This window comes from Somniosus microcephalus, chromosome 10 (genome assembly GCF_052327205.1).
Source record: "Somniosus microcephalus isolate GS21.2 chromosome 10, FLI_Smic_1.0, whole genome shotgun sequence".
Taxonomy (NCBI): domain Eukaryota; kingdom Metazoa; phylum Chordata; class Chondrichthyes; order Squaliformes; family Somniosidae; genus Somniosus; species Somniosus microcephalus.
This window is the reverse complement of record NC_140996.1, coordinates 238,547,724-238,618,786: the sequence shown is the minus strand read 5'-3', so window position 1 is coordinate 238,618,786 and position 71,063 is coordinate 238,547,724. Positions and strand designations below refer to the sequence as shown.

At 54.0% G+C, this 71,063-nt stretch overlaps 1 protein-coding gene across 2 annotated transcripts; it reads left to right on the top strand.

Moving 5' to 3' along the window:
- The first annotated feature begins 13,001 nt into the window (after positions 1-13,001).
- LOC147112209 (uncharacterized) lies at positions 13,002-67,140 on the top strand. Of its 2 annotated transcripts, XM_085999871.1 has the most exons (12): positions 13,698-13,801; positions 25,437-27,020; positions 27,296-27,357; positions 38,497-38,599; positions 41,033-41,118; positions 41,578-41,678; positions 43,422-43,492; positions 51,586-51,693; positions 59,620-59,690; positions 62,377-62,494; positions 63,590-63,754; positions 64,778-67,140. In XM_085999871.1, exons 2-12 carry the CDS (start codon positions 26,772-26,774, stop codon positions 66,101-66,103), a joined length of 2,460 nt encoding a protein of 819 aa, XP_085855997.1. In that variant the 5' UTR covers positions 13,698-13,801; positions 25,437-26,771; the 3' UTR covers positions 66,104-67,140. The 2 variants fall into 2 exon arrangements, with proteins under 2 accessions (XP_085855996.1, XP_085855997.1); XM_085999870.1 differs by lacking the exon at positions 25,437-27,020 and having other exon boundaries at positions 13,002-13,801; positions 64,778-67,137.
- Positions 67,141-71,063: the final 3,923 nt, after the last annotated feature.

Here is a 71,063-nt window from a genome sequence, read left to right as displayed (position 1 = left end):
GGCAACATACCAACCTGGAGTCACGTCTGCGGCCACAGAATCGCCTGTCTGCTCCCCTAACTATTGAATCCCCTATCACTAATGCTCTCCCTCTCCTCTCCCCCCGCCCCCCACCGCGCCCCCTCCCCCTGCCTGTGCAGCTGAGCCTTCCATGGTGCCGTGGACTTGACTCTGGCTGCACTCCCCAGAGGAACCATCGCCCTCACCAGTACTCAGAACAGAATACTGGTTGGAGAGCGAGATGCACTCAGGGGATTCCTGCACTACCTGCCTGGTCCTCCTCTTCTGTCTGGCAGTCACCCATTCCCTCTCTGCCTGTACACTGTTAAGCTGCGGGGTAACCACCTCCCTAAACGTGCTATCCACGTAGCTCTCAGCCTCGCGGATGCACAGCAGTGACTGCAGCCGCCGCTCCAGCTCCGTAACCTGGAGCTCGAGCTGCTGTAGCTGGCGACACTTCCCGCACATGTGGTCGTCCAGGACTTCCCACATGGCACAGGATGTGCATTCCACGGCGCTGAGCTGCCCTGCCACACCTCTAATTAACAGACTATTTACTAACCTAGCTGGAATAAACTTAAAAACTTTAAGAAAGCCAAGTAAAAACACTTGCCAGATACTCACCAATCAGCTCCCTCCTCTTGTGCAGACGTCACTTTTGACTTCTGACGTCACTCTTTGAAAATTCTGCCTGTGCTGAGTTGGTACCTCCGCCACCTCGCCGCTCCTCCCAGGGCCGCACCGCCGCCACCGCTCCTCCCAGGGCCGCACTGCCGCCACCGCTCCTCCCAGGGCCGCACTGCCGCCTCGCCGCTCCTCCCAGGGCCGCACTGCCGCCTCGCCGCTCCTCCCAGGGCCGCACTGCCGCCTCGCCGCTCCTCCCAGGGCCGCACTGCCACCGCCGCTCCTCCCAGGGCCGCACTGCCGCCTCACCGCTCCTCCCAGGGCCGCACTGCCACCGCCGCTCCTCCCAGGGCCGCACTGCCGCCTCACCGCTCCTCCCAGGGCCGCACTGCCACCGCCGCTCCTCCCAGGGCCGCACTGCCGCCTCGCCGCTCCTCCCAGGGCCGCACTGCCGCCTCACCGCTCCTCCCAGGGCCGCACTGCCACCGCCGCTCCTCCCAGGGCCGCACTGCCGCCTCGCCGCTCCTCCCAGGGCCGCACTGCCACCGCCGCTCCTCCCAGGGCCGCACTGCCACCTCACCGCTCCTCCCAGGGCCGCACTGCCGCCTCACCGCTCCTCCCAGGGCCGCACTGCCACCGCCGCTCCTCCCAGGGCCGCACTGCCGCCTCGCCGCTCCTCCCAGGGCCGCACTGCCACCTCACCGCTCCTCCCAGGGCCTCACTGCCACCTCGCCGCTCCTCCCAGGGCCGCACTGCCACCGCCGCTCCTCCCAGGGCCGCACTGCCACCTCACCGCTCCTCCCAGGGCCGCACTGCCGCCTCACCGCTCCTCCCAGGGCCGCACTGCCACCGCCGCTCCTCCCAGGGCCGCACTGCCGCCTCGCCGCTCCTCCCAGGGCCGCACTGCCACCGCCGCTCCTCCCAGGGCCGCACTGCCGCCTCGCCGCTCCTCCCAGGGCCGCACTGCCGCCTCGCCGCTCCTCCCAGGGCCGCACTGCCGCCTCACCGCTCCTCCCAGGGCCGCACTGCCACCACCGCTCCTCCCAGGGCCGCACTGCCACCTCACCGCTCCTCCCAGGGCCGCACTGCCGCCTCACCGCTCCTCCCAGGGCCGCACTGCCACCTCACCGCTCCTCCCAGGGCCGCACTGCCACCGCCGCTCCTCCCAGGGCCGCACTGCCGCCTCGCCGCTCCTCCCAGGGCCGCGCTGCCGCCTCGCCGCTCCTCCCAGGGCCGCGCTGCCGCCTCGCCGCTCCTCCCAGGGCCGCACTGCCACCTCGCCGCTCCTCCCAGGGCCGCACTGCCACCGCCGCTCCTCCCAGGGCCGCACTGCCGCCTCGCCGCTCCTCCCAGGGCCGCACTGCCGCCTCGCCGCTCCTCCCAGGGCCGCGCTGCCGCCTCGCCGCTCCTCCCAGGGCCGCGCTGCCACCGCCGCTCCTCCCAGGGCCGCACTGCCGCCTCGCCGCTCCTCCCAGGACCGCACTGCCACCGCCGCTCCTCCCAGGGCCGCGCTGCCACCGCCGCTCCTCCCAGGGCCGCACTGCCGCCTCACCGCTCCTCCCAGGGCCGCACTGCCACCGCCGCTCCTCCCAGGGCCGCACTGGCACCGCCGCTCCTCCCAGGGCCGCACTGCCACCGCCGCTCCTCCCAGGGCCGCACTGCCGCCTCGCCGCTCCTCCCAGGGCCGCACTGCCGCCTCGCCGCTCCTCCCAGGGCCGCACTGCCGCCTCGCCGCTCCTCCCAGGGACGCACTGCCGCCTCGCCGCTCCTCCCAGGGCCGCACCGCCGCCTCGCCGCTCCTCCCAGGGCCGCACTGCCGCCTCGCCGCTCCTCCCAGGGCCGCACTGCCGCCTCGCCGCTCCTCCCAGGGCCGCACTGCCGCCTCGCCGCTCCTCCCAGGGCCGCACTGCCGCCTCGCCGCTCCTCCCAGGGCCGCACTGCCGCCTCGCCGCTCCTCCCAGGGCCGCACCGCCACCTCACCGCTCCTCCCAGGGCCGCACCGCCGCCTCGCCGCTCCTCCCAGGGCCGCACCGCCGCCTCGCCGCTCCTCCCAGGGCCGCACCGCCGCCTCACCGCTCCTCCCAGGGCCGCACCGCCGCCTCACCGCTCCTCCCAGGGCCGCACCGCCGCCTCGCCGCTCCTCCCAGGGCCGCATTGCCGCCTCACCACTCCTCCCAGGGCCGCACTGCCACCGCCGCTCCTCCCAGGGCCGCACTGCCACCGCCGCTCCTCCCAGGGCCGCACTGCCGCCTCACCGCTCCTCCCAGGGCCGCACTGCCGCCTCGCCGCTCCTCCCAGGGCCGCACTGCCACCGCCGCTCCTCCCAGGGCCGCACTGCCGCCTCACCACTCCTCCCAGGGCCGCACTGCCGCCTCGCCGCTCCTCCCAGGGCCGCACTGCCACCGCCGCTCCTCCCAGGGCCGCACTGCCGTCTCGCCACTCCTCCCAGGGCCGCACTGCCGCCTCGCCGCTCCTCCCAGGGCCGCACTGCCACCGCCGCTCCTCCCAGGGCCGCACTGCCGCCTCACCACTCCTCCCAGGGCTGCACTGCCACCGCCGCTCCTCCCAGGGCCGCGCTGCCACCGCCGCTCCTCCCAGGGCCGCACTGCCACCGCCGCTCCTCCCAGGGCCGCACCGCCACCGCCGCTCCTCCCAGGGCCGCACTGCCGCCTCGCCGCTCCTCCCAGGGCCGCACTGCCGCCTCGCCGCTCCTCCCAGGGCCGCACTGCCGCCTCACCGCTCCTCCCAGGGCCGCACCGCCGCTGCTCCTCCCAGGGCCGCACTGCCGCCACCGCTCCTCCCAGGGCCGCACTGCCGCCTCACCGCTCCTCCCAGGGCCGCACCGCTGCTCCCAGGGCCGCACTGCCACCGCCGCTCCTCCCAGGGCTGCACTGCCGCCTCACCGCTCCTCCCAGGGCCGCACTGCCACCGCCGCTCCTCCCAGGGCCGCACTGCCGCCTCACCGCTCCTCCCAGGGCCGCACCGCCGCCTCGCCGCTCCTCCCAGGGCCGCGCTGCCACCGCCGCTCCTCCCAGGGCCGCACTGCCGCCTCACCGCTCCTCCCAGGGCCGCACCGCCGCCTCACCGCTCCTCCCAGGGCCTCACCGCTCCTCCCAGGGCCGCACTGCCACCTCGCCGCTCCTCCCAGGGCCGCACTGCCACCTCGCCGCTCCTCCCAGGGCCGCACTGCCGCCTCGCCGCTCCTCCCAGGGCCACACTGCCGCCACCGCTCCTCCCAGGGCCGCACTGCCACCTCGCCGCTCCTCCCAGGGCCGCACTGCCGCCTCGCCGCTCCTCCCAGGGCCGCACTGCCGCCTCGCCGCTCCTCCCAGGGCCGCACTGCCGCCTCGCCGCTCCTCCCAGGGCCGCACCGCCGCCTCGCCGCTCCTCCCAGGGCCGCACTGCCGCCTCGCCGCTCCTCCCAGGGCCGCACTGCCACCTCACCGCTCCTCCCAGGGCCGCACTGCCGCCTCGCCGCTCCTCCCAGGGCCGCACTGCCGCCTCGCCGCTCCTCCCAGGGCCGCACTGCCGCCTCGCCGCTCCGCCCAGGGCCGCACTGCCGCCTCGCCGCTGCTCCCAGGGCCGCACAGCCGCCTCGCCGCTCCTCCCAGGGCCGCACCGCCGCCTCGCCGCTCCTCCCAGGGCCGCACCGCCGCCTCGCCGCTCCTCCCAGGGCCGCACTGCCGCCTAACCGCTCCTCCCAGGGCCGCACTGCCGCCTAACCGCTCCTCCCAGGGCCGCACTGCCGCCTAACCGCTCCTCCCAGGGCCGCACTGCCGCCTCGCAGCTCCTCCCAGGGCCGCACTGCCGCCTCGCCGCTCCTCCCAGGGCCGCACTGCCACCGTCGCTCCTCCCAGGGCCGCACTGCCGCCTCGCCGCTCCTCCCAGGGCCGCACCGCCACCGCCGCTCCTCCCAGGGCCGCACCGCCACCGCCGCTCCTCCCAGGGCTGCACTGCCGCCTCACCGCTCCTCCCAGGGCCGCGCTGCCACCGCTGCTCCTCCCAGGGCCGCACCGCCACCGCCGCTCCTCCCAGGGCCGCACTGCCGCCTCGCCGCTCCTCCCAGGGCCGCACCGCCACCGCCGCTCCTCCCAGGGCCGCACTGCCGCCTCACCGCTCCTCCCAGGGCCGCGCTGCCACTGCCGCTACTCCCAGGGCCGCACTGCCACCGCCGCTCCTCCCAGGGCCGCACTGCCATCGCCGCTCCTCCCAGGGCCGCACCGCCGCCTCGCCGCTCCTCCCAGGGCCGCACTGCCGCCGCCGCTCCTCCCAGGGCCGCACTGCCACCGCCGCTCCTCCCAGGGCCGCACTGCCACCGCCGCTCCTCCCAGGGCCGCATCGCCACCGCCGCTCCTCCCAGGGCCGCACTGCCACCTCACCGCTACTCCCAGGGCCGCACTGCCACCTCGCCGCTCCTCCCAGGGCCGCACTGCCACCGCCGCTCCTCCCAGGGCCGCACTGCCGCCTCGCCACTCCTCCCAGGGCCGCACTGCCGCCTCGCCGCTCCTCCCAGGGCCGCACTGCCGCCACCCCTCCTCCCAGGGCCGCACTGCCGCCTCGCCGCTCCTCCCAGGGCCGCACTGCCACCTCACTGCTACTCCCAGGGCCGCACTGCCGCCTCGCCGCTCCTCCCAGGGCCGCACTGCCGCCTCGCCGCTCCTCCCAGGGCCGCACTGCCACCTCACCGCTCCTCCCAGGGCCGCACCGCCACCGCCGCTCCTCCCAGGGCCGCACTGCCGCCTCGCCGCTCCTCCCAGGGCCGCACTGCCGCCTCGCCGCTCCTCCCAGGGCCGCACTGCCGCCTCGCCGCTCCTCCCAGGGCCGCACTGCCGCCTCACCGCTCCTCCCAGGGCCGCACCGCCGCCGCTCCTCCCAGGGCCGCACTGCCGCCACCGCTCCTCCCAGGGCCGCACTGCCGCCTCACCGCTCCTCCCAGGGCCGCACCGCTGCTCCCAGGGCCGCACTGCCACCGCCGCTCCTCCCAGGGCCGCACTGCCGCCTCACCGCTCCTCCCAGGGCCGCACTGCCACCGCCGCTCCTCCCAGGGCCGCACTGCCGCCTCACCGCTCCTCCCAGGGCCGCACCGCCGCCTCGCCGCTCCTCCCAGGGCCGCGCTGCCACCGCCGCTCCTCCCAGGGCCGCACTGCCGCCTCACCGCTCCTCCCAGGGCCGCACCGCCGCCTCACCGCTCCTCCCAGGGCCTCACCGCTCCTCCCAGGGCCGCACTGCCACCTCGCCGCTCCTCCCAGGGCCGCACTGCCACCTCGCCGCTCCTCCCAGGGCCGCACTGCCGCCTCGCCGCTCCTCCCAGGGCCACACTGCCGCCACCGCTCCTCCCAGGGCCGCACTGCCACCTCGCCGCTCCTCCCAGGGCCGCACTGCCGCCTCGCCGCTCCTCCCAGGGCCGCACTGCCGCCTCGCCGCTCCTCCCAGGGCCGCACTGCCGCCTCGCCGCTCCTCCCAGGGCCGCACCGCCGCCTCGCCGCTCCTCCCAGGGCCGCACTGCCGCCTCGCCGCTCCTCCCAGGGCCGCACTGCCACCTCACCGCTCCTCCCAGGGCCGCACTGCCGCCTCGCCGCTCCTCCCAGGGCCGCACTGCCGCCTCGCCGCTCCTCCCAGGGCCGCACTGCCGCCTCGCCGCTCCTCCCAGGGCCGCACTGCCGCCTCGCCGCTCCTCCCAGGGCCGCACCGCCGCCTCGCCGCTCCTCCCAGGGCCGCACTGCCGCCTCGCCGCTCCTCCCAGGGCCGCACTGCCGCCTAACCGCTCCTCCCAGGGCCGCACTGCCGCCTAACCGCTCCTCCCAGGGCCGCACTGCCGCCTAACCGCTCCTCCCAGGGCCGCACTGCCGCCTCGCAGCTCCTCCCAGGGCCGCACTGCCGCCTCGCCGCTCCTCCCAGGGCCGCACTGCCACCGTCGCTCCTCCCAGGGCCGCACTGCCGCCTCGCCGCTCCTCCCAGGGCCGCACCGCCACCGCCGCTCCTCCCAGGGCCGCACCGCCACCGCCGCTCCTCCCAGGGCCGCACTGCCGCCTCACCGCTCCTCCCAGGGCCGCGCTGCCACCGCCGCTCCTCCCAGGGCCGCACCGCCACCGCCGCTCCTCCCAGGGCCGCACTGCCGCCTCGCCGCTCCTCCCAGGGCCGCACCGCCACCGCCGCTCCTCCCAGGGCCGCACTGCCGCCTCACCGCTCCTCCCAGGGCCGCGCTGCCACTGCCGCTACTCCCAGGGCCGCACTGCCACCGCCGCTCCTCCCAGGGCCGCACTGCCACCGCCGCTCCTCCCAGGGCCGCCTCGCCGCTCCTCCCAGGGCCGCACTGCCGCCGCCGCTCCTCCCAGGGCCGCACTGCCACCGCCGCTCCTCCCAGGGCCGCACTGCCACCGCCGCTCCTCCCAGGGCCGCACCGCCACCGCCGCTCCTCCCAGGGCCGCACTGCCACCTCACCGCTCCTCCCAGGGCCGCACTGCCACCTCGCCGCTCCTCCCAGGGCCGCACTGCCACCTCACCGCTCCTCCCAGGGCCGCACTGCCACCTCGCCGCTCCTCCCAGGGCCGCACTGCCACCGCCGCTCCTCCCAGGGCCGCACTGCCGCCTCGCCACTCCTCCCAGGGCCGCACTGCCGCCTCGCCGCTCCTCCCAGGGCCGCACTGCCGCCACCCCTCCTCCCAGGGCCGCACTGCCGCCTCGCCGCTCCTCCCAGGGCCGCACTGCCACCTCACTGCTACTCCCAGGGCCGCACTGCCGCCTCGCCGCTCCTCCCAGGGCCGCACTGCCGCCTCGCCGCTCCTCCCAGGGCCGCACTGCCACCTCACCGCTACTCCCAGGGCCGCACTGCCGCCTCGCCGCTCCTCCCAGGGCCGCACTGCCGCCTCGCCGCTCCTCCCAGGGCCGCACTGCCGCCTCGCCGCTCCTCCCAGGGCCGCACTGCCACCTCGCCGCTCCTCCCAGGGCCGCACTGCCGCCTCGCCGCTCCTCCCAGGGCCGCACTGCCGCCTCGCCGCTCCTCCCAGGGCCGCACTGCCGCCACCCCTCCTCCCAGGGCCGCACTGCCGCCTCGCCGCTCCTCCCAGGGCCGCACTGCCACCTCACTGCTACTCCCAGGGCCGCACTGCCGCCTCGCCGCTCCTCCCAGGGCCGCACTGCCGCCTCGCCGCTCCTCCCAGGGCCGCACTGCCACCTCACCGCTACTCCCAGGGCCGCACTGCCGCCTCGCCGCTCCTCCCAGGGCCGCACTGCCGCCTCGCCGCTCCTCCCAGGGCCGCACTGCCGCCTCGCCGCTCCTCCCAGGGCCGCACTGCCGCCTCGCCGCTCCTCCCAGGGCCGCACTGCCGCCTCGCCGCTCCTCCCAGGGCCGCACTGCCACCTCGCCGCTCCTCCCAGGGCCGCACTGCCGCCTCGCCGCTCCTCCCAGGGCCGCACTGCCACCTCGCCGCTCCTCCCAGGGCCGTGCTGCTGCTGCTGATTTCCTCCTTTAAGATGCTCCTTAAAACCTACCTCTTTGACCAAGCTTTTGGTCACCTGCCCTAATTTATCCTTATGTGGATTGGGGTCACATTTGTTGTCCTAAAATACTCCTGTGCAGCCCGTTGGGATGTTTTACTACGTTAAAGGCGCTATATAAATGCAAGTTGTTGCTATATACTCATTGGCATTTAGAAGAATGAGAGGGGATCTTATTGAAACATGTAAGGTACTGAGGGGGCTCGAGAGGTTAGATGTCGGGAGGATGTTTCCCCTCGTGGGGAAATCTAGAACTCGGGGGCATAGTTTCAGAATCAGGGGTCGCCCTTTTAAAACGGAGATGAGGAGGAATTTCTTCTCTCAGAGGGTCGTAAATCTGTGGAATTCTCTGCCCCAGAGAGCTGTGGAGGCTGGGTCATTGAATATATTTAAGGTGGAGATAGACAGATTTTTGAACAATAAGGGAGTGAAGGGGTATGGGGAGCGGGCAGGGAAATGGAGCTGAGCCCAAGATCAGATCAGCCATGATCTCATTAAATGGCGGAGCAGGCTCGAGGGGTCGAATGGCCGACTCCTGCTCCTACATCTTATGTTCTTTGCCACACTCTGGGAGGCCATTTCCATGGCTGTAATGGTACTGATGGTGGTTTCTTGCTGACCGATTGACAGGTTGTACACTGACTGACCATGTACTCTATTTCTTTATCTAAACCTGGCCACCATAAGTAACTGCGTGCAAAGCTCTTGGTCAAGCACATTCCCAGCTGCTGGCCATGAAGATCTCTTAACAATTTAGACCTGAACCTATTTGAGATAACCACTCTTGCTCCCCACAGGATACAACCTTTATCCACTGACAATTCATTCCTACGAACAAAGTATGGATGGATATCTTCCTCTGATACCTGGTTTGACCATCCATTTGCTATGTAATCATACACCTTTGACACAATTGGATCACGTTTGGTTGCCCTACCAATCTCTTCAGCTGTGACTGGCAGCTCATCAATGTATGAGAAATAGAATCTTCCTTATTGGGTGTAACTTGTGATGGGGATGGCAACCTGGACATAGCATCAGCATTACTGTGATCAACTGATCGTCTGTACTCAATGCCATACGTATACACTGACAAAATCAAAGCCCATCTCTGCATTCGGGCTCCAGCTAAGGTTGGAACTAGGGACTTTGGACAGAGGATTGCTGTCAGGGGCCTATGGTCAGTAACTATGGTAAACTTAACGACCAAACAAGTATTTGTGAAACTTCATGACCTCAAAAATCAATGACAAAGCTTCCCTTTCGATCTGTGCATAATTCCGCTCACTGGCACTGAGAGTGCGTGAAGCAAAAGCAATTGGTCTCTCCTCCCCACTACCTAGTACATGAGAGATTACTGCCCCAACTCCGTACGGAGAGGCGTCACACGCTAGCTTGATCGCCTTAAATACATCATAGAACTAACATGATACTCTCTACTAATTGGCTTTTACACTCTTTGAATGCTGTGCCGCATTCTTTTGACCACTTCCAAGGGACCTGTTTTCTCAACGGCTCATTCAGTGGATGTAACAAAGTAGCCAAGTTTGGGAGGAACTTTCCGTAATAATTGAAAAGATCCAAAAATGATCGAAGTTCAGAGACATTCTTGGGAGTGGGTGCATTTCTGATTGCATCCAGCTTTCCCTTGGTTGGATGTAAACCATCTTTGTCTACTCTGTGCCCTAAGTACTCCACTGAGTTTTGAAACAACTCACACTTGTGAGCTGTCACTCGTACTCCGTGCTTCTCTAGCCGTTTGAACACTTCATTCAACACCTCATCATGGATTTGCCTGTTTGGTGCTGAAATGAGTCTGTCATCCAAATAACACACAACCCCTTCAATCCCTTGTAAAATTTGGTTCCTCACCCCCTGGAATATGTCAGAGGCAGAAGACACTCCAAATGGTAGCCTATTGAACTGATATAGGCCTCGGTGAGTATTTATGGTCAAGCATGACTTGGACTCTTTATCTAACTCAAGTTGTAGGTAAGCGTTTGTTAGATCTAACTTTGAAAAGATCTGGCCACCTGCCAGCGTTGTGAACAAATCTTCCACATTTGGCAATGTATTGGGTAGATTACACTCTGGAACCTGGTTTACGGTTACCTTATAATCACCACACAACCTTACCTTACCATCGGACTTAGGTACAACAATGGGTGCAGCCCAATTACTCAGATCTACCTTGGAGATAATGTTCTCAGTTTCTAGTCTTTTGAGTTCTTGCTCAACTTTCTCCTTGAGTGCGTATGGTACGGGACGTGGCTTTCAGTAAACTGGTCTTGCGTCCTTCTGCACTCTGACACTCGCCTTGAAGTCTTGGATCGGACTGCCCGTTTCACTGAACACCTTCGGATACTGCTTGATGACATCATCTTTCGATGCAAATTTCGCTTCCACACGAAAAATCTCATTCCAATCCAGCTTCAGTGTTCCCAACCAATTTCTACCTATCAAGGCAGGCTTGTCCCCTGCCACTACTGTGAGAGGCAAGCTCTGACACTGATCCTTGTATTTCACTGGTACGGTGACACTTCCTACTACAGGGATTTGCTCCCCTGAGTAGCCTCGCAGCTCTACCTTCGATTTCTCTAGTCGATAATCACCCAACTTGTTGCGCTATCGTGATTCCGGTCCAACGCTCACGGATGCACCAGTGTCGATTTCCATGGGTATCCTGGTTCCTGCGGCATCTACTTGGATGACGATACCTCACGAATCGCTGTTAGATACCTTCGTGCTCCTGATGACGTGAATCTCCAGAAACTTCTTGTCCTGCTGCTTCTCTTCAGCTGTATGTAGTGTCCGGCGATTTCTACTTCTAGCATTGCCGGTCGGTTTACTCTTCTGTCAGCACGCCTTCGCAAGATGCCCAGTTTTCCTGCAGTAGAAACACTCTGCCTTCACATATGGACAGCTTTGAGCGATGTGTTGTCCCAGGCACCGATAGCACGACTTCAATACACTGTTACCTTGGCCAGTTGCTGAGGCCTTGGGGCCCAACTGCCTTTTACTTTTAGCCTGCAGCCGATTCACCTCGGGAGTGGAACTCTCGGGAGTATCGGTCGGCCTTATCCATCGACATTGCTGTCTGGCAAGCTAAGTTAAATGTCAAGTTAGGAGTTGTCAACAATTTACTTCTAATACGTTCATTTTTCAACCCACAAACAAAGCGGTCACGCGAAGCTCGGTCCTGAAGGTTTCTGCAATGACTCTGAATGGACAGCTTTTTAAAGTTACAATGTACTCACTGATACCCTCATCATTTAATTGATCGCGTGTTGCAAAACAATAACTTTCAGCAGTTTCCAGGGGCTCAGGACTGTAGTGTTCTAACTTGGTGAGGACTTCCTTCAGTGGCGTGTCCTTTAGCTTGGTGGGAACAAGCACATTTTTCAGGGTTTCATACACCACGGGGCCTGCTTCAGTCAAAAAACCGCCCGGTTATGGTTTACATCATCGCGAACTCCGACGATACTATTCGCGGTGAAAAACATTTCTAGCCGCTCCACATACGCTCCGAAAGTCTCTCAGTCACGATGGAACTCACCCAAACGCCCTATTATTCCCATCTGGACTCTGGCAACACCGACAGTTCGGCCGCATGTGTTCGAAATTTACCTCAGATTTTTAAGTTTTTCTGCAAAGCGAAGAGCCTCTAACAGTCCCTCCATCAGTTGGCAGGATTATCCTCCAACTAAAATTTCAGCTAGGGAATCCGCAATCACATCCTCATCGCCAATTCTGTGGTATCTTGAGACACAGCATATATATACAACAGCACAACATGGCGTCCAAGTAAGAACTGTACTGCACATGGCTTTATTATTATATACATTGCCATGGAGGGAGTGCAGCGAAGATTCAGTAGACTGATACCTGGGTTGGCAGGAATGACATATGAGGAGAGATTGGGTCGATTGGGCTTATACTCGCTGTAGTTTAGAAGAATGAGAGGGGATCTCATTGAAACTTATAAAATTCTGACAGGGCTGTACAGACTAGATGCAGGAAGGATGTTCCCGATGGTCGGGGAGTCCAGAACCAGGGGTCACAGTCTAAGGAGAAGGGGTAAGCCATTTAGGACAGAGATGAGGAGGAATTTCTTCACCCAGAGAGTGGTGAACCTGTGGAATTCTCTACCACAGAAGGCAGTTGAGGCCAATTCATTAAATATATTCAAGAAGGAGTTAGATATATTTCTTAAGGCTAAAGGGATATGGGGAGAAAGCAGGGACAGGGTACTGAATTTGGATGATCAGCCACGATCTCATTGAATGGCGGAGCAGGCTCGAGGGGCCGAATGGCCTACTCCTGCTCCTATCTTCTATGTTTCTACATCAATAGTCCACCAGGTGGCTCTGTTACAGTGTACACGGGCTGTGGGAGGAGATTAAATGGGTGGGTAGAGTCCGTGATAGGGGAGAGTGTACATGGGCTGTGGGAGGAGATTAAATGGGTGGGTAGAGTCCCTGATATGGGGAGAGTGTACATGGGCTGTGGGAGGAGATTAAATGGGTGGGTAGAGTCCGTGATAGGGGAGAGTGTACATGGGCTGTGGGAGGAGATTAAATGGGTGGGTAGAGTCCCTGATAGGGGGGAGAGTACATGGGCTGTGGGAGGAGATTCAGTGGGTGGGGAGAGTCTGTGATAGGGGAGAGTGTACACGGGCTGTGGGAGGAGATTAAATGGGTGGGTAGAGTCCCTGATAGGGGGGAGTGTACATGGGCTGTGGGAGGAGATTCAATGGGTGGGGAGAGTCCCTGATAGGGGAGAGTGTACACGGGCTGTGGGAGGAAGGTGGAGATTGGGTTGAATGGCCTTGTTTCTTTCATTATTTCCTCGGATTCTGGCGTTGGTTGCTCAGTGATCTTTGATGACCTTGGTTATGTGTTTCCTCTTCCAGGAGCTGTGGCAGTCGGTCGGTTGGTTTGGAGATCCTGTTGGTATTAAACACTCCTATATTCCCAGGAAAGATGCCTTTCGCTCTCTCGATGTGATGTGGATTGGTTTTCCCTTATTTGCTGTTGGAATTTGCCCAATCGCATTGAACTAGGACATGGAACGGACCCCTGTAACCATGGGGACAGCAACTGATTTGGGCCCCTCACTTCCAGTTTCTCCGAATTCACCTGGAAATTCTGCAACAACCCCACCCCCCCAGCCCGGTAACCAAGGGCAACCCACCCCTCCTCCGCCCCAGCCCGGTAACCAAGGGCAACCCACCCCTCCTCCGCCCCAGCCTGGTAACCAAGGGCAACCCACCCCAACCCCCCAGCCCGGTAACCAAGGGCAACCCACCCCTCCCCCTCCCCTGCCTGATGGTCTCGGCCCACCGCCACCCCCTCCCCCGCCCGGTGGTCTCGGCCCACCCCCACCCCCTCCCCCTCCCCCGCCCCCGCCCGGTGGTCTCGGCCCACCCCCTCCGCCGGGAGGATTTCAATTGTTCGGATCGAGTCGGCGGTCCCGGCTGCGGAACTTTAACTGGGACGCTCTCCCTCAGCACCGCGTGGTTGGGAAGCAGAACATCTGGACGGATGATAAATGTCCCGAACACTTCGACATTGACACCCAGAGAATGGAGGAGCTGTTCGGCCGCAAAGATGACCAGAAGCGGCTGAGTGTGCGGCGGAGCTTCCGAGCAATGTCCCCTCAGAGAACCGGCGAGGAAGAGGTGAGGGCATGAGAAATAGGAGCAGGAGTCGGCCATACGGCCCCTCGAGCCTGTTCCGCCATTCAATAAGATCATGGCTGATCTTCTACATCATCTCCACTTTCACGCCCAATCTCCATATCCCTTGATTCCCTTAATATCCAAAAATCTATCAATCTTTGTCTTGAATATACTCAACGACTGAGCATCCACAGCCCTCTGGGGCAGAGAATTCCAAAGATTCACCGCCCTCTGAGTGAAGAAATTTCTCCTCATCTTGATCTTAACTGGCCGACCCCTTATCCTGAGACTGTGCCCCCTGGTTCTAGACACTCTAGCCAGGGGAAACAGCCTCTCAGCACCTACCCTGTCAATCCCCCTCAGAATCTTGTATGTTTCAATGAGATCACCTCTCATCTAAACTCCAGAGAGGAAACGAGACTGGTTTGTGAGTTTCATCACATCGTGATTGAGGCGGATCTCAGTGCAGATCATTGGTGGTTCAAAGTGGAGGGAGGGAGAGAGGGAAGGGGAGAGAGAGATGGGTACCAGGAATCTGTATGTTCGTATGTAGGAATGGGCAGTGTTATGATTGAAGATGGTCCCAGTGGTGAGATGGGGGGGGGTGGTGAGGGGGGAGGTTGGTTGGGGGGGGTGGGTGGGGGAGCCCGAGGAATGATTCTGTAATTAGTACTTTCAGATTTAATTCAGAAAACATCACTGACAGATTGAATCTGTTCTAGAACCTTCTACAAAAATCTAATTAAATAAAGTCTCTACTGAAACTGTCATTAAATATGTCGACAGTGAGCGGGGCAGGACCGGGCCTTACTCGGGCTCCCCGTATGTTACAGGAAGCTCCGATACTGTGAGATGGAAGGTGGGCGTCACTGGTAAGACTGCCCTAGCCTTTGTACCATGGGACTGGAGTCACGTGGAGGCCCAGACTGGGTAGAGGTGGGACTGGAGTCACGTGGAGGCCCAGACCGGGTAGAGGTAGGACTGGAGTCACGTGGAGGCCCAGACTGGGTAGAGGTGGGACTGGAGTCACGTGGAGGCCCAGACCGGGTAGAGGTGGGACTGGAGTCACGTGGAGGCCCAGACCGGGTAGAGGTAGGACTGGAGTCATGTGGAGGCCCAGACTGGGTAGAGGTAGGACTGGAGTCACGTGGAGGCCCAGACCGGGTAGAGGTAGGACTGGAGGCCCAGACCGGGTAGAGGTAGGACTGGAGTCATGTGGAGGCCCAGACTGGGTAGAGGTAGGACTGGAGTCATGTGGAGGCCCAGACCGGGTAGAGGTGGGACTGGAGTCACGTGGAGGCCCAGACCGGGTAGAGGTGGGACTGGAGTCATGTGGAGGCCCAGACTGGGTAGAGGTAGGACTGGAGTCATGTGGAGGCCCAGACCGGGTAGAGGTGGGACTGGAGTCATGTGGAGGCCCAGACCGGGTAGAGGTAGGACTGGAGTCACGTGGAGGCCCAGACCGGGTAGAGGTAGGACTGGAGTCACGTGGAGGCCCAGACCGGGTAGAGGTGGGACTGGAGTCAAGTGGAGGCCCAGACCGGGTAGAGGTGGGACTGGAGTCACGTGGAGGCCCAGACTGGGTAGAGGTGGGACTGGAGTCATGTGGAGGCCCAGACCGGGTAGAGGTGGGACTGGAGTCACGTGGAGGCCCAGACCGGGTAGAGGTGGGACTGGAGTCACGTGGAGGCCCAGACTGGGTAGAGGTGGGACTGGAGTCACGTGGAGGCCCAGACCGGGTAGAGGTGGGACTGGAGTCACGTGGAGGCCCAGACTGGGTAGAGGTGGGACTGGAGTCATGTGGAGGCCCAGACTGGGTAGAGGTGGGACTGGAGTCACGTGGAGGCCCAGACCGGGTAGAGGTAGGACTGGAGTCACGTGGAGGCCCAGACTGGGTAGAGGTAGGACTGGAGTCACGTGGAGGCCCAGACCGGGTAGAGGTGGGACTGGAGTCACGTGGAGGCCCAGACCGGGTAGAGGTGGGACTGGAGTCACGTGGAGGCCCAGACTGGGTAGAGGTGGGACTGGAGTCACGTGGAGGCCCAGACTGGGTAGAGGTGGGACTGGAGTCACGTGGAGGCCCAGACTGGGTAGAGGTGAGACTGGAGTCACGTGGAGGCCCAGACTGGGTAGAGGTGGGACTGGAGTCACGTGGAGGCCCAGACCGGGTAGAGGTGGGACTGGAGTCACGTGGAGGCCCAGACCGGGTAGAGGTAGGACTGGAGTCACGTGGAGGCCCAGACTGGGTAGAGGTGAGACTGGAGTCACGTGGAGGCCCAGACCGGGTAGAGGTGGGACTGGAGTCACGTGGAGGCCCAGACCGGGTAGAGGTAGGACTGGAGTCACGTGGAGGCCCAGACTGGGTAGAGGTGGGACTGGAGTCACGTGGAGGCCCAGACTGGGTAGAGGTGGGACTGGAGTCACGTGGAGGCCCAGACCGGGTAGAGGTGGGACTGGAGTCACGTGGAGGCCCAGACTGGGTAGAGGTGGGACTGGAGTCACGTGGAGGCCCAGACCGGGTGGAGGTAGGACTGGAGTCACGTGGAGGCCCAGACCGGGTAGAGGTGAGACTGGAGTCACGTGGAGGCCCAGACTGGGTAGAGGTGGGACTGGAGTTAAGTGGAGGCCCAGACCGGGTAGAGGTAGGACTGGAGTCATGTGGAGGCCCAGACTGGGTGGAGGTGGGACTGGAGTCACGTGGAGGCCCAGACTGGGTAGAGGTGGGACTGGAGTCACGTGGAGGCCCAGACCGGGTAGAGGTAGGACTGGAGTCACGTGGAGGCCCAGACCGGGTAGAGGTAGGACTGGAGTCATGTGGAGGCCCAGACCGGGTAGAGGTGGGACTGGAGTCATGTGGAGGCCCAGACCGGGTAGAGGTGGGACTGGAGTCACGTGGAGGCCCAGACCGGGTAGAGGTGGGACTGGAGTCATGTGGAGGCCCAGACCGGGTAGAGGTGGGACTGGAGTCACGTGGAGGCCCAGACTGGGTAGAGGTGGGACTGGAGTCACGTGGAGGCCCAGACCGGGTAGAGGTGGGACTGGAGTCATGTGGAGGCCCAGACCGGGTAGAGGTGGGACTGGAGTCACGTGGAGGCCCAGACTGGGTAGAGGTGGGACTGGAGTCACGTGGAGGCCCAGACTGGGTAGAGGTGAGACTGGAGTCACGTGGAGGCCCAGACCGGGTAGAGGTAGGACTGGAGTCACGTGGAGGCCCAGACTGGGTAGAGGTAGGACTGGAGTCATGTGGAGGCCCAGACTGGGTAGAGGTAGGACTGGAGTCACGTGGAGGCCCAGACTGGGTAGAGGTGGGACTGGAGTCACGTGGAGGCCCAGACTGGGTAGAGGTGGGACTGGAGTCACGTGGAGGCCCAGACTGGGTAGAGGTGGGACTGGAGTCATGTGGAGGCCCAGACCGGGTAGAGGTGGGACTGGAGTCACGTGGAGGCCCAGACTGGGTAGAGGTGGGACTGGAGTCACGTGGAGGCCCAGACTGGGTAGAGGTAGGACTGGAGTCACGTGGAGGCCCAGACCGGGTAGAGGTAGGACTGGAGTCATGTGGAGGCCCAGACTGGGTAGAGGTGGGACTGGAGTCACGTGGAGGCCCAGACCGGGTAGAGGTGGGACTGGAGTCACGTGGAGGCCCAGACTGGGTAGAGGTAGGACTGGAGTCATGTGGAGGCCCAGACCGGGTAGAGGTAGGACTGGAGTCACGTGGAGGCCCAGACCGGGTAGAGGTGGGACTGGAGTCACGTGGAGGCCCAGACTGGGTAGAGGTGGGACTGGAGTCATGTGGAGGCCCAGACCGGGTAGAGGTGGGACTGGAGTCACGTGGAGGCCCAGACTGGGTAGAGGTGGGACTGGAGTCACGTGGAGGCCCAGACCGGGTAGAGGTGGGACTGGAGTCACGTGGAGGCCCAGACCGGGTAGAGGTGGGACTGGAGTCACGTGGAGGCCCAGACCGGGTAGAGGTGGGACTGGAGTCACGTGGAGGCCCAGACCGGGTAGAGGTAGGACTGGAGTCATGTGGAGGCCCAGACTGGGTAGAGGTGGGACTGGAGTCACGTGGAGGCCCAGACCGGGTAGAGGTGGGACTGGAGTCATGTGGAGGCCCAGACCGGGTAGAGGTGGGACTGGAGTCACGTGGAGGCCCAGACCGGGTAGAGGTGGGACTGGAGTCACGTGGAGGCCCAGACCGGGTAGAGGTGGGACTGGAGTCACGTGGAGGCCCAGACCGGGTAGAGGTGGGACTGGAGTCACGTGGAGGCCCAGACCGGGTAGAGGTGGGACTGGAGTCATGTGGAGGCCCAGACCGGGTAGAGGTGGGACTGGAGTCATGTGGAGGCCCAGACCGGGTAGAGGTGGGACTGGAGTCACGTGGAGGCCCAGACCGGGTAGAGGTGGGACTGGAGTCACGTGGAGGCCCAGACCGGGTAGAGGTAGGACTGGAGTCACGTGGAGGCCCAGACTGGGTAGAGGTGGGACTGGAGTCACGTGGAGGCCCAGACCGGGTAGAGGTGGGACTGGAGTCACGTGGAGGCCCAGACCGGGTAGAGGTGGGACTGGAGTCACGTGGAGGCCCAGACCGGGTAGAGGTGGGACTGGAGTCACGTGGAGGCCCAGACCGGGTAGAGGTGGGACTGGAGTCATGTGGAGGCCCAGACCGGGTAGAGGTGGGACTGGAGTCACGTGGAGGCCCAGACCGGGTAGAGGTGGGACTGGAGTCACGTGGAGGCCCAGACCGGGTAGAGGTAGGACTGGAGTCACGTGGAGGCCCAGACTGGGTAGAGGTGGGACTGGAGTCACGTGGAGGCCCAGACCGGGTAGAGGTGGGACTGGAGTCACGTGGAGGCCCAGACCGGGTAGAGGTGGGACTGGAGTCATGTGGAGGCCCAGACCGGGTAGAGGTAGGACTGGAGTCACGTGGAGGCCCAGACTGGGTAGAGGTGGGACTGGAGTCACGTGGAGGCCCAGACCGGGTAGAGGTGGGACTGGAGTCACGTGGAGGCCCAGACCGGGTAGAGGTAGGACTGGAGTCACGTGGAGGCCCAGACCGGGTAGAGGTGGGACTGGAGTCACGTGGAGGCCCAGACTGGGTAGAGGTGGGACTGGAGTCATGTGGAGGCCCAGACCGGGTAGAGGTGGGACTGGAGTCACATGGAGGCCCAGACCGGGTAGAGGTGGGACTGGAGTCACGTGGAGGCCCAGACTGGGTAGAGGTGGGACTGGAGTCACGTGGAGGCCCAGACTGGGTAGAGGTAGGACTGGAGTCACGTGGAGGCCCAGACCGGGTGTACGTACACAAATTATTGAAGGTGGCGGGACAAGTTGAGAAGGCTGTTAAAAGGTATACGGGATCCTTGGCTTTATTAATAGGCAGAGAGTACAAAAACCAGGAAGCCATGCTAAACGTTTATAAATCCCTGGTTAGGCCTCAGCTGGAGTATTGTGGCCAATTCTGGGCACCGCACTTTAGGAAGGATGTCAAGGCCTTGGAAAGGGTGCAGGAGAGATTTACTGGAATGGTTCCAGGGATGAGGGGCTTCAGTTTCGTGGATAGACTGGAGAAGCTGGAATTAGAGCAGAGAAGGTTAAGTGGAGATTTGATAGAGGTGTTCAAAATTATGTCAGTGGTAGGAAAGGTAATGAAATCTTTACACAAAGATGTAATAAAAAAATCGAGAAACTGAAAATATAATAATGAATAGTCAGCACTGTTAAATCCGTGAATCTTGATGTATGGTGTCCTTCAATAAATCGACAGAGACTGCAGAGGAACAATCAACAGGTGTTTACTGGATGAGGGTCACCCAAAAACTAACAGTACAGATCCCTACTCAGGGTTTATATACAGGTGTGGTCACTGCCGGTACTACAGTATACAGGAGCTGTAAAAAGTTGTTCTCCCCTTAAAGGTACATACACTACAATTCCTCCCCTTTTAGATTAACAGTACCATAACATTCATTTAACAGTTAACACTTTTAACATGGAACATTAACTGAAAATAGTCCATTTATAAATTCAGTCTTTGGGGCGGCTTCCTGATCCTTTCTGGACAGCGCCTTTCCTGAGTGTCTTGCTCTTGGTGCGGAGGCGATTCTGCCCCCTTGTCGTCGGTTGGTTCACCAGCTTCCGATGCTACTGTTTCTGGGGTAGATGCTACCTGTATGTCGGGTTCATCAGGTACGCGAGACATGGGGTTGACTCGTTCCTGTGACGCTAGGATCTGGTCAACATGGCGTCTCACAATGTTCTCCCCAACATCCACTGTGTACATTAGTGGCCCCTGCCGTGTGCATATCGTTCCTGGTTGCCATTTCTCTGTTCGGTAGTCGCGGGCCAAGACTGGTTGCCCTACATTGAAGCTCCTTGTCGGCTTCTCATTGATGTGCTGGAATTGTTTATTCTCAACATTTCTTCGTACATTTGGTCTGAGCAAATCCAGACGAGATCTCAACCTTCGGTTAAAGAACATCATGGCCGGGGTCTGGTTGGTGACTGCATGTGTCGCATTTCTGTAGGCTAACAGGAAATTGTCCACCTTATGCTGCAGTGGAATGTCGTCATCGCACATGGCCCTTACTGCCTTTTTAAAGGTTTGTACGAACCTCTCAGCCAATCCATTTGTGGCTGGATGATACGGGGCGGATGTGTAATGCCTTACCCCATTCCTTCTCATAAATTTCCGAAACTCTTCGGACACAAACTGTGGTCCGTTATCAGAGCAAATCTGCTCTGGCAAGCCGTTCCTGGCAAATATGGTCCGTAGGACTGCAATTGTTTTCTCCGTGGTGGTGGAGGACATTTTGATCACCTCAGGCCATTTCGAGTGCGCATCCACGGCTATTAAGAACATTGAGTCCATGAATGGACCAGCAAAATCAATATGCACCCGTTGCCATGGAGAGGAGGGCCACTCCCATAGGTGTAGAGGGGCATGTGGTGGTGCATTTTGGACCTTCTGGCATCCTGAGCAGCTCTTTGTCAGGTCCTCGATTTGCTGATCGATCCCCGGCCACCACACATAAGCCCTAGCAAGACTTTTCATTTTCACCCCTCCCAGATGGCCTTCGTGAAGCTCATTGAGCACTCGCTCCCTTAACTTGGGTGGAATTACCACTCGGGAGCCACACATCAAGGTCCCCTGGCATACTGACAGCTGTTCTCTTCTGGATGAGAATGCTGGCAAAAGTGAGTCGCCATGTGTTGGCCATCCCTTCACCGTCAAATCATATACCCGAGACAGTGTCGGGTCATTTCGGGTCTCCTCTATATCCGCGTTAGTTACTGGCAAGCGTTCAATTATAGTCGAATAAAATATTTCGACAGGGTCCACTGCTGGTGCTTCCTCCGCAGTAGGCAGTGGCAGGCGTGATAGCCCATCAGTGTTTCCATGCTGTTTCGTGCCCTTATACTCTATTTCATATTGGTTCGCCCCTAGAAAAAGGGACCATCTTTGTAGCCATTGCGCAGTCATCACCGGAACGCCCTTCTTTGGATTAAAGATGGAGACAAGTGGTTGGTGGTCAGTCAGCAAGGTGAACTTCTGCCCGTGCAGATAGTGGTTGAACTTTTTCACTCCCCACACTAGGCTGAGGGCCTCCCTGTCAATCTGGGCGTAGTTACGCTCGGCTGAGGTTAGTGACCGAGACACAAAGGCTACTGGCCTCTCCAAGCCGTCCGGGAATTTGTGTGACAGCACCGCTCCAATACCATAGGGTGATGCATCACAAGCCAACCGAATTGGTAGTGCTGGGTTGAAATGAGCCAACACCTCTTTTGATGTGATCAATTCTTTGCACTTCTGGAAAGCTCGTTTACATTCACCATTCCACTTCCATGGTACCCCCGTTTGCAGTAGGGTGTTCAGTGGGTGTAGTACTGTAGACAAATTCGGCAAGAACTTATGGTAGTAGTTCACCAGCCCGAGGAACGACCTCAGTTGTGACACATTTTCCGGTGCTGGAGCCTTGACTACTGCCTCAATCTTTTCAGGGGACTTATGTAACCCCTCTTCATCAATAACGTGGCCACAATACGAGATCTGCTTCTGGAAAAACTCGCATTTGTGGCGATTAGCTCGGAGCCCATATTCCTTCAATCTAGTGAGCACCTGCTCCAGTTTGGTGAGGTGATCACTGTCATTTTCGCCCGTGACCAGGATGTCGTCCAAATAACACTGGGTCCCTGGAATCCCTTGCAGGACTTGATCCATTGCCCTTTGCCAAATAGCCGGAGCTGATGCTACCCCGAACACCAGCCGGTTGTATTGGTAGAGACCTTTGTGAATGTTGATCGTGAGGTACTGTTTCGAGGCTTCTTCTACCTCCATTTGCAGGTACGCCTGGGCCAGATCAATCTTAGTGAAGCGTTTTCCTCCAGATAGCGAGGCGAAAATATCTTCAATCCGCGGAAGCAGATATTGTACCGTGTGAAGGACTGGGTTCACTGTCACCTTAAAGTCCCCACAGATGCGAACCTTCTTTGGTTCCCCAGGCGTATTACTCAACGACCTCTTCATTACAGGAACGATGGGTGTAGCCTACTCGCTCCAGTCCACTTTGGACAGTACTCCAGAACGTTCCAAATCTTCCAGCTCTGCTTCGACGGCTGGGCGGATCGCATAAGGCACCGGTCTGGCCTTAAAAAAAAACTTTGGGCTTGCATTTTCCTCTATTTTGATCATCGCTGTTATGCCTTTTAGTGTTCAGAGTCCCTCCTGGAACACTTCTTGTGCGTCAGTTAGCATTTTTGACAGTCGTCCAGGTGTGACGTCGTCATCCTTTTTGGCATCTACCGTCAGTGCTTGTATGGCATGCCAATCTAACTGTATCTTCCGGATCCATTCACGTCCTAGTAGTGGTGGTCCTCCATCTGGCAATACATATAGGTCCATTTTTGGTGTTTCCTTGCCGTTGTATATCACGTTCACCCTTATTTTTCCTTTGGGGTAGACCTTTTGCCCCGTGTACGTCTTCAAGACAATCTCTGTATCTCTCAAGGGTATATGTGAGAATAGCCGCTTGTAGTCCCTTCGGTTTATGACTGTTAGGGCTGATCCTGTGTCCAATTCCATTTTCACTTGGACTCCGTCTATCTTGAGCGTGACCCAGATAGTTTGGTGATCCTCCATTTTGATTACCTTATGTAGTTTCAGACAACCCAGCTCCTTGCTTCCGGAGTCTGTATCACTTTTCTGTTCGTCTGAACTACTCTCCATCACCTTATGTACCTTTTTGTACTCCTGTGGAGATTTCTTGCTGCTGGTTTTCTTTCCCGACCTGCAGACTCTTGCTATGTGTCCTACTTTTCCACACTGTCTGCACACTTGGTCCTTGAACCAACAATCCTTATGGTCGTGTGTTGTTCTGCCGCAGCGATAGCACTTCACTGCTCCATATGACATTTCATTTGTGCCATATTCTTGCGGTCTCCGTTGTATCTCTGCAGCGCCCCATGCGGCTGCTTCGTGTGATACTGCCATGCTGAAAGCCTTGTCCAGCGTAAGATCCTTTTCTGATAGAAGCCGTTTCTGGGTTCCTTCACTTTGAAGCCCACACACAAACTTGTCCCTTAAAGTATCTGCTAGTCCCGTTCCAAACTGGCAGTGTTTCGATAGCTTGCGCAGTTCCGTTAAATACTCAGCATTACTTTCGTCTTTATGCTGGTTCCTTTTGTGAAACTTAAATCTTTCTGCTATCAGCAGCGGTGTGGGGTTTAAGTGGTCCTGTAGGATTGCCACTATGCTTTCAAAATCCTTTTCCACTGGCTTCTCTGGGGTTACTAGGTTTCGCAGTAAGCCATACGTTTTTGCACCCATGGAATTCAACAATACCAGTGCTTTCCTGGCATCTGGCACTTCATTCGCCTTGCAGTACACTTCTATGCGTTCTACATATGTCGCCCTATCTTCGACTTCATTGTCGAACGCTGTGACACTGCCACTCTTCGGCATCCCTGGGTGTGGTTAGACTGGCTAAAAATGGCGTCTCCCGCGCTTTCCTTTCTTCCCGCGCTCTCCCTTCTTCTCCACTGTGGCTCAAAATGGCGTCTCCCGCGCTCTCCCTTCTCTGCTGCGGCCCAAATGGCGTCTCCCGCGGACGTTGCTCAGCCCTTGAACACCGGCCGCGCTCTGCGCGTTTTCCTGCGCGCCTCTCTCTTTGACGCTGCTTGGTCCTGAACCCCGGCTGCGCCCTGTGCACTTTACCCTCTCTCGTTGACGCCACTCGGTCTTCAACCCCGGCTGCGCCCTGTGCGCTTTACCCTCTCTCTTACCCCGTCGACGCTGCTCGGCCTTTTTCTGTGCCGTCGGTCGGCTCCAGCCGCCGCCGCCCGGGAAGGGTCTGCGCCGTAACTGCTGCCAGCCCACTATGCTGGATCGTTGCGACTGGAGAACCAAGCCCAGCTCTCCACAGCCTCCTCTGCGATGCTCAAGTCCTCTCTGGATGGTCGACGCCCGCACTTCTGGACTTGGCCTTCCCCTTTCACTGCTCTCCAGGAGCGAATCCCTGGGAGGTGATGCAGAGTTGCAGGTAGGTTTGAATCCACTCGTCGCCAATGTTAAATCCGTGAATCTTGATGTATGGTGTCCTTCAATAAATCGACAGAGACTGCAGAGGAACAATCAACAGTTGTTTACTGGATGAGGGTCACCCAAAAACTAACAGTCCAGATCCCTACTCGGTTTATATACAGGTGTGGTCACTGCTGGTACTACAGTATACAGGAGCTGTAAAAAGTAGTTCTCCCCTTAAAGGTACATACACTACAAGCACGGATTTCAAAAGGGAAGGTCGTGCTCGACCAAACTTTTTGAATTCTTTGAAATCGTAACAGAAAGGGCAGATAAGGGTAATGCGGTAGATGTAATATATTTGGATTTCTAAAAGGCTTTCGATAAGGTACCACATAGTAGACTCATGACTAAGGTCAGAACATGTGGAGTGAGGAGACAGGTAGCAGAATGGATCGCAAGCTGGCTACAAAACGAAACAGAGAGTAGGGGTTAAAGGTAGTTGCTCAGACTGGCAAATGGTGGGAAGCGGAGTTCCACAGGGATCGGTGCTGGGACCACTGTTGTTCACCATTTACATAAACGATTTGGACTCGGGAATCGGAAGTACAATTTCAGAATTTGCGGAGAACACTAAATTGGGAAGTGTAGTTAATACAGAGGAGGACTGCGACAAGATACAGGAAGACATTAATAAACTTGGGCGTGTAAATGGCAAATGAACTTCAATATAAATAAGGGGAACGGTAGCACAGTGGTAATGTCACTGGGCTAGTGATCCAGAGGCCTGGGCTAGTGATCCAGAGGCCTGGGCTAGTGATCCAGAGGCCTGGGCTAGTGATCCAGAGGCCTGGGCTAGTGATCCAGAGGCCTGGGCTAGTGATCCAGAGGCCTGGGCTAGTGATCCAGAGGCCTGGGCTAGTGATCCAGAGGCCTGGGCTAGTAATCCCGAGACCTGGACTAATGATCCAGAGACGGGAGTTCAAGTCCCACCACGGCAGCTGGGGAATTTAAATTCAGTTAATTAAATAAATCTGGAATAAAAAGCTAGTATTGGTAACGGTGACCATGAAACTATCAGATTGTCCAAAAAACCCATCTGGTTCACTAATGTCCTTTTAGGGAAGGAAATCTGCCGTCCGGACCACCCGGCATCGACCTCGGCACCGGCTACGGACACGACAACGGCACACCCAACCCAGTCGGCACCGGCTACGGACACGACAACGGCACACCCAACCCAGTCGGCACCGGCTACGGACACGACAACGGCACACCCAGTCGACCCGGGAAAGTCCTCCTCACCAACATCTGGGGACTTGTGCCGAAGTTTTTTTTAAGCAACAGCCCGACAGTCAAACTCACAGAATCATACCTTTCAGCCAATGTCCCGAACGCCTCCATCACCATCCCGGGGTATGTCCTGTCCCACCAGCAGGACAGACCCACCAGGGGTGGCAGCAGTGGTATACAATTGGGAAGGAGTAGCCCTGGGAGTCCTCAACATTGACTCCAGATCCCCTGAAGTCTCATGGCTTCAGGTCAAGCATGGGCAAGGAAACCGCCTGCTGATTACCACCTACCGCCCTCCCTCAGCTGATGAATCAGTTCTCCTCCATGTTGAACACCACTTGGAAGAAGCACTGAGAGTAGCAAGGGCACAGAATGTACTCTGGGTGGGGGACTTCAATGTCCATCACCAAGAGCGGCTCGGTAGCACCACTACTGACCGAGCTGGCCGAGTCATGAAGGACATAGCTGCCAGTCTGGGCCTGCGACAGGTGGCAAGAGAACCAACATGAGGGAAAAACCGACGACCTCGTTCTCACCAATCTACCTGTTGCAGGCGCATCTGTCCAGGACAGCATTGGTAGCAGTGACCACCGCACAGTCCCTGTGGAGATGAAGACCCGTCTTAACACTGAGGACACCCTCCATCATGTGTGGCACTACCACCGTGCTAAATGGGATAGATTCAGAACAGATCTAGCAGCTCAAAACTGGGCATCTATGAGGCGCTGTGGGCCATCAGCAGCAGCAGAATTGTATTCCACCACAATCTGTAACCTCATGGCCTGGCATATCCCTCATTCTACCATTACCATCAAGCCAGGGGACCAACCCTGTTTCAACAAGGAGTGTAGAAGAACATGCCGGGAGCAGCACCAGGCGTACCTAAAAATGGGGTATCAACCTGGGGAAGCTGCAACACAGGACTACATGCATGCTAAAAAGCGGAAGCAGCATGCTATAGACAGGGCTAAGCGATCCCACAATCAACGGATCGGATCAAAGCTCTGCAGTCTTGCCACATCCAGTCGTGAATGGTGGTGGACCATTAAACAAGGAGGAGGCTCCATGAATATCCCATCCTCAATGATGGTGGAGCCCAGCATGTGAGTGCAAAAGACAAGGCTGAAGCGTTTGCAACCAACTTCAGCCAGAAGTGCCGAGTGGATGATCCATATCGGCCTCCTCCTGAGGGGCCCCACCATCATAGAAGCCAGTCTTCAGTCAATTCGATTCACTCCATGTGATATCAAGAAACAGCTGAGTTCACTGGATACAGCAAAGGCTATGGGCCCTGACAACATCCCGGCTGTCGTGCTGAAGACTTGTGCTCCAGAACTAGCCGCGCCTCTAGCCAAGCTGTTCCAGTACAGCTACAACACTGGCATCTATCCGACAATGTGGAAAACTGCCCAGGTATGTCCTGTCCACAAAAAGCAGAACAAATGGCCACTGGTGTTTTATTGGATTGTGCGGACAGAGGGTTGAGCTTGAATCCTGGCCTGTGCTGTTAGCGGGGGGTGCGGGGGGGATGCTGAGAGAGATAAATGGGTCTGTGTCTCAAGGCTGATGAGGCACCAGGCTCTGACCTGACTATCATCAAATGCCCTGGATGCTGGGAGATGGGGGGGGAGACCGGGAGAAAGGATCAAATCCTGGGAAAGGTTCTAATGGTCTGATTTTGTTCCCAGGTTTCTATTCTGGATGCGAAGAAGAGCATGAACCTCGGAATATTCCTCAAACAGTTCAAAAGGTAACGGTGGTCGGTCGGCCTGTTAGTCCAACCATATCTAGGTTAAATATCTAGGTGTCTAATATTTAGGTTCTTTGGGGGGAAAATCCGGTTGCTTTGGCGCAAAGCAACTAGCGCCCGGGCGCGGCGATGTTTGCGTCGCTAGCGAAATCGACCAGACATTTTGCGGTGGCGCTAAACACTACCACCACGATCTCCTGCGCCCGCAGATCGCGATGTCAGTCGAGTGCGCAACGCCCCGGTAACGCCCTGGACCGGATATTGAGTGGCGCCCCCTGTCTTACCGCCTGCCGCTAGCAACAACAGGCTGAGGGGAGCGTTTTGCAGTCGGGAAGGAACTGGGGGAGCGCTATTTATAGGTGACCGCTTCCTGCCTTTTTTTGTTGGTGACATTTTTGCACCACACATTCTGAGAGAGAGAGAGAGAGAGAGACTTCTGGAGAGATTCAACGCTGTGTGAAGGAGTTTTGGGTTCTGAGCAGCACTTTGCAGGTTCATTTTGATTTGACCTTCCTTGTATCAATTTAGAAGAGACTGTGGGGGCTGCACTCTGAGCTCTTTCCCTGGGCCTCTCCATTGTTCTTTCCAGCAGATTTGATGTACAGGTCTCTCCAGGCCGAGATTCAAGGCTGCAATGAGCAGGGTGTGGATGGAGAGCAAGATCGACCCTCCTCTTTAAGAACTGGCTGGAGCCAGTGTGTCTGTGCTCCATTGCTGACTGACATCACATGAGCTTCGCCAGCGCTCTGAGGTAGCGCCTCGCTCCTCGGCGTTAGCGCCTTAAGACAGGGGTGTAGCCCTTGATTTAACGCTCCAATCACCTCCAGGGGCGATAGAAGCCAAGTTTGCTGTCGGAGGCGATAATTTGCGGCAGGCGCTAAACTTTGCGCCCGGCCGATAATTGTGCCCCAAACGGGGCGATACCGAATTTCTCCCCCGCTGCGTTAGTATCTCAGTGGTTCTTGTTAAACTTGAGTAAATTATTTAGTCTTTGGTTAGTTTGCTTTCAAGAGTGATTGGAAGTGTAGTTTAGACCTAGTTAACAGCAATTATATAAATCACCTTGTATCTAAGTTTATTTTAAGTTTCTAATTAGAATGGAGGGATAGCTTTGACCCGTAGCCTGCAACTCCTGCGCCATGTGGGAACTTCAGGAGGCTTCATGTGTCCCGGAGGCCCATGTTTGCAGGAAGTGCCTCCAGCTGCTCAAACTCACGCTGAGGGTTTCTGAGCTTGAGGGGCAGCTGGATTTGCTGCAGGGCGTACGTTGGCTGAGTGTGTCCTGGATCGCAGGTTCCAAGAGCTGGTCACCACACGGCCCGATAGAGTTCAGAATAGCAAGTGGGCGACCACCTGCAAGGGTAGGAAGAGGCAGGCAGTGCAGGAATCCTCCGGGAGTCATAACAGCACAGAAGGAGACCATTCGGCCCATCGAGTCCGTGCCGGCTCTCTGTAGAGCAATCCAGTCAGTCCCATTCCCCCGCTCTATCCCTGTAGCCCTGCAAGTTTATTTCCCTCAAGTGCCTATCCAGTCTCCCCTTGAAAACATTGAGGCCTAGAAATTCGGTATAGCCGCGTTTGGGGCGCTAGTCCTGGCGATGCGCAAAGTTTAGCGCCAGGCGCAATTTAGTGCTACCTAGCGCGATATTGGGTTGCAGCGCCCCTAAAGGTGATTGCGGTGCTAAATCAGGCGCTGCACGCTACTCTTAAGGTGCTAACCCGGCGGCGCAACCCAATTTCGCGGCGGCGGGGCGCAGCGAGGGTGCTGTCAATAATCACTTTCCCTGAGACACACTGGCGCCGGGCAGCTCTTAAAGGGGCAGGTCAATTGGCATCACCGAACACACTCACTGCCTTGTAGGCCTTCAAAGCGGTGGGAGCCTACCTGTGGCGCACCAGCCTAGCAAGACATGGAAAGGGTGAGGCAGAGGGCGGAACGCCTCACTGATGGGGCATTGGATGCTTTGGTTGGCGCAGTGGAATCAAGGCCAAGGAAGATGGTCGGAATGTGATTTATGTTTTGGACAGTCTCCCGGGTGTGAGAGGCAGTTATGTGTCAGTGTATTCGTTTTGCTTTCTGTTGCCATAGCTTTCTCATGTTTGAAGGAACCACATTTTGTGTAATGAAACACTTTCTTCATTTACAATGGCCATGCCTGCTATTTACATGCATCTTGCCCTTCACAGGCTTGGGGGTATCAGACCGGTTCCATTCCTGTTCTTGGAATGGCAGCAAGCATTCCGTGAGAGGGGCCTAGAAGCTACTTCTGATCAGCCTCTGACACGCAGCCTGAGAAGAGCCGCTCGCGTAGAAGTTCAGGCCAGCAGGCATCTTCTCAGCCACCGACAGAGATGTCCTGCACCTTATCTGAGGCTGCAGATCTGGCTGAAGCAGCTGGCACAGCTCAGTCACCACCTCCTTTCTAAATCGCAGCCTTCTGACACACTGCTTCTCCGGCATGGTCATGTAGGAAAACTGCTGTTGGAAAACCCTGCCAGCGTAAGGTCTGCTGTGGTGACGTCTGTTGGCCCTCCTCCGTCTGGCCATGCCCGCCCCCCTCTCCCAGCGTCTCAGTGCCCTTTCCAGATGATTCAGCAGCAGGACATTCCCCTCCAATGCAGCCCCCATAATGGCCCAGAAATTCCAGAACGGGGCTTGCAGCGCGTGCAAGCCCCGTATTTACACTTACCCCGCGCTACTGACGATCAGCTCCAGGGACGCCTGGACTTGGTGAATGAAAAAGAAGAATCCCGGGCAGCGTATGACGTCACGCCGCCCAGGAGTGCAGCCAGCGCGAAGCCAGGAGCGTGCAGTGTAAGTGAGACACGCCCCTTGAGGTCTCAGTTTCACTGGACACGCCCCCAATGTTTCTGTCAAGCTGCTAAGCATTTCTACATGCAAAGCAGCAGTTTAAATAGGTTTTTGGAAGTTTTTTGAAGATTTTGGTAACTTTTATAAACTTTTTAAAAAGTTTACATTATTTTGAGTAATCTGGAGTAGTTTTAAAGAGAATTAAAGCAATTTAAAGACTTTTAAAAGCCCTAAAAGAATTTTTTTAATTCCATTTATTTATTTAGCAATGTCGTCGTCATACGTGTCTTCACACTGTTCCCTTTGGGGAACTGTATGAAGTGGTGGAATGATTTATGGCCGTGATTAACGCTCATTCCGTGACCGTAACCATCTTTGAACCAGCCATTAGGGCGGTTAGTCCTATGGCGGGAGGGTTTTACGGGCTCCCACAAGCTATAGAAGGAGGGGGGGCCACCCACACCCACGGACGCAAATATCCCACTGGATGTCAACCCAGAATTTAGAGCTGGAGCTCCGACTCCACTTGCCGGGACTGTCTGGAGCGGGGTTCGAAACCCTACCCTGATCTGGCCCAGCGGCGGGGATCCTACCGCTATGACAAAGGCCCAATCCGATTAGCAACGTGAAATGGCAGCATAGGGCTCCAGTCACGGGGAGGGAAAAGGCGCAGGAAACGTATGGGTGTCACCTTTTGTGCGGAGTGGGCCTTTTGCGTAGCAGTAAGCATCCCCGCTGCTGGGCCAGAAGGAGTAGGGTTTTGAACCCCACTCCAGACAGTCCCGGCAAGTGGAGTCGGAGCTCCAACTTTAAATTCTGGGTGGACATCCAGCGGGATACTTGCGTCCGTGGGTGTTGGTGGCCCCCCCCCCCCTCAGATGGGTTGTGGGAGCCCGTAAAACCCTCCCGCCATAGGACTAACCACCCTAATGGCTGGTTCAAAGATGGTTACGGTCACGGAATGAGCGTTAATCACGGCCATAAATCCTTCCACCACTTCATACAGTTCCCCAAAGGGAACAGTGTGAGGATACGCACGATGATGACCTCTTGCACAATGCACCTCCTTGGACCCTCAGTCGCAGATGCGAGGGGGCAAGTCGTGCAATTGTTAAATTTTTCATTTTATTGACATGTAAAATGTTGGCCCAGTAATTCCCTTCCAACTGCGCGAGTACGGTCGGGGTACTTACGCATCTGGCCGGATGAAATGCCGGTTTTCAGCATGCACAGTGCTTTTGTGGAAAACCGGCATTTCCTGTCCTCTGAACGAAGGGGTTCAGAGGCAGAACGCGTGCGACTGCACAGGCAGCGCGTGCGCAGTATAATTCGCCGCTTTCATTACTGCTTTCAGTGAGGTCAAGTCCTTACAACTTACACATGAAAAAAGCATGGGTGCAGTTGCTCCAGAGGCTGCGGAGGAAGATATTTCTTATCGTGGAGCTTCTGAAAGTATGTATGTCTGTATATATTCCTTTGCGTGTTATGTATATATTCCTTTACTTATGTGTATGAATGTATTATTTAACTATGACTTTCAGAGAAAGTAACTTATTGGAAAATCATAATTAAAAACATACATTCATACACATTAGTAAAGGAATATAAAACATACATACATATACGTAAAGGAATATATGTGGACATACATACATAACTCATTCTCACATTCCATTCACACAGCCATAATTGCTCCTTCTACCTACCGTTCTGAAAACCCTTTTTTAAAAAAAAAAAAAAAAAAAAAATTTTAACTTTAAAACTTACTTAAAATTTCTTAAAATAACTTCCCTCCCTTTCCCAAACAAAAATATTGCATTTCAGAAGCTCCACGATAAAATGTTTCTTCCTCCGCAGCCAATGACCCACTTTACACTTGCTTTTTTCAAGTGTAACTTCTGAGGACTTACCCTCACGGATTTCATGAATGAAATCTACGAAGTTCACTGCGCAAGCGCTGCCTGTGCAGTCGCACGCGCTCGAGGTCTGGAAATGCCGGCGTTCCCCGCATGCGCTGTTCATGCTGAACGCCGGCATTTCCAACGGCCAGATGCGTGAGTACCCCGAGCGCACTCACGCCTTTGGCCGCGAATTTCTGGCCCAACAAGTGCCCACAGGAAGGTTCCCCGTTGTCAAGGCTCACCAACAGCAAGGTGATGGTCAGAAGGCTGAAGATCGTCTGCCTGCGCTGGCTCAGTGTGCAGCTCAGCAACTCTTTGTAGCTCTCGAGGAAGTTGTGCTCCAAAAATGGCTGCCACTTTTAAACCACACCAGTCCCCTTTAAATAACGCTCCTCCAGCCCGAGAGCGACTTGGTAAGGTTCCAGGTAAGCTATCACTATTAGCGCCAGGCACTACGGAGGGGGGCGCCACTGAATTTCCGGTCCGGGGCACCCAAAAGGCGTTGCACACTCAAATGACGTCATAATCAGCCTGCGCCCATGAGCAGGCGCTAAGATTTAGCGCCGGCGCTAAATGCATGCTCAATATGAGGCGAGCCGCTAGGCGCCCTGCGCCGGCCCGGAATTTGGCTAGCGCCCCACTTCTCGGCCTCTTTAGGCATTAATCGGTGGCGCTAACAACCGAATTTCTCCCCCTGAGCGTCTCCGCTTCCACCGCTTCCGTCGGCAGCGAGTTCTAGGGTCTCACCACTCGCTGCGTAAAAATGTTTTTCTTCACATCCCCCCTGAATCTCTTGCCCAAAACCTTAAATCTGTGTCCCCTAGTCCTTGTACCATCAACTAGTGGGAACAGCCTTTCCCCATCTAGCCTATCCAAACCCGTCATAATCTTGTACACCTCTATCAAATCACCCCTCAACCTCCTTTGCTCCAAGGAGAACAACCCCAGCTTCTCCAACCTGTCCTTGTAGCTAAGATCCCCCACCCCCGGAACCATTCTGGTAAATCTCCTCTGCACCCTCTCAAGGGCCTTCACATCCTTCCTAAAGTGTGGTGACCAGAACTGGACGCAATACTCCAGTTGTGGCCTAACCAGCGCTTTATAAAGGTTCAGCATAACTTCTCTACTTTTGTACTCAATACCTCTATTTATGAAGCCCAAGATCCCATATGCTTTGCTAACCACTCTCTCAATATGTCCTGCCACCTTCAGGGACCTATGCACATTAACTCCCAGGTCCCTCTGTCCCTGCACACTCTTTAAAACTGTGCCATTAAGTGTATTTTGCCTCTCCCTGTTCCTTCTGCCAAACTGCATCACCTCATACTTCTCTGTATTAAATGCCATCTGCCACTTGTCTGCCCATTCTGCTAGCCTTTCTATGTCCTGTTGCAGTCGATTGGTATCATCCTCACTGTTTACCACACCCCCAAGTTTGGTGTCATCGGCAAATTTAGAAATTCTACTTTGTATTCCAATATCCAGGGCATTACATCAAAAAAAGCAGTGGCCCCAGCACTGACCCTTGGGGAACACCACTGTCTACCATCCTCCAGTCTGAAAAACAGCCATTTACCACAACTCACTGTTTTCTGTCCTTAAGCCAATTCCTTATCCAAGCTGCCACTGACCCACCTATTCCGTGAGCCTCAATTTTGTTAACCAGCCTTCTATGTGGTACTTTGTCAAACGCCTTCTGCAAATCCATGTAGACAACATCCATTGCATTCCCTTCATCCATCCTCCCTGTTACTTCATCAAAAAATTCAATAGATTAGTCAAACATGATCTGCCTTTTACAAATCTGTGTTGGCTCTCCTTAATTAGCTTAAACCTCTCCCAAGTGCCCATTAATTTTTTCCTTGATTGTTGTTTCTAAAACTTTACCCACCACTGATGTTAAACTGACCGGCCTGTAGTTACTAGGATTATCCTGACACCCTTTCTTGAACAATGGTGTCACATTTGCCACTTTCCAATCCTCGGGCACCTCCCCCACATCTAGGGAAGATTGGAAAATTATGGCAAGCACTTCCGCTATCTCCTCCCCCAATTCCCTTAGCAACCTGGGATGCAAGCTATCTGGACCAGGCGACTTGTCCACTCTAAGCACACCCAGCCGTTCTAGTACATTCTGTCTATCAATTTTCACCCCTTCCATTGCTTCTACCTTTTCCACTGCTACCGATATTTTGTCAGCATCCACCTCCTTAGTAAACACCGATACAAAGTACTCATTGAGTATTCTAGCCTTGCCCTGTGCCTCTAAGCATATATCACCTTCTTTGTCTCTAATAGGCCCCACCCTGCCTTTTACTACTGGTGATATTGGGGGACTTTAATTACCCAAATATCGACTGGGATAATGCTAGGGTAAAGGGAAAGGAGGGGGAGGAATTTCTGAAATGTGTTCAGGAGAATTTCCTTGACCAATATGTTCTTGGCCCAACTAGGAAGGAGGCATTGCTGGATCCGGTGCTGGGGAATGAGGTGGGCCAGGTCGACCAAGTGTCTGTGGGAGAACAGCACTAACAAACCTCCCCATGAGAATATTGGTCCCGGCTCTGTTGAGGTGTAACCCGTCCGACTTGTGCAGGTCCCACCTTCCCCAGAAACGGTCCCAATGCCTCAGGAATCTAAAGCCCTCCCTCCTGCACCATCTCCCCAGCCATGCATTCATCTGTTCTATCCTATTCCTGTACTCACTAGCACGTGGCACCGGGAGTAATCCGGAGATCACTACCTTTGATGTCCTGCTTTTTAATCTCTCTCCTAGCTCCCTAAACTCTACCTGCAGGACCTCATCCCTCTTTCTGCCTATGTCACTGGTACCAATATGGACCACGACCTCTGGCTGTTCACCCTCCCCCCTCAGAGTGTCCTGCAGCCGCTCAGTGACATCCTTGACCCTGGCACCAGGGAGACACCATACCATCCTGGAGTCACGTTTATGGCCGCAGAAACGCCTAACTATCGAATCCCCTACCACTATTGCTCTTCCACTCTTTTTCCTCTCCTCCTGTGTAGCTGAGCCACCTGTGGTGCCGTGGACTTGACTCTGGCTGCACTCCCCAGAGGAACCATCGCCCTCACCAGTACTCAGAACAGAATACTGGTTGGAGAGCACGATGCACTCCGGGGACTCCTGCACTACCTGCCTGGTCCTCTACTATCGGGCGGTCACCCATTCCCTCTGCCTGCATACTCTTAAACTGCAGGGTGACCACCTCTAGAAGCGTGCTATCCACGTAACTCTAAGTCTCGCGGATGCACCGCAGTGACTCCAGCTGCCGCTCCAGCTCTGAAACACGGAGCTCAAGCTGCTGTAGATTCCTGTGACATTGGGATCAGTTCTGTGGCAGGAGGGACCTGTTCAAGATAGACAGGTTGCACCTGATCAGAGGTGGGACCAATATCCTTGCGGGCAGGTTAACTAGTGCTGTGGGGGAGGGTTTAAACTAATTCGGCGGGGGTTGGGCACCAAGATGTAATATTAAAAAGTAGAAATATGGTGCACAGAGGACTGGGAGAGACTGTTTGAGTTAGAAATAATAGAGAATTAGGTGGACCATAGAAAATACACAGAGGTCTAAGTTAGGTTTGGAGTGTGGTTCGTAAGGTTGGTGAGCTGCAAGTGCAAATAGCCACATGGGAATATGATGTCGTGGAGATAACTGACACCTGGCTCAAAAAAGGGCAGGATTGGATGCATAAAATATATTTTTTTAAATTCGTTTTTTTAATGGGATGTGGGCGTCACTGGCAAGGCCGGCATTTATTGCCCAGCCCTAATTGCTCTTGAGAAGGTGGTGTTGAGCTGCCTTCTTGAACTGCTGCAGTCCGTGTGGTGAAGGTGCTCCCGCAGTGCTGTTAGGGAGGGAGTGCCAGGATTTTGACCCAGCGGTGATGAAGGATCGGTGATATATTTCCAAGTCAGGATGGCGTGTGACTTGGAGATGATGGTGTTCCCATGCGCCTGCTGTCCTTGTTCTTCTAGGTGGAAGAGGCCGCGGGTTTGGGAGGTGCTGCTGAAGAAGCCTTGGCGAGTTGCTGCAGTGCATCTTGTAGATGGTACACACTGCAGCCACGGTACGCCGGTGGTGGAGGGAGTGAATGTTTAAGGTGGTGGATGGGGTGCCAATCAAGCGGGCTGCTTTGTCCTGGATGGTGCCGAGCTTCTTGAGTGTTGTTGCAGCTGCACTCATCCAGGCAAGTGGAGAGTATTCCATCACACTCCTTACTTGTGCCTTGTAGATGGTGGAAAGGCTTTGGGGAGTCAGGAGGTGAGACACTCGCTGCAGAATACCCAGCCTCTGACCTGCTCTTGTTGCCACAGTATTTATGTGGCTGGTCTAGTTAAGTTTCTGGTCAATGGTGACCCCCAGGATGTTGATGGTGGGGGATTCAGTGATGGTAATGCCATTGAATGTCAAGGGACGGTGGTTAGACTCTCGCTTGTTGGAGATAGTCATTGCCTGGCACTTCTGTGGCGCGAATGTTACCTGCCACTTATCAGCCCAAGCCTGAACGTCGTCCAGGTCTTGTTGCATGCGGGCATGGACTGCTTCATTATCTGAGGAGTTGTGAATGGCGCTGAACTCTGTGCAGTCATCAGCAAACATCCCCATTTCTGACCTTATGTTGGAGGGAAGGTCATTGATGAAGCAGCTGAAGATGGTTGGGCCTAGGACACTGCCCTGAGGAACTCCTGCAGCGATGTCCTGGGGCTGTGATGATTGACCTCCAACCACCACAACCATCTTCCTTTGTGCTAGGTATGACTCCAGCCAGTGGAGAGTTTTCCCCCCCGATTCCCATTGACCAGTTTTACTAGGGCTCCTTGATGCCACACTCGGTCAAATGCTGCCTTGATGTCAAGTGCAGTCACTCTCACCTCACTTCTGGAATTCAGCTCCTTTGTCCATGTTTGGACCAAGGCTGTAATGAGGTCGGGAGCCGAGTGGTCTTGGCAGAACCCAAACTGGGCATCAGTGAGCAGGTTATTGGTGAGTAAGTGCCGCTTGATAGCACTGTCGATGACACCTTCCATTACTTTGCTGATGATTGAGAGTAGACTGATGGGGAGGTAATTGGCCGGATTGGATTTGTCCTGCTTTTTGTGGACAGGACATACCTGGGCAGTTTTCTACATTGTATGATAGATGCCAGTGTTGTAGCTGTACTGGAACAGCTTGGCTAGAGGCACGGCTAGTTCTGGAGCACAAGTCTCCAGCACGATAGCCGGGATGTTGTCGGGGCCCATAGCCTTTGCTGTATCCAGTGCGCTCAGCCATTTCTTGATATCACGTGGAGTGAATTGAATTGGCTGAAGACTGTCTTCTGTGATGGTGGGGACCTCGGGAGTAGGCCGATATGGATCATCCACTCGGCACTTCTGGCTGAAGATGGTTGCAAACGCTTCAGCCTTGTCTTTTGCACTCGCGTGCTGGGCTCCATGTATTGTAGTCCTGTGTTGCAGCTTCCCCAGGTTGATACCCCATTTTTAGGTACGCCTGGTGCTGCTCCTGGCATGCTCTTCTACACTCCTTGTTGAACCAGGGTTGGTCCCCTGGCTTGGTGGTAATGGTAGAATGAAGGATTTGCCGGGCCATGAGGTTACAGATTGTGGTGGAATACAATTCTGCTGCTGCTGATGGCCCACAGCGCCTCATGGATGCCCAGTTTTGAGCTGCTAGATCTGTTCTGAATCTATCCCATTTAGCACGGTGGTAGTGCCACACAACACGATGGAGGGTGTTCTCAGTGTGAAGACAGGACTTCGTCTCCACAATGACTGTGCGGTGGTCACTGCTACCAATACTGTCATGGACAGATGCATCTGCGACAGGTAGATTGGTGAGGACGAGGTCAAGTAGGTTTTTCCCTCGTGTTGGTTCACTCACCACCTGCCGCAGGCCCAGACTGGCAGTTATCCCCTGGGTACAAGATATTCAGGAAAGATAGATTCAATAAAAGCCTTCCAAAAGGGAATTGGATAAATAATTGAAGGAGAAAAAAGCTGCCGGGCTATGGGGAACGAGCGGGGAGTTGGCGTAACTGGATCGCTCTTCGACCGAGCCGGTGCAGACTCGATGGGCCGAATGGCCTCCTTCTGTGCTGGACTAGTCCATAATTCTAAGAGCAGACGCATTCTCCCCGGTGTCCTGGCCAATATCACTCAATCAGCATCACTAAAGCAGAGTATCTGGTCACTCATTTCATTGCTGTTTGTGGGATCTTGCTGTGTGTAAAATGGCTGCTGCGTTTCCTACATTAGATTGGCTGTGAAATGTCCCAGGATGTCCTGCGATTGTGAATGTGATGTATAAATGCAAGGTCTCTCTTCTGAAATAAAATCCTGTGTGTGAAACTCGGAGCAGTGAGTGGATTCGCCTGAAACAGTGTGTGTCTCTCCTCACTCCTCAGGCCCGTGCAGAGGATGATCGACGACATTAAGAATGGAGCAGGAGCCTCATACGGAGCAGAGAAACTCATGGAACTTCGAAAACTGCTGCCCGAGAAAGAAGAGGTAGGCGGGGGAGTGTGTGTGTGTGTGTGTGCCTAGATTCATCGAATTTTATAACACAGGACGAGGCCATTCGGCCCATCGTGTCTGTGCCGGCTCTTTGAAAAAGCTCTTAAAATCAGAGCCAGGCCGTTCAGGCAGGATGTGACTAATGGTGTCCCGCAGGGATCTGTGTTGGGGCCTCAAATATTCACAATATTTATTAACGACTTAGATGATGACATGGCAAGTCATATTTCCAAATTTGCCGATGACAAAGATAGGCGGCATTGTAGGCGGTGTAGATAAAAGCATAAAATTACAAACCGATACCGACAGATTAAGTGAATGGGCAAAACTGTGGCAAATGGATTTCAATGTAGGCAAATGTGAGGTCATCCACTTTGGGCCTAAAAAGGATCGAACAGGGTCCTTTCTAAATGGTGAAAAACTAAAAACAGTGGAGGTCCAAAGAGACACTCGGGTTCAGGTACATTAGATCTTTAAAATGTCATGAACAGGTACAGAAAATAATCAAAAAGGCTAATGGAATGCTGGCCTTTATATCTAGAGGACTAGAATACAAGGGGGTAGAAGTTATGCTGCAGCTGTACAAAGCCCTGGTTAGACCACACCTGGAGCACTGGGAGCAGTTCTGGGCACCACACCTTAGGAAGGATGTATTGGCCTCGGAGGGAGTGCAGCGTAGGTTTACCAGAATGATACCCGGACTCCAAGGGTTAAGTTACGAGGAGAGATTACCCAAACTAGGGTCGTATTCCCTAGAATTTAGAAGGTTAAGGGGTGATCTGATCGAAGTTTTTGATATTAAGGGGAACAGATAGGGTAGAGAGAGAGAAACTATTTCTGCTGGTTGGGGATTCTAGGACGAGGGGGCAGAGTCTAAAAATGAGAGCCAGACCTTTCAGGAGTGAAGTTAGGAAACACTTGTACACACCAGGGGTGGGAGAAGTTTGGAACTCTCTTCTACAAGAAGCAGTAGATGCTGTGGAGCAATTGTTAATGTTAAATCGGAGATCGACAGATTTTTGCTCGACAAGGGTATAAAGGGATATGGAGCCCAGGCGGGCGGATTGGTTTAAGATACAGATCAGCCATGATGTAATTGAATGTCGGAACCGGTTCGAGGGGCTGAATGGCCTCCTCCTGTTCCTGTCCAATTAGCCCCACTCTCCCCCCTATCCCCCCCCCGCTCTTTCCTCTTAGCCCTGCAAATGTTTCCTTTTCAAATACTTCTCCACTTCCGTTAACGGCTATTGCGGATTCTTGTCCACCTCTGTTTCTGGGCGGAATATTCATTCCCTAACAACTCCCTGCAGAAAAACATTCTCCTAATCTCGCCCTTTGTTCATTTGGTAAAGTTTGCATTTCTGCCCTCGAGCCACAGATGCGATATTCTAACTGTGTCTATCCAGCGATTGGCACAGTTTAGAATTCCCTCTTTGCGACGCTATTTATAAAAACTGGGATCCTTTTTTTACATCAAAACAGAAGCAAAATACTGCGGATGCTGGAAATCGGAAATAAAAACTGAAAATGCTGGAAATACTCAGCAGGTCAGGGCAGCATCTGTGGAGAGAGAAACAGAGTTAACGTTTCAGGTCGATGAGCTTTCACACAACTGCCTTTTTACAGCTTTATCAAGTTGTCCTCTCACTTCTGAAGAACATGCCAAGAACCAGACATCTCAAACTAAACAAGCATGACCCTTATTTGGATTAACAAACAAATTACATCAAATGTATAGCACAGAAAGAGGCCATTCGGCCCAACCGGTCCGTGCCGGTGTTAATGCTCCACACGAGCCTCCTCCCGCCCCTCTTCATCTCACCCTATCAGCACATCCCTCTAATCCCTTCTCCCTCATGTGTTTATCCAGCCTCCCCTTAAATCCATCGATACTATTCACCTCAACCACTCCCTGTGGGAGCGAGTTCCACATTCTCACCACTCTCTGGGTAAAGAAGTTTCTCCTGAATTCCCCATTGGATTTATTAGTAAGGCAGACTTGTATTTCTATAGCGCCTTTCACGACCACTGGACGTCTCAAAGCGCTTCACGGCCAATGAAGTACTTTTTGGAGTGTAGTCACTGTTGTAATTTGGGAAACGCGGCAGCCAATTTATGCACAGCAAGCTCCCACAAACAGCAGTGTGATCATGACCAGATCATCTGTTTTAGTGATGTTGGTTGAGGGATAAATATTGGCCCCAGGACACCGGGGAGAACTCCCCTGCTCTTCTTCCAATAGTGGCCGTGGGATCTTTTACATCCACCTGAGAGGGCAGGTGGTTTAACGTTGCATCGAGAGGGTTGTGATTGGCTGATCTGTGAAAGGGATTGTGTTTATGATCTTTTCCTGTTATTTTTGGCTGTTATTATTGAATGGTTGTACTCTGGCTGATCGCCATGCCGACCTGTTGCTGTGTTGAGCAGGTGAAGAAGCTGCAGGCCTTTGTTGGAGACCGAGGGCGCGTGTGCGAGTCCGACCTGTTCATGCTGCTGCTGGTGGAGATCCCCAGGTGGGTGTCGAGTGTTGGAGTCACGGCCCGAGGGAGGGGGTGGGGGGGGGTGCGGGTACCATAACTGCGGGGCCCTCCCCCCACCACCCCCGGGGCCGCAATCTTATTGTCCTGCTTTCACCCTCCGCCCCGGCCAGCAGTGGACTAGGTGATCTCTGGCCAGGCCTCCAGTCACTGACTTCAGAGGAAGGGGGACATAGCGCCCCTTTGACCCCGGGCCGGGCCGCGCCCCTTTGACCCCGTGCTGGGTTTGACCCTGGGCCGCGCCCTTTTGACCCTGTGCTGTGCTTGACCCCGGGCCGCGCCCCTTTGACCCCCGTGCTGCGTGACCCTTTGACCCCGGGCCGCGCCCTTTTGACCCCGTGCTGTGCTTGACCCCGGGCTGCGCCCCTTTGACCCCCGTGCTGCGTGACCCTTTGACCCATGCTGGGTTTGACCCTGTCTGACCTTCTCTCCCAGTTACGCAGAGCGAGTGGACAGTATGATCCTGAAGGAGGAGTTTGGCCCTCAGCTGAAAGGCCTGAGATTGGGGTTATGGACCATGACTGAGGCGGCTCGAGGTGAGTGGACACGATGCTCGATCCATCGGCCGGGATTAGCCGAGTCTTTTACATCAAGTATACAGCACAGAAACAGGCCATTCGGCCCGACTGCTCCGTGCCGGTGTTTGTACTCCACACGAGCCTCCTCCCACCCTCTTCATCTCACCCTATCAGCATATCCTTCTAATCCCTTCTCCCTCATGTGTTTATCCAGCTTCCCCTTAAATCTATACTATTCGCCTCAACCACTCCCTGTGGCAGCGAGTTCCACATTCTCACCCCTCTCTGGGTAAAGAGGTTTCTCCTGAATCCCCCATTGGATTTATTAGTGACTGTCTTATATTTATGGCCCCTGGTTCTGGTCTCCCTCACAAGTGGAAAGATCTTCTCTACGTCTACCCTTTAGTAATTTTAAAGACCTCTATTAGGTCACCCCTCAGCCTTCAGAGGAAAGAGCCCCAGCCTGTTCAAACTTTCCTGATAGTCTTAGCCTCTCAGTTCTGGTATCATTCTTGTAAATCTGTTTTGCACTTGCCTCAGTGCCTCTGTATGCTTTTTATAATATGGAGACTAGTATTGTTCACAGTTCTCCAAGTGTGATCTAACCAAGGTTCGATATAAGGTTTGACTTAACGTCCCGACTTTTCGATTCGATCCCTCTAGAAATGAACCCTGGTGCTTGGTTTGCTTTTTATGGCCAAATTAACCAGTGTCACTAAACATCTCTGGGAAAAGTAGGGAGCAAAATTAAACAGGGTTTGTGCGATAGGAGTTCCCTGAAAAGCAAAGGGAATGTGATTGGATTCAGCGGGTCCATCTGTGTCTGGTGGGGGGGGGGGGGGGGCCGTCTGCAGGAGGTAGAAGGGGTTGAAGTTATGTTACAGCTGTACCGAGCTCTGGTCAGACCCCACCTGGGCACTGTGTTCAGTTCTGGGCCCCGCCCCTCAGGAAGGATATATTGGTCTCGGAGGGGAAGCAGCGCAGATTCACCAGAATGATACCGGGGCTGAAAGGGTTAAATTCCGAGGACAGGTTGCCCAGAGTGGGCTTGTATTCCCTCGAGTTTAGAAGATTAAGGGGTGATCTGATCGAGGTGTTTAAGATGATTAAAGGAGTTGATCGGGTAGAGAGAGAGAAACTATTTCCTCTGGTGGGGGGAGTCCAGAACAAGGGGGCAGAACCTTAAAATTAGAGCCAGGCCGTTCAGGGGTGATGTCAGGAAGCACTTCTTCACACAAAGGGGGGTGGAAATCTGGAACTCTTTCCCCCAAAACGCTGTTGAGGCTGGGGGTCAATTGACAATTCCAAAACTGAGCGATAAATATTTGTTGGGTAAGGGTATTATGGGTTACGGAGCGAAGTTTGAAGTAGAGACCAGCCATGATCTAATGACAGTAATACCAACTTTATTTATACAGCATCTTTTAATGTAGTAAAGCGTCCCAAAGTGCTTCACGGGCACGATATATAAAATTTGACACCGAGCCACATAAGGAGATATTAGGACAGGTGACCAAAAGCTTTGTTTTAAGGAGCGCCTTAAAGGAGGAGAGGGAGGTGGAGAGGTTTAGGGAGGGAATTCCAGAACTTGGGGCCCAGGCAGCTGAAGGCACGGCCACCAATGGTGGAGCGATTAAAATCAGGGATATACAAGAGGCCAGAATTGGAGTGGAGGAACAGGCTCACAGGGCTGAATGGCCAAACCCTGTTCCTCAGTCTGTATCACTCCCAGTGTTGAGTGTCAGTCTGTCTGTTTTTCAGAGCTGATGGAGTGTGATGAGCTTCACACCGTAATCCGACTGGTTCTTAAGGCCGGGAACTACATGAACGCAGTAAGTACAGAATCACCTGTGGGGCTGGGGTTTGGGTTCCACAGACAATGACTGTCACTGGGGTACGGGTTCCACAGACACTGACTCTCACTGGGGTACAGGTTCCACAGACACTGACTCTCACTGGGGTACGGGTTCCACAGACACTGACTCTCACTGGGGTACGGGTTCCACAGACACTGACTCTCACTGGGGTACGGGCTCCACAGATACTGACTCTCACTGGGGTACAGTTCCACAGACATTGACTCTCACTGGGGTACAGTTCCACAGGCACTGACTCTCACTGGGGTACGGGCTCCACAGATACTGACTCTCACTGGTGTTGTGGAAGAAACCACTCGGAGTCATGGGTAGGCTGTGATATGAGAGAAACTTTATTATAAGCATGCAGGGGAGAGCCTTCAGCATACCGAAGTCTCTCAAATTTACAATGGTTGTCGCCGTATATTTATACATCATCAATCTGCTACCGATAATTGTTCAACCGTTAATTACAGGTTACGTAGGCTTTGGCAGATGCTTCCCGCTATCTCAACTGTCCTGGACCCAAGGTCCTTACATCTGCCTTTCTACAGTTTTGTTTATCTTATCCAGTCTCCAGTTACCATTATCTTTGTTCATTGTTCCTGATTCAAGGTTTTGTGGAGAAACCTTATTACAACAACTGCTACTGTTAAATGCTGACACTACACTTTGGTCTGGTTTTGGTCAAGCATCCCATCATGCCTTAAGTTACAGTTACATTTTAATAGCATGGCTTCTAACGCAACTATAATACACATTTAAAGGTTATCCAAACCTACAGGTTACCCTATCAGTCCCTCCTGTTGGCCCCTGGTCAGACCTCGTCTGATCCAGGTAGGACATACCTAAATCCCCGAATTCTCTACCTGCTGGATTGTCCAGGGATCCAATGTCAAATCCATCAATTATATGGTCCTCTTACAGCCTCACCGATGTCCTAGTGACATTGGATGTGCTTGGAACCCAGTCTGCCAGATTTATATCACATACGTGTCCCACTTTTCCCCAGTCTCTGAGAGTGGCACTTTGGCTACTGACACTGGGGCGTACCCCAAAGTTGACATCTTCACCACTTGCACCGCTTGGGATATCATCCGTTTTTGATAGCAACAGATGAATATACTGATGATAAGGATGAGCATGGAGGCGATGGCGGCTGCCATTCTACCTATGTCCCACCAGTTAGGCTGTCTTTGGCTCTCTCCTACTGGGCCTATGGCTGAAGCTCCCTGGCTTTTAGCTTCCAGCCTTCTAGCCGTTCTTTTGGTCAAGTCCACCTCCACTCTTCCCCTAGTGATGGTCTGTTTACTCCATGCAATGTATTCCATTGTGGTTTTCAAGGCCTGGTCCACTGCCACCCTAGCGGCCCTCCCTGGTGTATCATCCACACTCAACTTGTCATCCCACCATGGGCTGAAGACCAGGCCGGCGAGGGTTCTGCCTGGTAGATGGAAATCTCCCAAGGTGAGAGAGTCTGAAACCTGAAGGCGAAACGTATGAGTATTTGCACATACCAATCCTCCGTAGAAGTAGTTCTTCTCGTCGGTCAGAAGACCCCACTAAGTCGGAGATACCTGAATTGCCCTAAAGGCACCTTCCAGAGGCTCTACCATCACCACCACTGCTGAGCCCTCGTCTATCGGTTTCAGGGTGCTACAGGTACACACTATGTAGTGCTCCAACTCAGTACATCACTCATCCGTGGTCATCAGGAGGGTGCCATTCTTGCCAGGTGCTGTGTATCTGCGGGTTTCTTGGGGCTGGGGGGATCGAGGGATATGGGGAGAGAGCGGGGACAGGGTGCTGAGTTTGGATGGTCGGCCATGGTCACATTGAATGGCGGAGCGGGCTCGGGGGGCCGAATGGCCTGCTCCTGCTCCTATCTTCTATGTTTCTATGTTAGGAGTATGTTTGTGTGTGTGTGTGCTAGGCCGCTGTAGCAGAGCCTGGTCTCCAATCCTCTTGGATCCCTTTGCCATTGGACCAAGACCTTGCTCTGTCAAGCCCGTGTGGTAGCTGGTGTGCAACGGCCACCCCACGTTAAAAGAATTCACGCACAGGCATCTTCCACCCTTTTAAAATGAAGTTCGGGACCTGGAACGTCAGGACCCTCATGGACAACCCCAACAGTGACAGAGACCGTAGGTCCCGCATTGGACTCACCAGTCACCTGAGAACTCATTTTTAGTGTGGAAGCAAGTCATCCTCGGTTCCGAGGGACTGCCTAAGAAGAAGATGATCATCCGCGGGTACCCACCCGGTACACCCATTCGCCTCTGACCACTCCCAGAGACTCTACATCCCCCCGATATGTCCCATTCTTGTGCCCCTGTGGCAGTTGCATGTATTGTCCTGGATGCAAACAAGTACTTTTATTGATGTGCACGGTGGGCGCCTCCCACGCTACCGTAATTGTCAGGAGGGTGATCGCCATCACGGCCATCCACCATGCCGCCATTGTGAGACAGGTTTATCTGAAACAAAGTAATTAAGAGATCTGCTGCTAGCTTTCCTGTTGGTAGAAACAGAATGTGAGTCATACGGCTTAACCTGGGACCAATGTTTCCACTTACCCCCTTTTGTATGTCCAAACACACACATGTATCGCTGGTCATTAGGACCGTGTAAGGCCCAGTCCACTGAGGCGCCAGTCCCAGTTTGGACGGCACCCCTTTTACTATTACCCTGTCTCCCACCATTGGGAGCCCCGATGACTCGGGTTCAGGCCCACGCTCGTGTCGATCTGCCCCTTCTTGCTGCTGCTTTACTCCCACTTTCATCCCTTGAAGCTGTTTACATAGCTCCGCTACATACCGTGTAATTCTATCCCTCAGCGGCCCTGTTTCACTACACCCTTCTATCACCCCTTCTGGTAATCTCATAGCCCTCCCAGTCATTAATTAATACGGAGTCAGTCCTATTGTCCGGTTGGGGGTTGCCCGCAACCTCATTAATATGGTCGGGAGGACATCCACCCAGTTCTTACCCGTGCTCGCAAGCGCTTTTGCTATAGCCGTTTTCAGGGTTCTATTCATACGTTCCACTATTCCGGAACTCTGTGGGTGGTAAGGTTGTGGAACCTCTGCTTTACCCCCAATAACTGACATGCCATCTTCATGACCCAACCCATAAAGTGGGTCCCCTGGTCTGAATTTATTCGTAGGGGGACCCCCCACCGAGGTATCGCCTCCTCTGCCAAGATTCTTGCGGCCGTATCGGCAGTGCAGTTTTGTGTTGGGAAGGCCTCTACCGCTAGTTCACACTGATGTTCTTCTCCTTTACCGGTTAATATGCCGCCTGCAGGATTTAATCCACCGTCTTTAATGATCTGTACGGACTTATCAAGTACCGCTTCCCACGCTGCTCTTCAGCTATCTGATACTGCTCTTAACCTTCCAGTATTAAGTAGGATATTGTGTATGTGGTTTGTGGGTTTCCCCCTTGATCATGACTGGTGTCATATCGACCCTCCCGCAATCCTGTTTGTGTCTAGCCCATACCTCTGGACATTGTGAACACACAAGCCCAAAGACGCCCTCAGTCGTCCAATCCAAATTCTATGTAACCCTTCACTTAAACTACAATTTCAATCCCTCTAACAGGTACCAGTGTGTTTAACTCTATTCTGATTGTTTCATTAATTCGATAGTTTCTCGGTGGAGTATGTGTCAATGCAGGGACACAAACGTCTCCAAGAGAAAGCTGTCAATTTACTATTCATAACTACACTTTTCTGACTTTCACTAGAAAGCTAGGAAAATTCTCTTTATCCCAAAATCCAAACAGCAGTATTGTTGAACTGACAGGTTTTGTCAATGTTCAATTTCATTTCTATCAATTTATCTTATCAATTCTAATTTCAGAAACAAGTGATTCCCAGGCTAGGTGGTTTACAGTGTTTTATCATTAGAGACAGAAGTGCTGCAATTAGTTTACAAGGTAATTTCCATATAACAAAAGAAAGCAGAGAATCCATTGTGGCTCTGTTTAAGAGCCCAATGAGTTCATTTATCAAATCATAATTTTCCTTCCATCACTGTGGGGAAATATTAACTTAAAATTAAGAAACTTAAATTGAATAATGTCCAATATCTTTAAATTTCATTCAGCAATACTAAAGTTGTTGCTCGGTGAACTTAAACAGCTGTCAGTGGAAAGGGTTAACTCCTTTGCAGGTTTTTTAAGAAGGCGGAGCGAAACATTGTCAGGCGCACGCAATTGCGTTACTTCACGTAAATTTTTTAAAAAACTTTCCCGAAAGAAAAAGCCTTTCACACTTTAACTAAACACGAACAGAACAGATAAAACAAAACAAAATAGCACATGCTTGTGGAAAACAGTACATTACGTCATATTTCTTATTGTCCTTTCTTCAGATGCCTTTCCAAATGACTGTAAAAACATTGACTACAACTGGAGAAAAATTAGTTTTTCACATTTAAACAAATTGCTTTGGAAGATTTCACCATAGCAACCGTGACTCCAAGGTTAAATCTTAGACTGAAACTTAATCTTTTGTTAACAAACTTTGTTTTTCTCAGTTTTTTTCACACCAGCTTAACTCAAATTGTATTTTGAAGTTTTGTTTCAATTCTGGGTGCACAATCTTATTCGCACATTCTTAAAGCTTCCAAAATCCAAGACAAGACAAAAGGGTTAAATGCTTTTTTAACACAGAGAAGTGGGTGGAGCTAAAACACACAACAGACATTTTTTTTTTTTTTTAAGGACAGACTTTCAGACAAAGGAATACTGTAACTTCTTAAACCTCCATAGTCAGGAAAACTTTCACACTTTCACACAAACTAAAATTCCAGCATTTTTTACGGTTCCTTTCACTCAGCAATCTTGTGTTTTATTTGTCTCAGCACAGACGTTAATAACTTCCATGTTGGTAAAACTTTAGGTTTCTCTCTTTTTTTCTTTTTTCTTTAAATCGGCGTCTCAGCAGCTTTCCCTGGCTTTCCAAATCCCTGTTTTTTTTTCTTCCTTTGCTGAGTTTTCAGATTGGTTAGCCTGCAAATGAGATCTTTTGTTAGGGTGGCTATCTGACACCTGACTTCCTCCAGATTCTGTAGTGCGGAGTCTGCCTGATCCGCGTTTATACTCTGTTGCTGCATAATCGCAGCAGACGAGGCAACTTGACACTGCAGAAGCTCGATCTGATTTTGTTGTTCTAACATTTCATCATCCTGCGTGAGGATAACATCATCATCTCGCTCCCATTCTGCTGCCTCTCTAAATCATCCCAATCAACCTCCTCACTATCAATCCTTCCACTTTGCACTGACCTTGTCTTCAGTACAGCAGCACACTTTGGCGCCTACTGTTTTTTAACTCTTCCACTAACTCCTCTTTTTCCTTCTCCCGTGTGGCTCCAATCTTGCACATTTTTCAGGTGGCCCTGACAAAGAACCACTACAGTTTTCTCCTCCTTATTCTTGCTCTCCTTACTCCACCATTCTTTCTGTCGGTTGGGAAACCATTCAGGATCCCAGCCTTCCTTTCCCATTCTTTTTATTACCTTGTCATGTTTATTTAACAAATATTCTGTTATGGATCCCTGACGACCCGGTTTTCCCTCGGCCATCTTACCTACTTAACTCTTTTAGAAATCGCGGGGGTCTCCTACCCCCAGAGAGACACCCACTAAGCGCTCTCCCCCGGCCCTCACCTGGCCGTCGGCGACCACAACCAATTTGCAACATTGCCCTCTCTCTCTCTCTCTCTCTCTCTCTCTCTCTCTCACATGACAGCCGTTCCGACTCCGTATTGTTCGAGATTCCTGATAGTCCGAGGGACCGCTCCGTGCTCACAGACCTAACTACTGGGTGGTATAAATGAACGTACTCACCCCACTTTGTCTGTTGGTCCCGGAACGGTGCCCTTGTTTCGGTACTAGCAGCGGATCCTGCCGACTACGCCAAGCTGTTGTGGAAGAAACCACTCAGAGTCACGGGTAGGCTGTGATATGAGAGAAACTTTATTATAAGCATGCAGGGGAGAGCCTTCAGCATACCGAAGTGTCTCAAATTTACAATGGTTGTCGCCGTATATTTATACATCATCAATCTGCTACCGATAATTGTTCAACCGTTAATTACTGGTTACGTAGGCTTTGGCAGATGCTTCCCGCTATCTCAACTGTCCCGGACCCAAGGTCCTTACATCTGCCTTTCTACAGTTTTGTTTATCTTATCCAGTCTCCAGTTACCATTATCTTTGTTCAATGTTCCTGATTCAAGGGTTCGTGGAGAAACTTTATTACAACTACTGCTGCTGTTAAATGTTGACACTACGCTTTGGTCTGATTTTGGTCAAGCTTCCCATCATACCTTGCAGTTACAGTTTCATTTTAATAGCATAGCTTCTAACGCTACTATAATACACATTTAATGGTTATCCAAACCTACAGGTTACCCTATCACTGGTGTACAGTTCCACAGACACTGACTCTCACTGGGGTACAGTTCCACAGACACTGACTCTCACTGGGGTACGGGTTCCACAGACACTGACTCTCACTGGGGTACGGGTTCCACAGACACTGACTCACACTGGGGTACAGTTCCACAGACACTGACTCTCACTGGGGTACAGTTCCACAGACACTGACTCACACTGGGGTACAGTTCCACAGACACTGACTCTCACTGGGGTACGGGTTCCACACACACTGACTCTCACTGGGGTACGGGTTCCACACACACTGACTCTCACTGGGGTACGGGTTCCACAGACACTGACTCTCACTGGGGTACAGTTCCACAGACACTGACTCTCACTGGGGTACAGTTCCACAGCCACTGACTCTCACTGGGGTACAGTTCCACAGACACTGACTCTCACTGGGGTACGGGTTCCACACACACTGACTCTCACTGGGGTACGGGTTCCACAGACACTGACTCTCACTGGGGTACGGGTTCCACACACACTGACTCTCACTGGGGTACGGGTGCCACAGACACTGACTCTCACTGGGGTACAGTTCCACAGACACTGACTCTCACTGGGGTACAGTTCCACAGACACTGACTCTCACTGGGGTACGGGTTCCACACACACTGACTCTCACTGGGGTACGGGTTCCACAGACACTGACTCTCACTGGGGTACGGGTTCCACAGACACTGACTCTCGCTGGGGTACAGTTCCACAGACACTGACTCTCACTGGGGTACGGGTTCCACACACACTGACTCTCACTGGGGTACGGGTTCCACAGACACTGACTCTCACTGGGGTACGGGTTCCACAGACACTGACTCTCACTGGGGTACGGGTTCCACAGACACTGACTCTCACTGGGGTACGGGTTCCACAGACACTGACTCTCACTGGGGTACGGGTTCCACAGACACTGACTCTCACTGGGGTACGGGTTCCACACACACTAACTCTCACTGGGGTACGGGTTCCACACACACTGACTCTCACTGGGGTACAGGTTCCAGAGATATTGACTCTCACTGGGGTACAGTCCCACGGACACTGACTCTCACTGGGGTACAGTTCCACAGACACTGACTCTCACTGGGGTACAGTTCCACACACGCTGACTCTCACTGGGGTACGGGTTCCAGAGATATTGACTCTCACTGGGGTACAGTTCCACAGACACTGACTCTCACTGGCGTACAGTTCCACACACGCTGACTCTCACTGGGGTACGGGTTCCAGAGATATTGACTCTCACTGGGGTACAGTTCCACAGACACTGACTCTCAATGGGGTACAGTTCCACACATACTGACTCTCACTGGGGTACAGGTTCCACAGACACTGACTCTCACTGGGGTACAGTTCCACAGACACTGACTCTCACTGGGGTACAGTTCCACAGACACTGACTCTCACTGGGGTACAGTTCCACAGACACTGACTCTCACTGGGGTACAGTTCCACACACACTGACTCTCACTGGAGTATGGGTTCCAGAGATATTGACTGTCACTGGGGTACGGGTTCCACAGACACTGACTGGGAGCGGGTGTTTGGGGGGTGGTGTCTGGGATAGTGGCTAGTCTCGGGCGCTGCTGACAATTGTCTATCTTCACTCTTAGGGCGGCTATGCTGGCAATGCCATTGGGTTCCGAATGACCTCACTGCTGAAACTGGCTGACACTAAGGCCAATAAACCCGGAATGAACCTGATGCATTTTGTCGTCACGGTGAGAGGTTATTTTCTGGTCGAAATAAAGGAGGGACTGAGTGGCACTTACTGCGGTCAGTGGCCATGGGCTGTGGGAGGAGATTCCATGGGTGGGTAGAGTCCATGATGGGAGAGAGTGTACCGCCTGCTGATTACCAGCTACCGCCCTCCCTCAGCTGATGAATCAGTTCTCCTCCATGTTGAACACCACTTGGAAGAAGCACTGAGAGTAGCAAGGGCACAGAATGTACTCTGGGTGGGGGACTTCAATGTCCATCACCAAGACTGGCTCGGTAGCACCACTACTGACCGAGCTGGCCGAGTCCTGAAGGACATAGCTGCCAGTCTGGGCCTGCAATAGGTGGTGAGAGAACCAACACGAGGGAAAAACTTACTTGACCTCGTCCTCACCAATCTACCTGTCACAGATGCATCTGTCCATGACAGCAGTGACCACCGCACAGTCATTGTGGAGATGAAGTCCTGTATTCACACTGAGAACACCCTCCATCGTGTGTGGCACTACCACCGTGCTAAGTGGGATAGATTCAGAACAGATGTAGCAGCTCAAAACTGGGCATCCATGTGACGCTGTGGGCCATCAGCAGCAGCAGAATTGTATTCCACCACAATCTGTAACCTCATGGCCCGACATATCCCTCACTCTACTATTACCATCAAGCCAGGCGACCAACCCTGGTTCAATGAGGAGTGTTGAAGAGCATGCCAGGGGCAGCACCAGGCGTACCTAAAAATGAGATGCCAACCTGGGGAAGCTGCAACACAGGACTACATGCATGCTAAAAAGTGGAAGCAGCATGCTATAGACACTGGCATCTATCCAACAATGTGGAAAACTGCTCAGGTATGTCCTATTCACAAAAAGCAGGACAAATCCAATCCGGTCAATTACCGCCCCATCACTCTACTCTCAATCATGAGCAAAGTGATGGAAGGTGTCATCGACAGTGCTATCAAGCGGCACTTACTCACCAATAACCTGCTCATTGATGCCCAGTTTGGGTTCCGCCAAGACTACTCGGCTCCAGGCCTCATTACCACCTTGGTCCATGTTGAGTCTGTGTTTACAAGTGCAGTTATAAGGAATAACAGGACACAGACAACAGAAGTAAGTAAACAGGTCTTTAGTGATTGAGGGTCAGGGCGGGAACTGAGGTACACTTTGCTCCGCAGGGTTTATATACCGGTGTGGTCACCACCGGTACTACAATGTACAGGAGCCGTTAAAAAGTAGTCCATCACCTTAAGGTATCCTCTTAAGGTAGTACAGGTTACATACACTACAATTCCTCCCCTTTTTAGCTTAACAGTGGACACCCCAATTAATACACTACATGGATAATATACATATATACAATTTACACACAAGAACTGTTCAAAGATTCAGTCTCTGAGGAGGCCTCCTGATCTGGGCCGGATAACGCCTTTCAGGGATCTCTGGTTCCCGTTGCTGGGGTGACTCATCCAATTGATCTCCTATGGATTCAACATCATCCAGTACGTTCGAGTCTGAGGTAGATGCTACAGGCTCAATAAGTTCTTCAACTGGTGTCTCTGCCGTAGACATGGGGTTGACCCTTGTTCTCGATTCCACAAGTTGGTCAGCATGACGTCGTATTACGTTCTCTCCAACGTCTACCGTGTACATCAAGGGTCCTTGTCGTGCACGAATTGTTCCAGGTTGCCATTTATCATCCCTATAGTCTCTGGCCAACACGGGTTGTCCTATTTCAAAACTACGAGTGGCCTTTTTATTTACATGCTGAAATTGCTTGTGTTCGACTTCCCATCGCACATTTGGTTTTAACAAATCCAACCGGGACCGCAACCTTCTGTTATAGAACATTATTATGGCAGGGCTTTGATTTGTCACTGCATGCGTGGCGTTTCGATACGCCATTAGGAAATTGTCCACCTTGTGTTGTAGTGGAATATGATCTTCACTCATGGCCTTTATCGCCTTTTTGAATGTTTGTACAAATCTCTCGGCCAACCCATTTGTAGCCGGATGATATGGGGCAGATGTATAGTGTTTCACCCCATTCTTTTTCATGAATTTCTGGAATTCTTCTGACACGAACTGTGGTCCGTTGTCTGAACATATTTGCTCCGGCAATCCATTCCTTGCAAATATGATTCTTAGAACTGCAATTGTCTTCTCAGAGGTAGTGGTCGACATCTTAATCACTTCTGGCCATTTAGAATGTGCGTCTACTGCTATCAAAAACATGGAATCCATGAATGGACCTGCAAAGTCGATATGCACACGTTGCCATGGGGCTGAAGGCCATTCCCACGGATGCAGCGGTGCAATTGGAGGTGCGTTCTGAACTTTTTGGCACCCTGAGCAGCTTTTAGTCAGATCCTCTATTTGTTTGTCGATACCTGGCCACCACACATAAGCCCTAGCAAGGCTTTTCATCTTGACTCCCCCCAGATGACCTTCGTGCAATTCTTTTAGAACTCTCTCCCTTAATTTAGGAGGAATAATCACCCTTGTTCCATACATCAATGTTCCTTGACATACGGACAGCTGTTCTCGTCTGGCTGAGAATGCTGGTAACAGTGGTTCGCCATGTGCTGGCCATCCCTTCACTGTCAAATCGTAGACCCGAGACAGTGTCGGGTCATTTCGGGTCTCTCTCTCAATACCCGCATTGGTGACTGGTAAGCATTCGATGATGGTCGAGTGAAATATCTCGACAGGGTCAACTGCCGGTGCCTCTTCCGCTGTAGGTAGTGGCAGGCGCGACAGCCCATCAGCATTACCATGTTGCTTTGTACCTTTGAACTCAATATCATATTGATGTGCCCCTAGGAAAAGGGACCATCTCTGAAGCCTCTGCGCCGTCATTACCGGAACACCCTTCTTAGGGTTGAAAATGGAAACCAACGGCTGGTGATCTGTCAGCAGCGTAAACTTTTGGCCATGCAGGTAATGGTTAAATTTCTTAACTCCCCACGCGAGGCTGAGAGCCTCCCTATCTAACTGAGCATAGTTGCGCTCAGCGGAGGTCAATGATCTGGGTGCAAAAGCGACTGGCCTTTCCGAGCCATCTGGAAACTTACGTGAGAGCACTGCCCCGATACCATATGGAGATGCATCACAAGCTAAGCGAATAGGTAGCGTTGGGTTAAAGTGAGCCAACACTTCCTTAGAGGTGATCAATGCCTTGCTCTTTTGAAAAGCCCACTTACAATCATCGCTCCACTTCCATGGTATTCCCGTTTGCAAAAGAGTGTTTAGTGGGTGTAACACCGTGGATAAATTTGGAAGAAACTTGTGGTAATAGTTAACCAACCCGAGGAACGACCTCAACTGGGATACATTTTCCGGTGCTGGAGCCTTGACTACAGCTTCGATCTTGTCAGGGGACTTATGGAGCCCCTCCTGGTCAATGACGTGGCCGCAGTACGAGATTCGCTTTTGAAAGAACTCGCATTTCTGGCGATTAACTCTGAGCCCATATTCTTTCAATCTGATGAGCACCTGCTCCAAATTCGCGAGGTGATCATTATCGTTATCTCCTGTAATCAGGATGTCATCCAGGTAGCATTGTGTGCCTGGGATTCCCTGCAATACCTGCTCCATGGCCCTTTGCCAAATCGCTGGAGCCGATGCCACTCCAAAAACCAGCCTATTATACTGATATAAGCCCTTATGTGTGTTGATCGCGAGATACTGTCGTGACGCTTCATCAACTTCCATCTGTAGGTACGCCTGTGCCAGGTCTATCTTGGTGAAGTGTTTCCCGCCAGACAGCGAAGCGAAGATATCTTCAATCCGCGGAAGCGGATATTGCACCGTGTGAAGAACTGGATTAACAGTGATCTTGAAATCGCCACAGATGCGAACCTTCCCAGGTTCCCCAGGCTTGTTGCTCAATGAACGCTTCATGACAGGAACAATGGGTGTAGCCCATTCGCTCCAGTTCACCTTGGACAGTACCCCTGAACGTTCTAGCCCTTCCAGCTCTGCTTCCACAGCAGGTCGTATCGCATAAGGCACCGGTCTGGCTTTGAAAAATTTGGGGTTTGCATGTTCTTCAACCTTGATGGTTGCAGTAATTCCTTTCAGTGTTCCAAGTCCCTGTTGGAACACCTCCTTAGCATCGTCTAAGATTTTGGACAGTCGTTTAGGTTTGACGTCGTCCTCCTTACAGGCATCCACAGTCAGTGCTTGTATGGAATGCCAGTCCAATTTTATTCTCCGGATCCATTCTCGTCCTAGTAGTGGCGGACCTCCATCCGGTAACATGTACAAGTCCATTTTCTGACTTTCTTTACCATTGTAGACCACATTTACTTGTATTTTTCCTTTGGGGTATACTTTTTGCCCCGTGTATGTTTTCAATACAATCTTCGTATCCCTCGGGAATGTGCGAGAATAACCTTTTGTAGTCTTGCTTATTTATGACCGTTAATGCCGACCCTGTGTCCAATTCCATCTTCACTTGGACTCCTGCTATCTGGAGCATGACCCAGATAGTTTGGTGGTCTACTGTGTGACCCACATTATGTATTTTCAGACAACCCAGTTCCTTACTGCTGGAGTCTGAATCCGTCTTCTGTTCATCCGAACTGTTCTCTGTCACATTGTGTACTTTTTTGTACTTCTCCTGCGGTGACTTTTTGCTGCTGGTCTTCTTTCCTGACCGGCATACTCTCGCTATGTGACCAAGTTTGCCACATTGCCTGCATTCTTTGTTTTTGAATCAGCACTGGTTCTGGTCATGCGTTGTCCTTCTGCAACGATAGCACTTTACTGCGCCCAATGCCATTTCATTGGTGCTGAATTCCAGTGGCCTTTGCTGTATCTCTGCAGCGCCCCGTGCTGCTGCCTCGTGCGATGCTGCAATGCTGAAAGCTTTGTCCAGCGTAAGATCCTTTTCCTCTAGCAGTTGCTTCTGGGTTCCTTCCCTTAAGAGCCCACACACAAACTTATCTCTCAGTGCGTCTGCTAGTCCTGTTCCGAACTGGCAGTACTTTGATAACTTGCGCAGTTCTGTTAGGAATTCAGCGTTGCTTTCTTCTTTATGTTGAATTCTTTTGTAGAATTTAAATCGTTCCGCTATCAGCAGCGGTGTGGGGTTTAAATGCTCTTGCAGGATAGTAACAATATCCGCGAAACTCTTTTCTACCGGTTTGTCTGGGGTTACCAGGTTCCTTAATAACCCGTACGTCTTCGCACCCATCGACTTTAATAGGGTTAGTGCTTTCTTATCATCCGGTACATCATTCGTTCTACAGTAAACTTCGATGTGTTTCACATAAGTGGCCCAATCTTCCACATCGTTGTCGAAGGCAGTGATGTTACCCGTTTTTGGCATCCTTGCTGAGTTTCTTCTTTCCCTTCGGATATTATTTAATATGATGACTTTTTAAAATTTAAGATGGCGGCTTTTCCCGCGCTTGTCTTCTTCCCCCGCCGACTCAAGGTGGCGATTCCGCGCTGTTGCTGTCCACGCCTCCCAGCGGTCCTTCCTGCCTTTATTTTCCCGTGTATATGCTTCCTTGCGCTGCTACTCTTGTTGCCCCGCCGCTCCCGCGGTCCTTGTGGCAATAAAGCGCCTTTCTGGCTGCTGCGCGTCTCTGCCCAGATTGCAGTTTGTTTTAAAACCGCTTTTCAGCGCTTCTTCTGCGCTGTTGCCCCGCCGCTCCCGCGGTCTTTGTGGCAATAAAGCGCTTTTCTGGCTGCTGCGCATCTCTGCCCCGATTGCAGTCCGGCCCCTGACACCGGCTGCAGTCGTGTTCTCCGCCCTTTTGCTTTGTTTTTCCTCCCCTTCTCCCACTGACAACTCGGCCGACTTCCCCCCTGTGCCGCTCGATCGGGCTTACCCGCCGCTGTCATAGAAGGGATGTTCACTGCCTGTTGCTGATGTTGGACTTCGTGGCCAGGAAACCAAACCGGGTTCCCGATGGCCTCCCGTGCGATGCAGTGCTCTGCAGGATGTTGAGGGCGGATGCCCTTTTCCGACGCCCGTTTCTGAGGATGAAGCCTCCTTGGAATGGACCCCAGAACCAGTACTGGGGGTGGTGATGCAAAACTGCTGCTAGGTACGATCAGACTCATCGCCACTGTTGAGTCTGTGTTTACAAGTGCAGTTATAAGGAATAACAGGACACAGACAACAGAAGTAAGTAAACAGGTCTTTAGTGATTGAGGGTCAGGGCGGGAACTGAGGTACACTTTGCTCCGCAGGGTTTATATACCGGTGTGGTCACCACCGGTACTACAATGTACAGGAGCCGTTAAAAAGTAGTCCATCACCTTAAGGTATCCTCTTAAGGTAGTACAGGTTACATACACTACAGTCCAAACATGGACAAAGGAGCTGAATTCCAGAGGCGAAGTGAGAGTGACTGCCCTTGACATCAAGGCAGCATTTAACCGAGTGTGGCATCAAGGAGCCCTAGTAAACTGAAGTCAATGGGAATCGGGGGAAAACTCTCCACTGGCTGGAGTCATACCTAACACAATGGAAGATGGTTGTGGTGGTTGGAGGTCAATCATCACAGCCCCAGGACATCGCTGCAGGAGTTCCTCAGGGCAGTGTCCTAGGCCCAACCATCTTCAGCTGCTTCATCAATGTCCTTCCCTCCATCATAAGGTCAGAAATGGGCATGTTCGCTGATGACTGTGCAGTGTTCAGCGCCATTCACAACTCCTCAGATCATAGAATCATAGAAAGTTACAGCATGGAAGGAGGCCATTTCGGCCCATCGTGACCGCGCCGGCCAACAACGAGCTGTCCAGCCTAATGAAGCAGTCCATGCCCGCATGCAACAAGACCTGGACGACATTCAGGCTTGGGCTGATAAGTGGCAGGTAACATTCACGCCACACAAGTGCCAGGCAATGACTATCTCCAACAAGTGAGAGTCTAACCACCGCCCCTTGACATTCAATGGTATTACCATCGCCGAATCCACCTCCATCAACATCCTGGCGTCACCATTGACCAGAAACTTAACTGGACCAGCCACACACATACTGTGGCAACAAGAGCAGGTCAGAGGCTACTTATTCTGTGGCGAGTGTCTCACCTCCTGACTCCCCAAAGCCTTTCCACCATCTACAAGGCACAAGTCAGGAGTGTGATGGAATAATCTCCACTTGCCTGGATGAGTGCAGCTCCAACAACACTCAAGATGCTCGACACCATCCAGGACACAGCAGCCTGCTTGATTGGCACCCCATCCACCACCTTGAACATTCACTCCCTCCACCACCGGTGCACCGTGGCTGCAGTGTGTACCATCTACAAGATGCACTGCAGCAACTCACCAAGGCTTCTTCGGCAGCACCTCCCAAACCCGCGACCTCTTCCACCTAGAAGGACAAGGGCAGCAGACGCATGGGAACACCACCACTTCCAAGTTCCCCTCCAAGTCACACACCATCCTGACTTAGAAATATATCATCGATCCTTCATCGTCGCTGGGTCAAAATCCTGGAACTCCCTCCCTAACAGCACTGTGGGAGTACCTTCACCACACGGACTGCAGCGGTTCAAGAAGGCGGCTCACCACCACCTTCTCAAGGGCAACTAGGGATGGGCAATAAATGCCGGTCTTACCAGCGATGCCCACATCCCATAAACGAATTAAAAAAACATGGGCTGTGGGTTGAGATTATATGAGTGGGTAGAAAGGAATTATTCACAGTTTTTGGGGTGTGGGATCCGTTACCCCGGGGGAGATATTGAAGCCGAGTCACGATGTAAGAGATCCAGTAAAATATTGTGAGTGTTTGGAAACGGGCAGGGAGCTGGGATAGGGATAGAGAGGTCTGGAGTGGAGTTAGGACCAGCGGGAATATCCAATCAAAAGTTTCAGAACACGTAGAGCCAGATTTGTTTTATATATTCTTCAATTCAATCTTTTAAAAAAAAAAAAAAAAATTAAAAAAAATATTTTCTAGGAAGCGGAAAAGAACGATAAGAAATTGATGGATTTCCCGAATAAACTGCGGAATATTGGAGCAGCCTCCAGGTAGGAACAAGTCCGAACCAGCAGGGGACAGTGATTGTGAGTGTTCGTCGCCCTGACCCTGCCCCACCCCCACCCGGGTATTTTCCCAGTGACGTCCCGGTACTCTCCCTCCCACTCCCACCCGGGTATTTACCCAGTGACGTCCCGGTACTCTTTTCCCCCCCCCCCCCCCCCCCCCACTCCCACCCGGGTATTTACCCAGTGAGGTCGCTCAGTCTGTCCCAGTACTCTCCCACCCGGGTATTTACCCAGTGACGTCCCGGTACTCTCCCTCCCACTCCCACCCGGGTATTTACCCAGTGAGGTCCCTCAATCTGTCCCTCCCACTCCCACCCGGGTATTTACCCAGTGACGTCCCTCAGTCTGTCCCGGCACTCTCCCTCCCACTCCCACCCGGGTATTTACCCAGTGACGTCCCTCAGCCTGTCTCGGTACTCTCCCTCCCACTCCCACCCGGGTATTTACCCAGTGAGGTCCCTCAATCTGTCCCTCCCACTCCCACCCGGGTATTTACCCAGTGAGGTCGCTCAGTCTGTCCCGGTACTCTCCCTCCCACTCCCACCCAGGTATTTACCCAGTGATGTCCCTCAGCCTGTCCCGGTACTCTCCCTCCCACTCCCACCCGGGTATTTACCCGGCACCTTTTTGAAGGGGTTGAGTGGCGCAGCATTAACTACTTGTTGCTGTGGGGATTCCTCCAAAAGACAAGGCTGAAGCGTTTGCAATCATCTTCAGCCAGAAGTGCCGAGTGGATGATCCATATCGGGCTCCTCCTGAAGTCCCCACCATCACAGAAGCCAGTCTTCAGCCAATTCGATTCACGCCACGTGATATCAAGAAACGGCTGAGCGCACTGGATACAGCAAAGGCTATGGTCCCCGACAACATCCCGACTATCGTGCTGAAGACTTGTGCTCCAGAACTAGCCGCGCCTCTAGCCAAGTTGTTCCAGTACAGCTACAACACTGGCATCTATCCGACAATGTGGCAAACTGCCCAGGTATGTCCTGTCCACAAAAAGCAGGACAAATCCAACCCGGCCAATTACCCCCATCAGTCTAATCTCAATCATCAACAAAGTGATGGAAGGTGTCATCGACAGTGCTATCAAGAGGCACTTACTCACCAATTACCTGCTCATCAATGCTCAGTTTGGGTTCCGCCAAGACCACTCGGCTCCCGACCTCATTGCAGCCTTGGTCCAAACATGGACAAAGAGCTGAATTCCAGAGGTGAGGTGAGAGTGACTGCCCTTGACATCAAGGCAGCATTTAACCGAGTGTGACATCAAGGAACCCTAGCAAAATTGAAGTCAATGGGAATCAGGGGGAAAACTCCCCACTGGTTGGAGTCATACCTAGCACAAAGGAAGATGGTTGTGGTTGTTGGAGGTCAATTATCTCAGCCCCAGGACATCACTGCAGGAGTTCCTCAGGGCAGTGTCCTAGGCCCAACCATCTTCAGCTGCTTCATCAGTGACCTTCCCTCCAACATAAGGTCAGAAATGGGGATGTTTGCTGATGACTGCACAGTGTTCAGCGCCATTCACAACTCCACAGATAATGAAGCAGTCGGTACCCACATGCAGCAAGCCCCAGATGACGTTCAGGCTTGGGCTGATAAGTGGCAGGTAACATTTGCGCCACACAAGTGCCAGGCAATGACTATCTCCAACAAGAGAGCATCTAACCACCGCCCCTTGACAGTCAATGGCATTATCATCGCCAAATCCATCAACATCCTGGGGGTCAGCATTGACCAGAAACTTAACTGGACCAGTAACATAAATATTGTGGCTACAAGAGCAGGTCAGAGGCTGGGTATTCTGTGGCGAGTGTCTCGCCTCCTGACTCCCCAGTGCCTTTCCACCATCTACAAAGCACAAGTAAGGAGTGTGATGGAATAATCTCTCCTTGCCTGGATGAGTGCAGCTCCAACAACACTCAAGAAGCTCAACACCATCCAGGACAAAGCAGTCCGCTTGTTTGGCACCCCATCCACCACCTTAAACATTCACTCCCTCCGCCACCGGCGTACCGTGGCTGCAGTGTGTACCATCTACAAGATGCACTGCAGCAACTCACCAAGGCTTCTTCGGCAGCACCTCCCAAACCCGCGACCTCTTCCACCTAGAAGGACAAGGGCAGCAGACGCATGGGAACACCACCACTTCCAAGTTCCCCTCCAAGTCGCACACCATCCTGTCTTGAAAATATTTTGCCATTCTTTCATCGTCGCTGGGTCAAAATCCTGGAACTCCCTCCCTAACAGCGCTGTGGGAGCACCTTCACCACACGGACTGCAGCGGTTCAAGAAGGCGGCTCACCACCACCTTCTCAAGGGCAACTAGGGATGGGCAATAAATGCTGGCCTTGCCAGTGAAGCCCACATTCCAGGAACGAATTTAAAAAAAAAAAAAACTCTCGTCTCTCTCCACTTTGTATCTTTGAATTAAATAATCTGCGGACTCTACCCCACCCCTGCACCAAAAAAGCTGGATCAGGTCCCCCCGCACTCCTCCCTCCAATGGAAACCACTCCACCGGGAGCCTGTTGCTGCAGGGAGACTGAGGGGATCAAGGTGTTGAGGGGCATGTTCTTAATGTGCAGTGACCAGCTGACCTTTGGGCCTCGGAGGGCGGTTGAACGGGACAGTAACTATTTCCATTTCCTTTTTCCCTGTGAAGAATGTTTAAGCAGGAGACGGAGAGCGAGTTTGAGAGATTGAAACTGAGGCTTCGCTCCGTGAAAGGAAATTTGAACAAACAGCCGGACATCCGAGAGCAAATGGAAGATTTCATCCAGGTTAGTGTCGAGACTCTGGGGTCAGGGGTCAGTGCTCCCTGTGGGGTCAGGGTCGGGGATCAGTGTTCCTGGGGAGTCAGGGTCAGGGGTCAGTGCTCCCTGTGGGGTCAGGGTCGGGGTCAGTGCTCCCTGTGGGGTCAGGGATCAGTGTTCCTGGGGAGTCAGGGTCGGGGGGTCAGTGTTCCTGTGGGGTCAGGGTTGGGGGGTCAGTGTTCCTGGGGAGTCAGGGTCGGGGGTCAGTGTTCCTATGGGGTCAGGGTGGGGGGGGTCAGTGTTCCTGTGGGGTCAGGGTCGGTGCTCCCTGTGGGGTCAAGGTCGGGGGTCAGTGTTGCTGTGGGGTCAGGGTAGGGGGTCGGTGTTGCTGTGGGGTCAGGGTCGGGGGTCAGTGTTCCTGGGGAGTCAGGGTTGGGGGTCAGTGTTCCTGTGGGGTCAGGGGTCAGTGCTCCCTGTGGGGTCAGGGTCGGGGTCAGTGCTCCCTGTGGGGTCAAGGTCGGGGGTCAGTGTTGCTGTGGGGTCAGGGTCGGGGGTCAGTGTTGCTGTGGGGTCATGGTCGGGGGTCAGTGTTCCTGGGGGGTCAGGGTCAGGGGTCAGTGTTCCTGTGGGGCCAGGGTCAGGGGTCAGTGTTCCTGTGTGGTCGGGGTCAAGGTCGGGGGTCAGTGTTGCTGTGGGGTCCGGGTCGGGGTCAGTGTTGCTGTGGGGTCAGGGTCGGGGTCAGTGTTGCTGTGGGGTCAGGGTCGGGGGGTCAGTGTTCCTGTGGGGTCAGGGTCGGGGGTCAGTGCTCCCTGTGGGATCAGGGTCGGGGGTCAGTGCTCCCTGTGGGGTCAGGGTCAGGGGTCAGTTTTCCTGTGGGGTTCGGGTCGGGGGTTAGTGCTCCCTGTGGAGTCAGGGTCGGGTCAGTGTTCCTGTGGGGTCGGGGTTCAGAGTTCCTGTGGGGTCAGGGTCGGGGGGGGTCAGTGCTCCCTGTGGGGTCAGGGGTCAGTGTTCCTGTGGGGTCAGGGCCGGGGGCAGTGTTCCTGTGCGGTTCGGGTCGGGGGTCAGTGCTCCTGTTTTGTACACCCCTCCCCTATTGATGAGTGACGTGTTTGTACCTTGCAGAGGGCGGAGGGGGAGCTGGAGCAGGTGCAGGAGTTGGTGTCGGAACTCCAGGCTGCGACATGCCAGCTCGCCGAGTATTTCTGTGAGGATGAGGAGAAATTCAAACTGGAGGAATGCTGCACCATCTTCAAAACCTTCGGCGAGAAATTCATCACCGCGAGGGAGGTAGGTGGGGGGAGGGGAGGGGGAGAGGATGAAGCGGAGACCATTGCATCTATTAAGGGAAATTGGATAAATATTTGAATCACAGGAAGATACAGGGCTATGGGGAGAGAGCGGGGCAGTGGGATTAGTTTGGGGATTGATACAGGGCTATGGGGAGAGAGCGGGGCAGTGGGATTAGTTTGGGGATTGATACAGGGCTATGGGGAGAGAGGGGCAGTGGGATTAGTTTGGGGATTAATACATGGCTGTGTGGAGAGAGCGGGGCAGTGGGATTAGTTTGGGATTGATACAGGGCTATGGGGAGAACGGGGCAGTGGGATTAGTTTGGGGATTGATACAGGGCTATGGGGAGAACGGGGCAGTGGGATTAGTTTGGGGATTGATACAGGGCTATGGGGAGAGAGCGGGGCAGTGGGATTAGTTTGGGGATTGATACAGGGCTATGGGGAGAACGGGGCAGTGGGATTAGTTTGGGGATTGATACAGGGCTATGGGGAGAGCGGGGCAGTGGGATTAGTTTGGGGATTAATACATGGCTGTGTGGAGAGAGCGGGGCAGTGGGATTAGTTTGGGATTGATACAGGGCTATGGGGAGAGTGGGGCAGTGGGATCTGTAATGCGCTGCCTGAAAGGGCGGTGGAAGCAGATTCAATAGCAACTTTCAAAAGGGAATTGGACAAATACTTGAAAAGAAAACATATGCAGGGCTCTGGGGAAAGAGCAGGGGGGAGTGGGACTAATTGGACAGCTGTACCAAAGAGCCGGCACAGGCACGATGGGCCGAATGGTCTCTTGCTCTGGCTGTGATGTGGTCACTCGGCATGGACTGGGGATGGACCCTGGGATGTTGGCAGTTTGTGTGACTCAGTACCATACTGTGCAGGATATGAATCCACTGAGGGTCTGGGAGCTGGTGCTGGAGGCCGTGAGGGTTCCCCGTGAGGAGAAGGTTTGGTTCGTGGGGAAGGGGTCTGTGCCAGAAATGCCACACCAGCGACTCAGGGCTCTCTCCTCTCGTTACAGGAAAACAAGGCGCGCGTGCTGTTGGAGATTAAACGACGGGAGAAGGAGAAGAAAGCGAAACGGATCTCAATCGCCACGTGCTCCCACAAGGAGAAGGACCTGCACGGAGTCGACCTGGAGTCCCTACTCCTCAACAATTATCACAACTCCTTCAGACAGAAGAGCCCAAGGCAGAACGAGGCGCCGATCCCCCGGAGCCAATCCATGAAACTGATTCGGGGAATTGAGAAAAACAGCAACAGCTCTGAAAACTGCTCCCAGACCTCGTCCCCAACACACGAGGATGTGAAGCGACTGCGTGAGGTGTCTCAGAGGGTCCTGAGCTTTCAGGTGGGGCAGGGAAACTCCGGGCAGAATCTAAAACGGACCGCGTTCGCGCAACACTCGCACATCTCCGAAGAGTCGAACGAGCCAGTGAGGAGGATCTCCGAGTCTGCTGATGGTGCGTCTCGAGTATCGGATGGGAACAAAGACACTGAGAGTCACAGTAAGCTGCAGGAGCAGGAAAGAGCTCCTGCCGCCGGAACTAATGGTGCAAAGTCTGCCGAGCCTGTCAGCCCAAGAGGACCATCATCCGAGGACAAGCAGAGCAAGGTGAATGGCCGCCGTACCTTCGCCTCGCTTCCCCAGGAGCTTGTCGAGGATTCTGAAGCAGTCGGACCAAGTTCTGCTGCAAGCTGTGCTCCAAACCTTCGACAAGATCACTCGCCACCGGCTGAAAACCGAGCAAGTGATAGCCAAAATCATCTTCCAGAACATTCTCCTCCTGATTTGGAGAAGCAAAAGAATGAGCTCCCTGCCAATGTCTCTCAGGAAAACAATTCCAAAGTGCTCCCAAGGCCCTGGTCACACACTGGTGACAAGACACCCAGATCTTCAGCAGTTCAGAAGCCTTTCTCCCGCAGCTTCTCTGGAGAGAGGCTCACGCCGACACGAAAAAAGCCTTCCATCGCCCGAGGCTCATCTGCTGACAAGGCTCCTTCATCTCCAGCTTCGAGGATGCCCTCCATTTCCTTGTCACTCAAACCAGTGAAGCCTGTTGCAGCCGATAAACCAGTCCTGAAGGAAGAGACAAAGGCCGAGGAGTCCTACACTTGGAAGATCTCCAATTTCTTTAGCAAAAAATCCACCAAAGTTTCAGACGGGGCGAGCGCAGCAGAACAGAAGACGTCAAAGGAGGTTCCGGTGCCTTCTACTGAGAGCACAAACATCCTGACTAACTTTTTTAAGCGTTTCAGTGACAACAAACCAGCCAAACACAAAAACTCATCGATTTCCACCTCTGTGGAACACACTGGGACAGATGATGGAAGTGAGGCATCATGAAACTTGCAGTGATTACTCGTGTCTTACCTGCGGATCTCGCTCTTTGTTGCTGTTAAGGGGTTTGCCAGTCCGATTCTGACCGGGAATCAAGAGGGAGAATTTCTGGGCTTCAGTCAACTTCCATAAACAAATAAACCGAACCGGATTGAGTTTCGTAAATGTTCTCCGTGTGTAATGGCGAAAGGAATGATGACGTATCCTCGAGTGAGGACGATCATTGGGATGGAGAGGAGACTGTCTCCTGTGATCTCTGCTCCTGGGAATATCTGGCGAGATGGCTAATTCTCCATTTAGAGATGAGGGTTGATGGTTGGCTTTGGACCTTTGGAAATCTGTTCAAGACGGATGTGGCCGGTGAGTTGGGAATGTGGCTTAGAGGTGTCACATGACCAGTGAGGCCCAGCAGTGACCGAGGAGATGCCTGATGGGAATCGTAACTGGAAATGAAGATTTGTCTCCTGATCATCGATTGGCTGCGGAAATGAAGATTTGTGAATCTCCAGGGAGGGGTTCTGACAAACAGCCTGACTAGTTGGGAATCGGTGGGAATTCCCACCAGTGTAGGTTTGTCTGACCAGGAGCCCATTAATAATGAAACAATAATTCATCCGACACAACATAATTCGACAACCATCCCCCTCTTGTTTCAAAAACTTTGACTTTCTCACATTAACAATTCTGTAGACATTGAGTGTCTTTTGTAATATAAATTATTTCTTAAAATGGCAAAACGAGATGTCGAGAGAGTTCAGAACACGCGGCTATTCTCTGTGTCCCCTTTAAACAGAGCTTTGTGATTGGGTCCTCACTCTGTGCCCCTGGTGTGGGGTCAGTGAGTTGGGGTCTCTTCCCCCCCCCCCTCCCTCCCCCCAGGTGTGGGGTCAGTGAGTTGGGGTCTCCCCCCCCCCTCCCCCCAGGTGTGGGGTCAGTGAGTTGGGGTCTCCCCCCCCCCCCCCTCCCCCCCGGTGTGGGGTCAGTGAGTTGGGGTCTCTTTTCCCCCCCCCCTCCCTCCCCCCAGGTGTGGGGTCAGTGAGTTGGGGTCTCCCCCCCCCCCCCCCCCCCCCTCCCCCCAGGTGTGGGGTCAGTGAGTTGGGGTCTCTTCTCCCCCCAGGTGTGGGGTCAGTGAGTTGGGGTCTCCCCCCCGGTGTGGGGTCAGTGAGTTGGGGTCTCTTCTCCCCCCAGGTGTGGGGTCAGTGAGTTGGGGTCTCCCCCCCGGTGTGGGGTCAGTGAGTTGGGGTCTCCCCCCCGGTGTGGGGTCAGTGAGTTGGGGTCCGCACCCCCTGGTGTGGGGTCAGTGAGTTGGGGTCCGCACCCCCTGGTGTGGGGTCAGTGAGTTGGGGTCCGCACCCCCCAGTGTGGGGTCAGTGAGTTGGGGGTCTCCCCCTGGTGTGGGGTCAGTGAGTTGGGGGTCCGCCATGCCCCCTGGTGTGGGGTCAGTGAGTTGGGGGTCCGCCATGCCCCCCGGTGTGGGGTCAGTGAGTTGGGGGTCCGCCATGCCCCCCGGTGTGGGGTCAGTGAGTTGGGGGTCCGCCATGCCCCCCGGTGTGGGGTCAGTGAGTTGGGGGTCCGCCATGCCCCCTGGTGTGGGGTCAGTGAGTTGGGGGTCCGCCATGCCCCCCGGTGTGGGGTCAGTGAGTTGGGGGTCCGCCATGCCCCCCGGTGTGGGGTCAGTGAGTTGGGGGTCCGCCATGCCCCCCGGTGTGGGGTCAGTGAGTTGGGGGTCCGCCATGCCCCCCGGTGTGGGGTCAGTGAGTTGGGGGTCCGCCATGCCCCCTGGTGTGGGGTCAGTGAGTTGGGGTCTCCCCCCGGTGTGGGGTCAGTGAGTTGGGGGTCTGCCATGCCCCCCGGTGTGGGGTCAGTGAGTTGGGGGTCCGCCATGCCCCCCGGTGTGGGGTCAGTGAGTTGGGGTCTCCCCCCCGGTGTGGGGTCAGTGAGTTGGGGGTCCGCCATGCCCCCCGGTGTGGGGTCAGTGAGTTGGGGGTCCGCCATGCCCCCTGGTGTGGGGTCAGTGAGTTGGGGGTCCGCCATGCCCCCCGGTGTGGGGTCAGTGAGTTGGGGGTCCGCCATGCCCCCCGGTGTGGGGTCAGTGAGTTGGGGGTCCGCCATGCCCCCTGGTGTGGGGTCAGTGAGTTGGGGGTCCGCCATGCCCCCCGGTGTGGGGTTTAGCTGGTGATCCAGATTGAAGAGGGATTTCCACGGCGGATAAGAACTAGAATAATCTCGGGTTTCCGAGTCACATAACTTGGATTCAGTCACTGACTCACATCCACAGAGAGCAGATAAAACATCTTCCTCAGGACAGGATTGCTTACACTTCCTGTCAGCTTTCTCTATTCCCACATTTATTAATAGAAACTTTCTATGTAAACGGTCACACTGTAATTCCACCCTCCTACCAGTGGGAGTTCCCATTAGAAATATGGACATAGGAATTTATAATGGCACTACGTAATAAAAGAAGGGCCGAATGTTTGCCTTTAAAATGGGCTGATTTACGTCCAATTACTCTGACCTCTAACCCCATTTCAACTGAGGACAACTCCGTGAATCTCCATGGCGATCGATCAGTAATTATCTTTCCCCATAGCCCTGGAAATATTTCCTCTTCCAGTATTTATCCAAATTTCTTTTGAAAGTTACTATTGAACCTGCTTCCACCGCCCTTTCAGGCAGAACATTCCAGATCACAACTCGCTGTGTTAAAAAAATTCTCCTCATCTCCCCTCTGGTTCTTTTGCCAATTATCTTCAATCTGTGTCCTTTGGAAAATTATAGGAAAGAATTCTGAAGGACAGGATAAATCTTCATTTAGAAAGACACGGATTAATCAAGGATAGTCAGCACAGACTTGTTAAGGGAAGGTCGTGTCTGACAAACTTGATTGAATTTTTTGAGGAGGTAACAAGGAGGGTAGATGAGGGTAGTGCGTTTGATGTAGTGTATATGGACTTTAGCAAGGCTTTTGATAAGGTTCCACATGGCAGACTGGTCACGAAGTTAAAAGCCCATGGGATCCGGGGCAAAGTGTCAAGTTGGATTCAAAACTGGCTCGGAGACAGGAAGCAGAGGGTAATGGTTGATGGGTGTTTTTGTGACTGGAAGGCTGTTTCCAGTGGGGTTCCGCAGGGCTCAGTACTAGGTCCCTTGCTTTTTGTGGTATATATCAATGATCTAGACTTGAATATAGGGGGTATGATTAAGAAGTTTGCAGATGATACTAAAATCGGCTGTGTGGTTGATACTGAAGAAGGAAGCTGTAGACTGCAGGAAGATATCAATAAATTGGTCAGGTGGGCAGAACAGTGGCAAATGGAATTCAATCCGGAGAAGTGTGAGGTAATGCATTTGGGGAGGGCTAACAAGGAAAGGGAATACACATTAAATGGTAGGACACTGAGTAGTGTAGAGGAACAGAGGGACCTTGGAGTGCATGTCCACAGATCCTTGAAGGTAGCAGGCCAGGTAGATAAGGTGGTTAAGAAGGTATACGGAATGCTTGCCTTCATTAGCCGTGGCATAGAATATAAGAGCAGGGGGGTTATGCTTCAACTGTATAAAACACTAGTTAGGCCTCAGCTAGAGTACTGTGTGCAGTTCTGGTCACCACATTACAGGAAAGATGTGATTGCACTAGAGAGGGTACAGAGGAGATTTACAAGGATGTTGCCGGGAGTAGAGAATCTTAGCTATGAGGAAAGACTGGATAGGCTGGGTCTGTTTTCCTTGGAACAGAGGAGGCTGAGGGGAGACCTTATTGAGGTGTATAAAATTATGAGGGGCCTAGATAAAGTGGATAGGAAGGACCTATTTCCCTCAGCAGAGGGGTCAATAACCAGGGGGCACAGATTTAAAGTAATTGGGGGAAGGTTTAGAGGGGATTTGAGGGGAAATTTCTTCACCCAGAGGGTTGTGGGGGTCTGGAACTCACTGCCTGAAAGGGTGGTAGAGGCAGGAACCCTAACCACATTTAAAAAGTACTTGGATGTGCACTTGGGATGCTCTAACCTGCAGGGCTACGGACCAAGAGCTGGGAAGTGGGATTAGGCTGGATAGCTCTTTGTTGGCCGGCGCGGACACGATGGGCCGAAATGGCCTCCTTCCGTGCTGTAACTTTCTATGGTTACCGACCCTCCTGCCACTGGAAACAGTTTCTCCTTATTTACTCTTATCAAAACCCCTCATGATTTTGAACACCTCTATTAAATCTCCCCTTAACCACCTTTGCTCTAAGGAGAACAACCCCAGCTTCTCCAGTCTCTCCGCATAACTGAAGTAGTAACAATCTGGCAGTTTTTCCCTGGTCATTTATCTGGTGTCAGTTACACAGATCAAAGCACTGGCCCCTGCCCAACTCCCACTATCCTGCACTGCGTCCAATCCGCTTCCGAGGCCTGTCGGTTTTCCCACTCTTTGGAGTTTTCCAGTGAAGCATACGTGTTTGAATTCTGTCTCCTGACTCGCCTGTGAGACAGGCCTCAGTTCAGAGCTGAGTTTCTGACCCCTGCTCTTCTTTGACTGATCGAAACACCCTTTTGCCAGATGGGAATCATCACCTCCGTCCCCTTCGCTTTTTCCATCCTCTAGCCTGATCCGGAATTGCCATTGCTCTGCGGAACCAGAGGACTGGGATGGGAACCAGAGACCCGTTGCCATGGAGACGGGCCTAGCTCTCTCAGCTTTGTGCCTCTGACCTACATATCTTTTTTACTGTACAAATGCTCGGTTACTTGCCAAGCTCGATGAAAGAATTCTCACCGTTCAAAACTAAAAAAATTATGCTTAAACCCAGTTTAAATTCTTCAACGCTGACTTTAAGAAACTGTACTGAACCATTTAATAGTTTCACTGATGTACACTCATCAGTTTCTGAGTAAATTAAATATTTTTGAAATGAAAAACCGTTTAAAACGTGCCTCCTGGTGCCTGTGCGCCTCAGAAACTGAGCACGATTTAAAGCGCC

Bases quoted from the DNA above. Each gene is read 5' to 3' on its own strand.
- LOC147112209 (XM_085999870.1), top strand. From the start codon at position 13,187: ATGGAACGGACCCCTGTAACCATGGGGACAGCAACTGATTTGGGCCCC. The intron at 38,600-41,032 runs GTAGGCGGGGGA...TGTGTTGAGCAG, and splicing joins TGCTGCCCGAGAAAGAAGAG to GTGAAGAAGCTGCAGGCCTT. The intron at 41,119-41,577 runs GTGGGTGTCGAG...CTTCTCTCCCAG, and splicing joins CTGCTGGTGGAGATCCCCAG to TTACGCAGAGCGAGTGGACA.